The following is a 72089-nucleotide window of genomic DNA, read 5'->3' on the forward strand; positions in this document are numbered from 1 at the left end:
TGGCACCTTCTAGAAGTGAATAGCTAGAATCTGATTGGATGCTTTGGTGGTTGCATTTAAATAGTCGCACTTTTATAAATATACACCTTAGTGTCAGAGATATTTGGAATAGAGTAGTAGGGACTGTGTGCCTGATTCAGAACTGCTCGCTAGCGCATAGCGCTCGCCTGCATGTCGATATTTGGCGCATGCGCCGCGTCCGGCAACTAAAGTTCAGTCGCTCCGGGGCTCGCTACAAGACTGGGCGGCTGTCGATGTTGATTGACAGCTCGCCCCGTTTTGTAGGCGTGGAGGGGGGGTGGCTGCACAAACGCAGGTGTTCCCTTAGGAACGCCTGGCGTTTGTGGGCGGCCCTACTGACATCACTCGTGATGTCAGTAGTGGACTTCCTGTTCTATTAGAGCAGGAAGTCCACTCGGGCTTGCGGGAGCCGAGACCCTACCACAGGGTCTCGTCGCAAGTCTGATGGTTTCGATAATCTTGACCTTCGCTAGGCCGCTCGCACAAGCTGTGGGTAGTCACCCACAGCTTTGCGAGCAGCCTGGAGGCAGAAAAAAAAAAAAACGCCATGATTCAGAGCGAGCGCTCGCCAGTAGCAAGCGGCTCTGAATTAGGCCCTGTGTTTTATACAGGTTTTTCTCTCCCTCTTTTGGCCCCGGAGGTATGATAAAGATATGTTGGATAAATATACTAGCCAATAAGTACTTTACAAACGGGCAAATAATATGAAGAGCATTTTAGCCCCCAGCAAATGAATTAAAATCAAAAGAGGTGAATCAACATCCCAAAAAGAAAAGAATTTTTTGAATAAAAAAATGGGATGTTTTCCATGTAAGAAATGCATCTGTTGCAAGTTTATGGAGAAAAAAATGGTTATAGGGCCAATAAAAGAAGGTATACCCTATAAAATCAGAGACATAATTACCTGTAATACCGATTTTGTAATCTATAGGATTACCTGCAGGTGTAATAAAGCTTATATAGGTAAGACGAAAAGATGTTTAAAGATCCGTATAAAGGAACATTTAAAAAACATCAAAAATAAAATCACCACACATAGTCTACCGAGACATTTTCAGGAATTTCATCAGTCAGATACAAAAACCCTTACTTTTACGGCATTAGAGCACATAAGGGAGAATGAAAGAGGTGGGGATAGAGAACTACAGCTATCAAAAAGAGAGTCTTATTGGATTTTTACATTAAATACTATTGTTCCTAATGGTTTGAATGAGAATATTGATATAGTGTCTTTTTTGTAAGGTTGTTTGTTTCTCGAATAGGTGTTTGACTTGAACTTCAGGAAATGTATTAATATGTAAAATTGTAAACCATATGAAGAATTGGCGATTCATATTATTTTACTATTTAAATTAATTTAGAATTAGATAATAATATTTTCACATTCATTTAATAATCACCGGATTAATATTTACAAATCACTAGATCATTAGGATCTATTGTCCTATAATGAGTTAAAATAAATAACAAATTTATACAGTATTTCAATTGATATCACGTTTTTTGTTGGTTATCCATATGATGTCTTTCTTATAATAGCGATTTTTGGTCATACACAAAATGGCCACTGTAAATAAGCTTTGTGGTCTCCTTTAATAAAAGTGTCCATTTGAATACAAATCATCTACATAATGGTCGCTATATATAGGGTTTTGAATAGTGGTTGTAGTCATATACAAAATGGCTACTGTAACCAATCCCCGTTAGTGGCCAATAACATCTGTTCTAAAAAATTAGGGAAATGTGCTTAAGATCTGTCTGGTCTAGTAGCCGGGCGGCATAACATAACATCTTTAAGATCGGCTTTTTGGTGGAACGTTTGTCCGCCGAATCATGTGATCTCCCAAGAAGGAGACGATAGAATAATCCCATTGGCCACCGCTGTAACGCTTTAATGGAGTGGGACGCATGAGCTGGAGCACTGATAGAATAATCCCACTGGCCATTGCTGGAACGCTGTAACAGAGTGGAACGCATAACCCGGAAGTTAGGCATTTTATTTAGCTTTTATAGCTTTTTCTGATAGTTTGGGGATCTGAAAAGTTTATATCATGTTCCAATAACACTGTAGAACAGTAGAAGGTTATCTTATGTAGCTAGTTGCGATCATTCATTCAGATTAAACCTTGCAGTCTAAACATAATTAAAGGAAGTGATGTCACTCTCCATACTGAATATAAGGCAGGCCCAGTGAGCTCACTCTCACACATACATGGAGAGGAGCGGTCAGTGAGATTTATTCAGAGCAATTGATGTGAGTAATCTGCTAAATTCTTCACTTGGTGTATAATTATGTTTTATGGGATGTAATTGTTTCTATTGTATAAGTTGAAAATAGTGGTTGAAGTTTATTATATTCATTACAAATACACCTAGGATATTTATATGATGGAGTGGGTCTTCTGACTTCTATGTATTAGAATGGTCCTCACAGAGTTATTTGGTTTTTAGAGACTATTGTTATCCAGATCTTTGAAGATTAACCATCTGAAAGCCCCCTCCATCTTTGTGAGTTTCACATTTGGGAAAACAATTTAGTATGTATTAATATTATATCAATATAAATTATTTAGGATTTACCAATATCAATTAGGTTGTAATTGAGTCCCGGTTGTTTCTTGTGACACTTCATTATGAAGTAGCCAAAATTGTTTAAATAATAGTATATATTATACCAGAATGTTTAACTTAATAGGTTTTCTGTTTTAATTGATTAGGCGTGGTTTATGTAGACTATTTGGTGTCTGGAACACTGAGTTGTCCAGACCTTTTATCATAGAAGACTGCCCACTTGAAAGTCTCGTGGTTTTTATGAATTTTCATATTTGGAAAAATGTCTTGGTATGTATCAATATATTGAAATGGAATATAGAAATTTATGATCTCGCACCATTAGTATTCTGTACCCGTTTTTCTCTTGCTGTATAAGATCCACCCCTGAGGAAGTCCTTTTAAGGACGAAACGCGTTGGGTGTTATTTCTAGTTATCTCTACCCTTTTGGGAGAATACAAGGTGGGACAGCATTATTGACCACCCATTTCTATATGTTATTATATTATGTATTTTTAAATGATTATTGTGTTACAATAAATTACATATTTGTATAACACTAATAGCGGCCATTGGCTTTCTTGGGTGATTCTTTCTTGGTGCGAGGGTTTTTGTTCTAGATCAAACATAAGGAAGATTCCACTATCCTAAAGAGAAGTGCCAACTTCATACTTTTTCATCAATACCACAAAGATTCGATTTTGATCAACATCGTTAGAAGATCATTCTCACGTCTGACTATTGGAGGATACTTTGTTTGAAAGACCTTTTGGAATTTGGTCTATAGTGACAATTTGGAATTTTACCAGTTTCACTTATGCTAATTAAATTCACTTAAAATTAATTATTAATTGGGTCTGTGTTTTAGGTTTAGTGATGTTATAAGGACTATGGGCTTCATTCAGAGGCGGCCGTACGGTCTACGACCGCACGGCCGCCTTGATGTTTGCCCAGTGCGCATGCGCACGAGGGAGCCTGCTCCTTCATGTGCATGCGTGAGACCCGCTACGACCGACAGCGCCCGGTCATAGCGGGTCTCTTTCCAAAGGGGGCGAGCTGTCGATGTTGATTGACAGCTCGCCCCGTTTGGAAGGTGGGCCGGGGGGTGGCAGCCCAAATGGAGGTGTTCCCATGGGAACGCCTGCCATTTGGGGGAGGCCCCACTGACATCACTACTGATGTCAGTGGAGAGCTTCCGGCTCTGACAGAGCCAGAAGCTCTCCGGGGCTTACGACAAGTGAGACCCTACCCTAGGGTCTCGTCGTAAGCCCCGATGGTCGCGATGATCCTTGACCATTGCGACCATCACCCTAGCGGTCGTTAGAGCTGTGGGTGTAAACCCACAGCCTAACAACCGAAACAGAGGCGGCCGGTCAGGATGCAAGCGGCCGCCCAGTTTCTGAGTGACCGCTTGCATCCTCCGACCGCCTCTGAATGAGGCCCAATATGTATAAAATTGTTTATTATCTTTGAAGCGCACCCTTTTATATTTTTTTGTGTTATATTTTTTTGTGTTGGATATATATATATATATATATATATATAGTCAGGTCCATAAATATTGGGACATTGACAGAATTTTCAGATTTTGGCCTCTATTCACCACCACAATGGCTTTGAAATGAAACAAACAAGATGTGCTTTAACTGCAGACTTTCAGATTTCATTTGAGGGTAATTACATCCAAATCGGGTGAACGGTGTAGGAATTACAACGGTTTCAATATGTGCCTCCCACTTTTTAAGGGGCCAAAAGTAATGGGACTATCAACTCAAAAGCTATTTCATGGACAGGTGTGGGCTATTCCCTCGTTATTTCATTATCAATTAAGCAGGTAAAAGGTCTGGAGTTGATTCTAGGTGTGACATTTGCATTTGGAATCAGTTGATGTCGACTCTAAATATGAGATCCAAAGAGCTGTCACTATCAGTGAAGCAAGCCATCATTAGGCTGAAAAATCAAAACAAACCCATCAGAGAGATAGCAAAAACATTAGGTGTGGCCAAATCAACTGTTTGGAACATTCTTAAAAAGAAAGAATGCACCGGAGAGCTCAGCAACACCAAAAGACCCGGAAGACCACGGAAACCAACTGTGGTGGATGACAGAAGAATTATTTCCCTGGTGAAGAAAAACCCATTCACAACAGTTGGCCAAATCAAGAACACTCTCCAGGAGGTAGATGTATATGTGTCAAAGTCAACAATCAAGAGAAGACTTCACAAGAGTGAATATAGAGGGTTCACCACAAGATGCAAACCATTGGTGAGCCACAAAAACAGGAAGACCAGATTAGAGTTTGCCAAACAAAATCTAAAAAAGCCATTACAGTTCTGGAACAACATCCTATGAACAGATGAGACAAAGATCAACTTGTACCAGAGTGATGGGAAGAGAAGAGTACGGAGAAGGAAAGGAACTGCTCGTGATCCAAAACATACCACCTCATTAGTGAAGCATGGTGGTGGTAGTGTCATGGCGTGGGCATGTATGGCTGCCAATGGAACTGGTTCCCTTGTATTTATTGATGATGTGACTGCTGACAAAAGCAGCAGAATGAATTCTGAAGTGTTTCGGGCAATATTATATGCTCATATTCAGTCAACTGCTTCAGAACTCATTGGATGGTGCTTCACAGTGCAGATGGACAATGACCCGAAGCATACTGCAAAAGCAACCAAAGAGTTTTTAAGGCTGAAAAGTGGAATGTTATGCAATGGCCAAGTCAATCCCCTGACCTGAATCCGATTGAGCATGCATTTCACTTGATGAAATCAAAACTGAAGGGAAAATGCCCCAAGAACAAGCAGGAACTGAAGACATTTGCAGTAGAGGCCTGGCAGAGCATCACCAGGGATGAAACCCAGCGTCTGGTGATGTCTATGCGTTCCAGACTTCAGGCTGTAATTACCTGCAAAGGATTTGCAACAAAGTATTAAAAAGTGAAAGTTAGATTTAGGATTGTTTAGTTTGTCCCATTACTTTTGGCCCCTTAAAAAGTGGGAGGCACATATAGAAACTGTTGTAATTCGTACACCGTTCACCTGATTTGGATGTAATTACCCTCAAATTAAAACTGAGTCTGCAGTTAAAGCACATCTTGTTTGTTTAATTTTAAAGCCATTGTGGTGGTGAATAGAGGCCAAAATATTAAAATTCTGTCAATGTCCCAATATTTATGGACCTGACTGTATATATATATATATATATATATATATATATATATAAAAAAGCAGGCACTTGGTGTGCAATAACAGGCATAGACAAACGCATATGATCAATGTTTCAGTGTTAGTAACACTATCTTCAGAATGCTGACGATAGTGTTACTAACACTTAAACGTTGATCATATCTGTTTGTCAATTTCTGTAATGATGCCAAGTGCCGCACCTTACAGGGGCCAAGGCTACATTGAGGTTTGGAGTGCCGGACCTTAAACATACTTTTATATATATATATATATATATATATATGACACTGCAATACTGTACTGTATATTAATATTATATAAAGCAAATATGTGCATTTAAAGTAAATTTACATAATTACCATATACCTAATATATATGTATGTATACAGTATATATATATATATGTACAGTGTGTATATATATACACATATACACTGTATATACACACACACAGCTGGACGGGGAGTGGAGGCCCGGGGGAGGGTGAGGCACTGAACGGCTGGGTGGGCGGCCACCGACCACTAAAGGGACTGGCCCATACTATATATAAAGGCTAACTCACATGAAGCTGGTCTTGGCAGAATAGCAGGTCCTGCGTGTCATGTATGCACTGCAGGGAAGGAGCTGGAGAGGGGGCGGCCCGCTGATGAGCTGTAGGCGGAGCCGTCTGTAGTAACTGATAGTAACTGACGGGCTCTGCAAGGCTTGTGGGAGGAGCCGTTGGATATTTTATTTGTTTACATTAACGGAGCTGTGCTCCGATTGCGGCAGCCCGGCCAGCTGTAGTGGAATAGGGGTGACTGAATGGCGGGCTGGGTGGCAGCCTATAAAGGAAACAATGTGGCCGGCCCAGCAGGAAACGGCCCGGCGTCCCAGCGACCAAATCCGACCCTGAATACAACCACCTTGGTAGATACCCTCAAAGTAGAGCTCAAATGGTTTATCATTTGTTATATATACGCATATTGTATTTTTTTGTTTACATACTATGCAATCTGCGTATTTAGTTGTCAACTCAATTTGTGTTTTCTGTTGAAGATTATTGAGGTATTTATCAATTGACTTGCTGGAGATGACTTAAGTTTTGTATATAAAAAAAACTAAATGTTTGGTTTGTTTGTTCTGTATTATTAGTTACATTGTTTTTGGATCATGGTAATCAATGTCCTAGTAATGTGAATACAGTATATTGCTGTTTCCATTTTTTGTCCATTATCTGTATTTACATGGTTACAATATGTGTGCTGGGTATTTCCCTTTGTCTTTGAATTGTGTTCAGGGTTACAGTACTAACATATAAAACTTGATCATTGTATAGAAGTAAATCCTTGTTCCTTACCTCTCCCATTAAACAATATGTAACATGCAATTAAAAAAGAATAGATACTGATGACTAATATACTGTGACAACAATGTGTGATATAAGTGTCTTCTAAAGTGGAGGAACCTGAAAGTGCATTTTATTTCCAATTATTCTGTAAAGTGGTGATACTATATGTTTACTTAAAAGATAAACGTTAAATACAGTTTTATTCAACTTGGTTTTAGCCTAATGTTTATATGTATTATAGACTTAGTAGTAGTAACCAGGAATAATAAGAACAATCCACGAATACCAGCTTGCTGATGTAACTAAGCTCACCAACAAAAGACTGCAGACATTTTTTAAGAAGTTTATGGTGTTACTGGATTTGTTGTAATCAGGTGGTTAATGAAAGAAGATTGAATTAGAGGATTGAATATTTTCTTTTCTCTAGTTCAGAACTACAAATTGTTTATAAGGAGAAAAATGAAATAGTGAGTACAGTTGTAATTAGGGATGTAGCAGAAATGTAAGCAGTTGGTCCATAAAATATTTCAGTAATAAAGGTGATATATGGAGCTGGATTTTCAGGGTGGTCAGCTCCTTTCCTAAAACACTTTACAGGGGTTAATTCTGTTTGTACATTAAAGGTCATCATTCCTAATTTAAATATTTCCTATAGGATACTAATTAAATGACATCTATGTAGTACAATCTATATTTTGCAGAATTTGGTAAATAAAACTGGAGTAGCGCTATCATGTCTTGTCACCTCTAGGTAAAATTAAATAGACATACTAACATTTTGTATGATCAATGGGACACTTGGGACTTTGAAGTCTATTTATGAGATTTCATTTTGCCTAGGATAAAAAGCCAGACTTGTACAGTAGTTCCAAGCACCTGCATAACTCTTTGGATTGCTTAGATACACTCTCTGGCAGCATTTATCTAACATTACAGATCTGAAGACTCTTCTAAGAGTGTTACAATGGATATCTGAAAAAGTAGGCAAGCATTGTTTATTATATTTACATATTTGACCCTTTGGATTTATTATTTTTTTTTTAACCTAATGACCATTTGCAGCCCTATGTACTGTATGTATAATTTGACTTTTTTTGTAGATTTTAAAGTGTGCATGGAACTGAGAGGTACTATACCAGTATGAGACCAATATGATTTTTACATTTCACATTTGTTATTATTTTTGGCTAATTATTTCATTTTTTACGATTTACAGAATTCTCATCATTATTGTCAGAAGAATGCATTTAAGGAATCCATATTACATAATTTAATTTAATCTCACTTTCATGACAGTAATTTCCAATGACTACAGGGTTAAAGTGTGTGGGTTTGCAATCAAATGATATAATATCTCAGAATCAACAAGCCTAATATAATAGGATGGTATATAATAACCTTTATTGCATCAACCAAAGTACAACCATTACTCTGCACAACATGTCCTTATTAAGGAGCTAAACAGTTCATTCACACAGTGCGAAAGAAGAGAGCAACAGGCAGAACCGCAGCCATCTCTGTGGTAATATTATGTCTAATATTCTGGAATCTCCTGTTTATTTATTATCATACAAGTGGATTGCAAAAGTCCATAGAGATAGTATTGTGTGATCTGTTATATTGATGCATTTGTCACCTCATATTAAATTATGTTTAGCAGTTGTATGTAGTGTGTTTATTTTTAGAATGTATTTAGACTGTAGGATGAATATTTCTAGTTACTGTGTAATTCTAGGTTGAGTAGCCTCTTGATATTTAAAGCTATTATTGCCCCTGGTCATTTTCTTTTGGTGAATCATCACCAGATAATGGTTATAATTGAATACAAGCAGTAACCTGTTATAATACGCTGATGTAAATTAAAGTAGATTTGTGGTATAAGTTTAGTTTTACTTTTAATTTACTATTTTCATTTAGATGTACACATGTTTCACTTATCATTAAAAATGTTTGTTTCCAGCTCTGGAGCTGCTGGTTTTCCAACTTTAGAGAGAAAGAATTTAAATGATAATAGTGTTAGGCGATTTAGCTACATGGATAAGAAAAGTACTAATTCCATTTTGGTTTTCTTGACATGTTGTGAAGGGTTAATGTTATGACAAATCTCCATGGTTGTATGTTGGTTCATTATTAAATGTACTTAATGAGTGTCAAACTTGTTCTGAGAGCTGCCTACGTTTTGAACCAAGCCCACTAAGCAGTTTAAAGCACAGGTCCCAGCCCACATGCCTAGATAAAATACAGGATTTGCTAAGAATGGGAGTTCATTAAAGCCACAAGTACACCAGGGCACAACTACTGAAGATGAGAAATCCAATCTTGCCCATATTGTCCTTTTTTTGGGACAAAATATTAATCGTTGTCAAACTGAAATCAAATTGTGCTCCAGTAACTGTCAAAAATGACAACATGTATGAGATATCTGACTTTAAAAGAGGTGATCTCCTGGAAGTTCCGAGGACTCTCTTTGTCCACTTTGGTATCTACCTTGGAGACAATCGGGTTGCACACTTGATACCAGATATTCTTCCAGTTTTGTCTTGTGACAAAACTAGTATTCAGAAGATGGTGACTAACAAAAGGCTCATAGCCGGGGTGCTAGCTAAGGTGGCTAGAGTGAGGGTGGACAATGTGCAGGATTTTGCTTTCGGTGGAGATATAATAGTTAACCACATGGACCGGAATATCACAAATAAAGCACTTTCTGGTGAAGAAGTGGCTCAAAGGGCTGAGAGACTTGTTGGAACCACATCTTACAGCCTGCTGTGGGACAACTGTGAGCACTTTGTGACCCACTGCAGATATGGTACTCCTGTCAGCTTCCAGACAGACAAGGTAAATCGTTTAGAGGACCTTTAAACACAGTACATATTTATTTGTATAGAAACATCTCACCTCTGCTGTTATAAGAATACAAATAGATACGTAAGAGACCAATATAAAAAATCACTTATAATTGTTGAGAAGTATATGGGGAATAACAGTTGCAGTATAAAAAAACAAAGCAATATTGATGAGTAGGATTGGAATGATATATTTAATAGTGGCAGATTGTATTTCGGTAATTTAATGTTTCAGAGTTTTCACACAAATTACACCTGACATGGACTTATGCTACAAATATGTTATTCGTAACACCAATCAAACTCCCTACTCCCTTGTTCTTAGTAATCTCAAATAGCAGGTGTTTTATATGTACATACAGTAATAGATGTTTACCTGCACTTTCCTTTATACGCTGCCCATTTGCATTTGTAATGTGCACCACAGGGTACAGCACAGTGTCACTTTCTGTGATGGGAAAGAAATCCTCATTGTGTTAAATGAACATTCCAGGATAGACCTTAACTTGCTTACTGATAGAATTTCCTAATGATGGCAGCATAATACTAGATGACAGAAAACATTCTGTAATTTCCCTGAAAAGCTTGTCACTGTATCTACACAAGCATTGGTAAATTATTAACTTTTCTAGTTACATTTATTAAGCCTAATGTAGCTGGTTGGAAACCTCAGCTTACTTAGAGAGTAGTTTATTTCGAACATGCCATTTTCCTCAGCCATTCTGTGTAATCACATAACGTAGCTAAGTCATTCAGGATGGCTTAGGAGGGGAGAATTTTCAGAAATAAGCAGTGTTCATGGACATATGACTATTTTGAGAATTCAGTCTTGCCTAGTGGATATTAAAAGTGCAATCTCCTTTAATAATTAGTTTTGTTTTTACACATATACAGTATATCTGCTTTCTCACATTTCCTTTAAGTTTCGATTCAAGGTGCTCCTATACAGTACTTAATGCTGTCATGTAATTACCATGGCAACCACAGTTACATGACGTACAGTAAGCAGAAAAGCTTGGGCACATCCATAGCATAAACCCCACCACAGCCCCTTTCTCCTCCATCACATAATTACTGTGCTTCCCAATGCTGGGTAGACAATGACAGATACACTGTATCGCCCGTTCCATTAGGTGTGTGCAGACGATAAGTCTGTGAATGACGTCATTCACATCTGAGGGGTGCGACAAACTCCAAGCACCACATAGTAGTGAACCTGTTGGAATGTAAAACATGGAGTATAACTCACCATTTGCCCCCACTCCTTATTGGTGAGAGCACCCAGATCAGCTTCCTATCTATAACTTCAGGAGTAAATGTGCATCCGGGACAAACTGTAAGTTAAGATCAATATATCGAAATTAAATCAGTTTTCTTGTACCCAGCTCAAGTTGCCTGGTCTTAATTTAGGAAGGCGTTATGTGATGAGAGGCTGCACCAAACTGAGCATACCTAGCATGATTGAGCTGCAAATATCTATAAAAGACAGAATGTGAAAGGTGAAGTTCCTTGTGCAGTTGCTCAAAATACTTGAGGTGTCCATCTTGAAAGATCTGTCCTATGAAGGAGATCTCAGACACCATCCAAAGTGCCAAGTCCAACTCTAGCTCTAAATTCTCCCCACACAAAGGAGGAGATAATTCTCTCAATGGCAGTAAAGACTTTTGGGAATCTATCTACCCAGTATCACAACTTGTAGCCTTAGTGACCCCAGAAGCTGGCAGCTCTATATCGCTGGGTGACATGGCATTATCACAGTCCCCACCTATGAGTTGTTCCCCCCTTCTATGGACTGAAGGGCCCCCAGGGACCTCTATGCTTGCTGGCTATATTCTGTACCCTAATGATCTCAAACTCTGTCCCTTTCAAATCGTAATCATATCTGCACATTTTGCTTATCCCCCCAACTGTCACCTATGTAGTGCGCCCAAGACTGCCGCTCACCTAGTACTTTCATGAGTGGCATGAGAAATCTACGGAACTTATTATTATGTGGGCATCATGTATCTTGTTTGTGGAATTTAATTGTTAGTATTTCAGTTTTGCATTCACCAACAGTAACAATTGGAATTAACTGATTCCTTTACAATATACCTTCACGGAGGCTCCATCAACTGCAGGGGCCTTAGAAGCAGGGAAGGAGGTGAGGGGTTAATCAAGCTCCTCTTCCATAAAGAAGTGATTTATTATTTTTTTCTATGTTTACTCTGGATCCCTTCCATTGGAGTATGTAGTATGAGCTTGTCAACTGTTAATAAATATTTGTTTTCCAGCATTCATTTTAATAATAGATAACAATAATTACATTGATTAAATACTAACTGTAATGTTGAACCTCTTTATTGTACCTCCCGACTGTCCTGATTTTGGTGAGACAGTGCCGATTTGAGGGCTCTGTCCCTCTGTCCTGATTGGAACAGCTTTGTCTTGCAAGAAACATGTACCATGGTAGGCGTGGCATTCAATTGATGCTTTAGTGGAGGAGAACAGGACAGGTGTAGTCTAGCTCATCAGAGTGTTGACCATTTTCTAAGCTGTGTGACTGCGCCGCATTTGAGAGCACACATCATTCTTAGTCCTGAGTTGTGAGGTGTGCTAATAATCCAGCTGCCTAATGAAGTAATTCTATAGGAAGATGTCCTTAGCAAACAAGATGACAACCAGCAATGAGTCTCAGCGCCCCTGCTGCTGATTATAATGTGCATGAGATTCATTTTTAGTTTTGTTTTTTTGCAAACCTGCCGGCTCCCGAATAATAAATTAAGGAAAATGACAACTATAAACGGGATACGGTCATAACATCAAAAGTTGAGATGCCAACGCTTAGAATGCCGACGCCGGAATCCTGACACCTGTCAGATTCCGGACGCTGGCATCGCGGATGGTAAGTAGAGGTGTTAGGAAGAGTGTTAGGGTTAGGCACTAGGAGGAGGGTTAGGGTTAGGCACTAAAGGGGGTGGCCTAGGTTTAGGGTGCGGGGAGATTAGGGCCCTCATTCAGAGGCGCACGCAAAATGCGAGCGGTCGCTCTGAATATGGGCGGCCGCTTCTGTTTTTGAAGTGCGGCCTCCTGGTCGCTAGCTAAGCTGTGGGTTACCACCCACAGCTTTAGTGACCGACCAGGTTGATGGTCGCGATGGTCAAGACCATCGCGACCATCGGGGCTTGCGACGAGAGCCTCAGGGTCTCGGCAACCGCAAGCCCCAGGGAGCTTCCTGCTCTGATCGAGCAGGAAGCTCCCCACTGACATCACTGCTGATGTCAGTGCGGCCGCCCACAAAACGGCAGGCGTTCCTCCAATTTGTGAAACCACCCCCCCTCCCTGCTGACTAGCGAGTTGTCGATCAACATCGATAGCCGCCCCGTTGGTAGCGAGCCCCAGAGCGAGAGAATTTCTCTCTTGCTCCGTGGCTTGCGCACGCGCAGTGCGGATACTGTGCGTGCGCAGGGCCTAAACTTCGACCCGCTTGCGAGCGCTGATCGCTTGCGAGCGGATCTGAATAAGGTCTTAGGTTTAGGCAGTGGGGAGGGAGGGGTAGGGAGACGGGGAGGGTTAGGATACTGACCGACAGGTGTCAGTATCCTAACCCTGTTGGGATGCCGGCATCAGGATTCTGACCACCGGGATCCGAAGTGCCAGCATCCCATACCCAACCCTTATAAACATTTGGTTAATACAGTATGTGTTAGAGTATAACTTGTTAGTTACATGGGAGTTTGGGGCACTTCATCACATATAGAAAGTTGAGCAAATATAATCGAATATTTCCTTTACTTTGGTGTTTTGGAAACTGTTCACATATATGTAGTGTATTTGTGACAGCAAAAGTTCTAATTAATCCAGTTGCATAATAGCCAAGTATACAAGTACAAAACTAATTGTCCTATAAGGCGTAGACACACCTGAGCTTTAATCTTTACACTTTGACACATGAACATGAAATGATAAATGAACAGCATTGTTCCAGCGACTGACAGTTCCAATCCATCTGCTGATTCAATCCATCCACCCAACTGAAAATCCCAGTTTCTTTTGCCTTTTTTTATTATTTTTATATTGTTATATTAATCACCTGGATGATTCCAAAGACTATGAGACAATGTGTGAATATTGAATTCTGGATTATACCAGTTCTCCTATAGGAGAACATCAGACTATTCACCCATAAATTGAAACTTTGCAGAATGTGGGTCATATTATGAACACATAAGTATTATGAACACATAAGCACAACTGAAGTGTTAAAACAGAAAATAATCTGCATTTCGAAATTGCTTCACCTCTGGTGGGCATCATGTCTGTATACAAACACTTGGCTTTCAAGTGCTCCAACCAGAATTGTTTGTATGTGTGTCATTTGAGATGCTGTTAAATAAAAGTCAGTTTTAAACGAGGACACATTCAGGAAGAATTGGACACTTGGGTGAGGAAGCAATCAGTTTGCATCTGTTGGTGAGATGTATATTCTTGCCTCCCTTCAGCCATTCAGCAATTATTTGTGTGATACTGCTTTTGCTAGATGGACACAACCTGGAACATGGTGAGTAGTACTCTGGCTGGGCATGGAGCAGTGATGACATTGGCTTTTATGATACATATATTGTGTGATATAGTTTCATAGTGGGAATGCTAGATATATTGTTGTGTGGCTAAATATGGGTGTGGTATTTTGAGTCAACATTTCTCATGTTGACACGCACCAGGTCGATCTAAGAATGTGGACATGCTTAGCATATTGACAGTGACTATGTCAACATTCATCTTGTCTCCTTGGATGACATGTCCACATGATAGAATGTCGACCTAACATCCCTGGTGGCCCAGCGGTCCTAGCAGCTGCAGCGACTCCAGCGTCTTCTTCTGTGTTCCAGTGGTCACATGTGCAGCAGGTCCGGCGCAGACATCTGACAAGTGGCAGTTACGGTAAGAACTAATTCCTAACCTGACCCTAGCCCTCACCCATCACCTAGCCCTAATACCACCCCACAGTCTAACCTACCCACATAACCGTCTGCATTATAGCAATGTTGACATTTCAGGTGTCGACATTGTGAACATGTCAGCATTCTGTGGATGCCGACATGGTGCCTTTCAACATGTTGAACCATGTTAATTTTCAAATGTCGACATTTTGATGTTGAAATTATGAATGTCGATATTGTCACTGTCGACCATGTGGACGGATCCCTAATGTCCTTAGGCTGCATTGTTATGTGTCAGGTGGTCTTTGGTGCTGTATTTGTGCATGTCATCGCATATAGAAATCTGAGCAAATGTAGTTTAGCATAGGATTAAATATTGTTGTACAAGGGTACTATTATGATCATAGATTGCTATATGATGGTCCTGTACATATACAGTATGCACAGTATTTACATTTTTGCTATACAATCCAGGAGGTGTGGAGTAAGGAAGGAGGGGTTTTCTTTCCTTTGGATCAACTAGAGTTTTTGAGGGTAAACATGTAACTTAGGGCCTCATTCTGAGGTGGAAGGAAATTCCACTCCAACTGTGAATCCATACGCAGCAGTTCTGCGAAACTATGGTAATGCCACAGCTGCCAGGTTTTGTACAGAGATGCCAACTGGCTGATTCTCTTATCCGCTGCTTGCTTACAAAGATGCACCATCGGTCACACTGTTGATCTTCTGTGCAACTCTATGGTTGCTCAGAATGTATGTGGTAAGTCAACCGCTGGAGCCTCTGCACTGCTGAGAAGTTTGCTGTATTATAAAAATAAAAAACTGGGACACCCTGGGGATGTGACCAAATCAGTTAGGCGTGGCCATGCCCCTTTCACAAAAAGAAAGAAAAATACAATACGCAGCACTGCAAGCGCTGCACAGGAGCAGCTCTAAAGCCCATATGCAAGCCCTTAGAGCAGCTTTTTCAACCACTGTGCCATGGCACACTAGTGTGCTGCGAGTGGTTGTCAAGTGTGCTGCGAGGTCAGAGTTGACTTTACTTGTACTGCTGGCCCAGGCAGTGTAGGGCTCTTCAGGGAGGCTCAGGCGCGCCCGAGCCATGACCTCTGTAGAGACGGCGGCATGACACAGGTCATACATGCCATGTTGCACGTCCTCCCAGCCCTGTACTGTGTGCTCAGTCACTGAGTGAGTGAGCAACCCCACCCGCTGAGGGACAGGACAGGGATAACAGTGAGCCTTCGCAGCTGGTTATTTTATATTCTTCTGTGGGGGCCAATGTGAGTGTTTTTTTCTGTGGGAGCCAATGTGTGTGTTTTTTCTGTGGGAGCCAATGTGTGTGTTTTTTTCTGTGGGGGCCAATGTGAGTGTTTTTTCTGTGGGGGCCAATGTGAGTGTTTTTTCTGTGGGAGCCAATGTGTGTGTTTGTTTTGTTTCTGTGGGGACCATTTTGATTTATATTTTTTCTGTGTGACCATTGTTTTTTATTTGTTTTCTGTAGGGGGCAATATGTGTGTTTGTTTTTCTGTGGCAGCCAATGTCTGTTCTTTCTCCTGTGCGGGGACAATTTGTGAGTGTTTTTCCCATGGGGCCAATGTGGGTGTTTTTTTCCCGTGAGGAACTGATCGTGTGCCTTAGCAATTTTAAAATCTTGTTTGTTGTTCCACAAGTTGAAAAATGTTGAAAATCACTGCCTTAGAGCAACAGCACAGTAGTACCACCCTTTATACACATTATACCCCATAGTAGTAACGCCCTTTACACATTGAGGGTGATTCAATTCAGCACGATCCTGAATAGCCTTGGGCAGTGGTTCCCAAACTTATTTGAACCACGGTGCCCTAGAGTATAAGTAATGTTTTCACGGCACCCCCGAGCCAAAAGTTTGTTATTGAGAAATTCAGAAAAATATGTAGTAAAGTCAATTGTGCTTACCTGTCATCTTTAGGTTCAGTTATGTGGTGGTGGACAGGTTTGCACTTCTGTTTGTCCACATATTTACATTACATTGACCATAAATAATTTGATTCGGTGGTGGACCACCAACCTGAGACACCACTGCAAGTGTCCCGAGGCACCCCAGGGTGCCACAGCGTACAGTTTCGGAACCACTGGCCTTGGGAATTAGTTCCTGGAGCCAATCAATTCACTGCGCTCTTAAGTCCGACTAAAGCCACTTAAGTTGGAGAATGTGAGCCTAAAGCTGTGTGTTTAGTTGCGATAACTGGCATTGTCTGACTAGTGGCCGTTCAACTTAGCGAGGCTGTTAATGCCACGCTAAGTTGAAAACACAGCATCGCGGCTGGCACTTTAGTTAGACAACTGCTCGCACCCTCAGGAGGGTGCAAGAAAAAATCCTTTAGTCGAGCAAACAGAGTGGTGAATTCAATAGCTCTGGGAACTCCTTCCAGGGGCTTTTCAATATCTCGCTAAATTGAATTGCTCCCATTATGCCGCACAGTAGTAGTGCACTGTATATATGGTATTCCACACAGTAGTAGTGCCCTTTGTACATGGTATGCCACATAGTAGTAGTGCCCTTTATACATGGTATGCCACACAGTAGTAGTGAATATCCAAAAGAGAGTAGCGCTAAAGGGGTATCTAGTAATCCCTTAGTGGTGATTGTGAAACTTGACCAGTATAAACATCACTGCAATATAAGTGAATAAATCAATAAAAATGCAAATGTGTCATCAGCAATTTATTAGACCAATCAATATAAAATAAATATATGAATGATAAAAAATTATTTAAGGATTATACCATATATTATACATCCATTAAACATAGAACAAGGTGAGAAAAATGTTCCTCAGAAGCTATGAACCCAGTGCTTAATCAATTCGGCTGAGTAGTGATAATGAAATATCAAGTAAAAGAAACAATGTTTCTAGTTGCAGCCGCAATGATGTTCCAACTCTTGATTTGTGTCAACCACATTAATAAGGGATAATAAATAGTAGATCTTCCGGTTCTCTCTGAAACATACAGAAGGACCAAGACCCTGGTAAGACAGAACTTCACTATACCACACCGGGTGTTATTAGGTTGTCGGGGTGTCACAAAAGGACAAGTTGTGTTTTATTTCAGGAATAGTTCCCCCTTGTGGGCTGTTATCACTGAGTAGTAGTGCCCATTATACACGGTATGCCACACAGTAGTAGTGCCCTTTATATACGGTATGCCATACAGTAGTAGTGCCCTTTATACACAGTATGCCACACAGTAGTAGTGCCCTTTATACAGCACACAGTATGCCACACAGTAGTAGTGCCCTTTATACACAGTATGCACACAGCAGTAGTGCTCTTTATACATGGTGTGCCACACAGTAGTAGTGCCCTTTATACACAGTATGCCACACAGTAGTAGTGCCCTTTATACACGGTATGCCACACAGTTGTAGTGCCCTTTATACATAGTATGCACACAGTAGTAGTGCTCTTTATACATGGTATGCCACACAGTAGTAGTGCCCTTTATACATGGTATGCCAGACAGTAGTAGTGCCCTTTCTACACAGTATGCCACACAGTATAGCTCTGTATTCACATTAAAATACAGATAGGTAAGGGGGGCTTGCTGTGTGGCATAATGTGATTAAGGAGCTTTATGCCATGCAGACACAGTAGAGACCGCTCTTACCTATCTGCCCCTAAAGAGCGGACTGGGCCTAATGCTCAGCCACTCTTCAGTTGCTCATTGCCTGCCTACCATAGGGCATCTAGAGTGACCTGGGCCTAATGCCAAGAGTCACTTATACTTGTGGCATGGGCCCTCTGCCCCCCTAACATGCCCCACAGTCCTGTTTGCACCCATGGGCCTAATGCCCGACTGCTGGTGGTCTAGGAAGGGGCGGGGGTAAATTACCGGTGGCCAAGGCCGCCTACCCGTAAGCTGGGAGAGGCTGCAGTGGGAGCTTCATTTCCACCAGCTGCAACACTCTCTAGTCCTCATCTTCTTCTGCTGCTCGGCTGGCACCGCCAATCTTCTTTCTTCATCCACCGCCAAACTTCCTTCTTCATCCGCCATAAATCTTCATTCTGCATCGGCCGTCTTCTTTGCTTGACCACCATTGCAGAACTGAAGGCTCCACTTGGCGGCGGCTGACATCAGACGGTTTGAGTGGGCGGAGCTATGACATGACGAGCCATGATTGGCTCATCACATCTACTTCTCATTGGCTGCTGGCTCGTGACCAGCATCAAATTTAAACTGATGCTGCTTGCCTGCTACCTGCCTGCCCACCCCCGCAGCCCGACCAGCTGCCCTCCAGTTACTCACGAAACTGGGATAATTGGGAATCCAGAAGAATGTCTTTGGGATACTGAAACACAGAGTTCAATTCCAGTATGTTCCTGGGAAAACAGGGAAGTATAGCAATCCTAGCTGAGACACCCCCCCCCCCCTCCGCCCCGAAACGGTTGCGGCATGCCTGTATTTGATTAACCAACCCTTTACCTCCAACAAATGGTCACTGGACATTGAGCTGTGTCAGAGTAATGTTCCCTTTCAATGTTTTAATCTCCATCCCTTAAAGTTCACATGACTAATTTGCGTTGCTTCTATTTATTATTATTTATTAGCAGGGATTGATATAGCACACACATTTACACATCACTTTACAGAGAATATTTCAGTCATTCAAATCAGTCCCTGCCCCAGTGTATTACGTTTTTGTCAGACGCCAATTAACCTACCAGTATGCTTTAGCAGTGTGTGTGGAAACTGCAGCACCTGGAAGAAACCCAAGCAAACAGGGAGAACATACAAACACCACACAGATATTGCCTTCTCCAGAAATTTAACTTGTGACCACAGGGTGTGAGGCAGCACTGCTAACCACCCATAATGGTTTTTCATTTGGGTGCAAAATTACTTTAATTAAGAATGCCCTGATCAACCTAGTTATCTCCTATATTTTGTGCCCCCCACAGTCACCGCTATGTTGGAGTGCTTACGTATGTACATCATGTATAATAGAGTATTTACATTTTCTATTAATCTCAACATTCACATAGATCTGTCAAACAATTTTCTAGAACTATGATGAAAAAAATCTACTTAAAACCCAGATGTCTAACAGTTTTATTACACTTTGGGGCATATTTAATAGAGTATTTGTAGGCACCCACAAATATTAAGGATCCCCAGGATTTTAGAAGGAGTGACCATAGTAGATATCTCCAATTCCTGCCACAGTCCCTTCATGTCCAACCACAAATGGGCGTTTCTAGAGGGAAGGGGGCCCGTGTGCAGTCTCCGACACGGGCCCTCTCCTCTCTGTCCAGCGGCCAGCAGCGCACTGAGTTGTGCACGGTCAGCGCCGGACTTATTGACTCTGGGCACTAGAGTGCACCCAGAGTCTATAGAGTATGCGCAGGTCACCGGGAAAATGGCCGTGACTGACATTTTCCCTGTACTGCGCATGCGCAAATGACAGGAAAATGGCTGCAGTGGCCATTTTCCAGTAGTTTTTGCAGCGCCGGACCCCCGCGTCAACATGGGACTCCAGAGAGGTAAGTAATACTATGGGTGCAGGGTGTGTGGTGCGGGGCCCCCCTGGACCCAGGGGCCTGTGTGCCCCGCACACCCTGCACCCATTATAGATACGCCCCTGACCACAAAGCTGTCTCCAATGGTTTCTTTGAGGGCTGCTATGCTGTCAATTTACCTTCATATTTCGGAGTTTAGCCCCAGCCGCTAACGCCATCTGATGTATCACATAATCTTTCAGAGAGGAATCCTTCACCGTCTGCCCCCGATGACGCATGCTCACACTTCGGCCGCACGTGCACATTACAAGTGCCGACACTGAACCCGAAAGCCGAGTGATAGCGTAACTTGTCTCTCTGCTTCCAGCTCTTTGCGCCCCAATAAAAAAATATTCAGTTTGAGTGACAATTATCAGTTCACGTTGCAAATTTAGTTGATAATATATTGATAGTGCATTTAAATAATTCAGCCCCTGTACCACATTTCTGAGCAGGATTCAGTATCTTTATATAAGAAATATAAAGAATGACCCTTACAAGATTACACAAAAATCACCTTTAGTGTGCACCATGCTTTTCATAGCTAAAATAAATTTGTTACATGGTTATATTACAGAGGGATAACTGATAATCTGTATTATATTCAATGCTAATAAGATTCAACAGTTTTTTCAACTTATATAGCTAAAGTTTTAGAATTTTAGAACTTTTTCTTAGCATAGATTAAAGCTATTGACTGTCTCTCTATAGCAGACAGACTAAAAGGAAGTCTGCAATTAAAGATTTTATCTTTGCACAGCAAGCACAGTAATATACTGTAGCAAGAAATAAACTGGAAAGTCAGGAAATTGGGCCATAAAGATGTTGCTTCACAAGGAACAGAATAGTGTAAAAGGTGTATGCTGTTTCTGCTTTATTTTTGTTGGGAGAAAGGATGAATTCTTAACAAGTAGGCGCTATAAGGTAATCTTTTGTGATGACTTGTTAGGATAGGACAAAAAAGGCTTGGCTAATGGCTGATGACAGTGTGCTGGCAGGCTCTGAGGGAAAGGCTGTCTGTATACAACTGGATAAAGGATCAAGTTCTTCTTTTCTCCAGGCCTCAATGGCTCAGTCATTTTTCAGGTAAGATGAATGTGTCTTCCCATCTATCATTACTTGCAGGCTCTCTGGGAAGTTGAAGCCCTGTGGGTTAGTGGTGCATTTGCTTGGCTGCTGATGTTATTAGCTACTGAAGAAGGAGCTTTGTTGACAAGACAGAGCTGCCTTTTTGTGAGCTTTGTTCCTGGGGTTTATTCATTTACATAAAGGATTAGCATGTATCGAAATGCACTTTACCGGATTGCTCCATTTTTCTTCCTTCTTTAAGTTCTTTTTTGATCTATTTAAACATGAGTATAATCCAATCCCCGGAAATACTCTATAAATAGTTATAAATAGTAATTTTTTTTTAAATAAATAAAGCTCTGATAATGGCGTGTGAAGGAACCCTTCAATAAATCTTCTTCACTAGGGCAAAAAAATTCCTTTTGTAACATTCGAAAGATATGACAGCAATAAACTATATGAGTAGCTGCATATCAGTGTGCAGCACTAAGTCCCATGGGTATTATAAACTATTTAATTACAATATTAAATACAGATATAATGGAAATAAGCATTCCCATTGGTCAAAACTATTATATGCACATATTTTAACATTTTATCTTGTTTAGGGATCAGTTTATTACATAACTTTTAAATATTGAACTATTTCTAAGTACAGTAAATACTAACATGAAATATCCTTTGTTATTTTTATTTAGCATATATAATTAGCTAATTCAATAATTTTATGCATTTTGGGTACATTACTTAAAATATTTGTAAAAACATAAAATCAGAACCACTGTACAAGGCTGCTTTACCTGTAGAGAAGAATTTTGTTCTACATAACTTACAGTATATTGGCAGGTTATGTGTTGTTATGGCAATAGTCTTGTCATCAGTCTTGCTAACTGTATGAATATTATCATTTATTTATATGGTGCCACAAAGTGTCCCTAATTCCATAAGGGAAAATTACAATAAATCATAAAAATACAATATATTCAAACAGACAGTGCAGGAAGAAAATCAAACAGTAAGATTTCTATACAACTAAGTGAGTGACAGATAATAACTGTAGAAGTCAATGACGCAGTGTCAGGGGAGTGAGTGTGGCGGCACTGAACATTTTTCTTGTGTTCCACTGTGAATTATATAATTACCGTCTATCTCCAAATAGAGTGTGCAGCCATAAAAGGTTACATTAATATCCAGTCTCTGCTCTCCCTCTATGAGTCCACACTTAGCCACTATAGACTATAAGTTCTTGCAAACAGGAACCTATCACCTTATGTGGTCCCTATGTAATTACTGTACAGTATGTAATCTGCAGGTTGCAAGTATGTGAGGTTGTCTATTACTATCCTGTAGTATGCTCCTTGTATTTTGTAATGTGACTGTATGTTCTATTCTACTTACATCGCTGCATAATCCTAGTGGCACCATATAAATAAAGATAAAACAAAAAAGACACTTAGAAATGAAGTTCAGTTTTGGACATTTCAGCTTTTAAACTATCAACCTGAAAATAAATCAGAAATGCATTAATAAATGTATATTTTTGTGCCATGTGGATTTGCCAATTGCAGCACTTTTATAATATTTTCAATACATACAATTGATTAAACACAAATGCTTAGCTTAATTCTGTTTGTCAATCTATGTACACACAACATAAATGTGCACATAATATGTACATTTACACAGTTGCCAAACGTAATCTTGGTCATAAAACCCTTGAAACTTAATATAACATAGGTATTGCTTTATTCTGCTTTAACAACCTACATGACCAATGTACTGTATCTTTGTATAACGTATCAATTATTAATTAACATTAAAAAAAAAAAGAATAGTTGTAAGAAAACTTTTAAATCTACATTACAATTTAGGTATACTGTATATTATAAATAAGAAAAAGTAGTGCATTATAATTCATTTAGTATTTTCTTGTATTATAGCATTGATTAATCTATCAACAATGAATATATAATTTTGACTTCCCAAAAAATCAATGGAACAAAATGTTTATCGTTTCTACAGATTTATTGATTTTAGATTTTTTTTTTACTTGTATTGGGAAGTTCTAGTACAATGCATTGAAGAGGGACTCCCACATTAGATTTAACCAATCTGTACAGACTTGACTCAGTGATGTCATAAGATTCCCCCCATGTGTCTAACTAAAAACCACAGATTAGCATGAGGCAAAACACAGCAGTTAAAACTTGCCTTGCAATGCTCAAGGTGAGCATCATGAAATCCCTACTGGTAGGACTGATGATCTTCCTTTTTGAAAAAGTCTTCATTTTTGCAAACATAAAGAAGTTTAGCCTGGCAAAAAGGAAATTAAAGAAAAGGTCTTCTTCCGATATTGGCACACTGAAGAGAGGAGACTTATTACAGGTCCCTAGAACCTTGTTTGTTCATTTTGGAATTTATTTGGGAAATAACAAGGTTGCCCATTTGATGCCAGATATCCTCCCTGCTCTTTCAGACAACAAGTGCCTGACTGAGAAAGTTGTGACCAACAAAAGGCTGATCCTGGGTGTTCTGGCTAAGATGGCCAGTATCAGAGTGGACACAGTGCAGGACTTTGCCTATGGTGGAAGTATAGTAGTTAATGAGATGGACAACAGCTTCAATACGAAGCCCCTTCCTAATGAAGAAGTGGCCCAGAGGGCTGAGAAGCTGGTGGGGGCCACATCATACAGCCTGCTGTGGGATAACTGTGAGCACTTTGTCACTTACTGCAGATATGGCTTTCCCGTGAGCTTCCAGACTGACAAGGTAATTGTGCCTCAATGTCCATCTGAATCTGTGAATGCAGTCTTTGGTGCCTTCTCTGTGTAATACAGGTTTTCCGCAATTTTAAATGTAATATATATATATATATGTATATATATTTATTTTATATATATATATATATATATATATATATATTGGCACCATTTATAAGATAATGCAATGTTAAAATAATGTAAGGACAGGTCTGCAAATTCACATGTGCCGCATATACACGGGGTTTAGTGTTCCATCCCTTTCTATTACAGCTTTAATATTCATTCTTTGCTTGCTTTATTTAGTTCAATACATAACTACTTACAGTTGATATTTCCCGCTAAAACATGTTACCAATGAATAAATAAATAGGTTGTTTTGTAAAAGAAATAATATAATAACAAGTATATAGCAAATCCTACTGTTCACCACACAATTAACTTGTATATTCCTGCTGGTTGTGTATTCATTGTGAGGGTTTTCTTTCTGTATTGGGTAATATAAACGTTTCATTTACACACTGTAATTAAAACAGGTATAATGCCGCTGTTTCATTTACACATAAAATGACCGGAAGTTTCAACTACAAAGTAACTTTTTTGTAAAAGGGGGATAAAAATGCTGATTTTAATTCCTGTTTATTACCTTGTTGTGTGACATACACCAGGTATTGCTGCTTCCTCTGGTACAATTCAGGTTTATTGTTAATAACCTTTAACCTTCCTAATAGTTAAACAGTTCCTGTACTAACAGGAGACATAAACTCCCGTCTGGGCCTGACAGTATTTGTTAGAAGTCTATGAAGGTGTTACTTCCTTGTAAGCGTCTAATAAAATGATTCCTAAAGTTTTCCTCCTCTCTTTCTTAATGTGAGCCTAACTGTGTATAATGTACCTTGCAGGATTAACAGAAATACATTAATTTGGAATGTTTTTGGAATAAGTTTTAAAAATCCAGTCATTTTATGTGCATTTTGTATAATAACAATTCATTTTCGTTATTATAATTATTTCTCTTTTCTTTGGTTTATTTATAGTTCTTTTTCTTTTATATTTCTTTTTGTTTACTTTGTATATGCTAGTTTATTGTTTTGATGTTTTGATAATGATATTGCACCCAATGGTTTTTTATTTATTTTTATCCATTTCAATAACCATGAGGCTCTTCAGTAGCCAGGTTATGTTTCTGTGTACATTACTGGTAATTACGGTAATGAAATCACTGGCCCTTTTTGCTCACACATCTGTGGTTAGATCATCAGGCAAAAACATAACTCATGATGCTACAACGGGACCTTGTAGCTAATTGAGTCAGCCCTCATATCTTCAGACATACACTATTGGGGCATTAAACATATGGAATGCTGATGTCAGGAATTTACTAACAATAGGCATTTCACCACATAATGGTTACTCAGCTTTTTGTTTCAAAGAGTCATAATGGTTTCCGAATTTAGCAGTTTTTATATCAATATATTGCATTCATTAATAAACTTCACAAGTGTTGTTAAGGGCAATGCTGATAAAGTATTTGAAATATAAGCACATTCGTATTATGCTTGTAGTATTAGGTCTAAGCTTGCAACTTAAAAAAAAAAATAAGTAATTTCAACAATGCTAAAATGTTGAGACGATTTGTAGCATGTGACAACAACAATACTCTTTGTACAAATTTGTACACTTATGGATTGTGAGTGCTGGAGGGAAGACTCATATTAGTAAAGATTTATTGTCACACCAAGTAGCTTTATTGCATTACCTCATGTTCATATTTTCATTTGCAATAGTAACTAGAGTGGGGCGTTCATTTACAAACACCTATTGTATGTCTTAGAAAATCTGGATATACAATGTATTTGAAATGTACTTTTGTTAAAAGCTTTTCATCATATTTTTATGTTAAAACTAAAACTAAAGCCATGATTAAAGTATCGGAATGCATAGGTTAAGTGTTTTGTGACTTGCAGCATGTGTAAGCACAACATTCTGTTTACAGGGCGTTAATGGACTTAGATAAACCACTTTATTACATGTATGGAATTTAGCGTAGAAATAAACGTGCCCATTTTGGTACTTCTGTATATACTAAAATTGCTTTTCATCTTATAATATTATTTAGTGATATTAAAGTGTTATCAAGTTGAGTACTAGTTAAGATTTTTAATATTCAGATCATGGAATTGTATTTTACGCACTACACATGCAATTGATGTATTGGAATTACCTGACAAAGTTTCATTTATCTTTCAGTTCTGCGAGACTGTGAAGAAGATAATTCGAGACCAAAGAAGTGTACTGACTGCTGCTGCTCTTGGAATGGGCTTGACGCTTTGTTTGGGTGCAGGGCCCTCTACCATGCTTCCCAGTGTACTGCTTACGTTCACCCTCTGGATGGCGAGCTGAGGAGGACAATATGGGGGAGAGATACAATATTAGAGTGCTAGCTGCTCTACAGGCAACTTGCACAGCAATGTGGCATATGTGTCACAGCCTGGAAATGAGAACACTCATCAGACATGTGAAATGATAAGCATTTGTGTGATATAATCTCTCTAAATTGTACAATAATTAGCATGAAAATGAATTTTGTAGCTTTTAGCCATACTATTCTATATGTTCTGCAGTAGATGAGCATTCGGGCACAGGGCATGTAATACTCATGAAAACTAATGAACAATTATATGTGTTTAAGTGACAACTTTTTAATGCATATTCTGTGTGCTTTACTTGCATTGCACAGTTACCAGTACAAACCATTATACTAGTAGCAAGCAGTAACACATAAGAATTATATCATGCCGCATTCTAAAATTGTAAACCATTAAATTGCGCCATTAAAATTTTAGTACACAATAGTGAGTGTGAGCCCATGATAAACCATTCATTTAAATATTAACACTTTTTTTTGAGGCTTAAGGCCCCCATACATGGTGTGAGGCGATAGGGTATCCGTCGCCCTACATATTGGGCAGTCCGCACACATAGTGTGATCGGGTGGCCGACCACCCGATATGCCGGCTTCCAATTGTGTCATCCGCATAGCAATCCATGGGATCGCACATCGCATCCCCTGATTTCATGGTCCTGCAGAAAGATCAGGGGGTGTGATGTACGACCCCGCGGGAGTGTGCTCGGCCCGATATCAGGGCCATAAATGGTGCGATGTAGCAGGCAAATCGCACCAATCAGTCGGATCGCCTGCTATATCGCCCCGTGTATGGGGGCCTTTACAGTAGCTGCTGAAAAGTGCATTAACAGTGGTTGGATCATATAATGGAAAAATAGCCATTATAAACATTAATATATTTTTTAGTACCTGTAAGACTAATTAATTCATAGAGTTTGGAGTAAAACATGCATACACTGAAATGTACATAGAAGAAGACTGCCTCTGTGTGTGTGTAGCATATGTGCCTGGTCAGCATCATCAGAGTCCTATACTACAGTAAGTGCAAAATATTAGATGCCATTTTCAGAGCATGAGCAATGCAAAATCACATGAGACACACTGTGCAAATGGTTGTATATTTCATCCTGCATCAGCCACATACTGTAAGGTTTTTTTTTTATCTTACATTTAACTACCAATCTAAATTGTAACACAAAATTAGAAATGTTAAAGGTTCAACATAAAAGGTTCCATGATTACGGAACAGGCATGATTTTGGAGAGTGTGCAGCTATTTAAAGCAGCAATCAGTTTAACCAAACTATCAGGAGGCTGCCTTAGTCTATCTACAATAGGGCCAATCAGAGCAGAATGTTAGTACGCTCACAGCTAAGGTTGTGCCATTCCTGAGATATGACCACTGTTCCAGTGCAAGCATTGATTTATGCCACATAATTAATTATAACTACAGTACCAGGTGTGCAAAATGATATATCTTCTTATATTAGCTGTTCAGGCTGCAGGGTTATCCCAATATTTTGTCCTGGTAAAATGAAGCTTTTCTGGGTGTACATACCATAGAGGTAGAGCTGCAGCCTCAATACAAATGACTAAGCAGAATATACACATTGCAATCCAGCTGAGCTCAAAAGTGCTAGTTCTAGACCATACATAAATACCACAATGCTATTTTTTTCCAGATCCACTAATACCGCTCTTATACCTAAATTCCAGGTCTGACCCGGAGGTTGGAACAGGATTCCAAACCGGATCAGACCCGGAATTTAGCCGGCGCCGATCCAGGATATTCCCGAGTCGGCACCGTTCACATTGGATCCGGGTCTGTAAGGACCCAGCTCTTTCGGTGTGTGGAAGTGGACGCTTGGAGATGACGTAATCTCCAAGCGCCACTGAAGTCGGGCAATTGTCCGACATGCGGCGCGCTCCAGGTCATCATGACACGGATCACGCTGTTTACACTGCAGGGTTTCACAGGTCATTCCCATGTTAAACCCTGCAAGTTACCTGGGTTGGATTGCCGGGTCACTCGACCCAGGAATCCAAACCTGTCCCCTTTTACACCAAGGAGCTACCCTGGTTAACCCTGCAATAACCCGGGTTTTAGCTCTGGTGTAAAAGGGGTATGAGTGACTGGATCTGGATGCCACCTGCATTTGATCTGATTAGATTCACTGGCTAGAATCAATCACTGATTATTACCACAGTCATTTCATTGTGCAATCAGCAGCACTGTGGGCAGAGCCTCAATCCTTGGAAACCATAAATTATATAAGCTAGTTATAGTTTGTCTATTATACCATGTTGTTAGCACTTTTTTCTTACAGAAATGTCCCATTGCCTTCCTTTAAGTAACCTGGGATATTGTGTAGAGAGAACTATGAACATAATTTTAAGTCTTTTTAAAATGTTATTTATATTTCTGAAAAAATAAAATGTAGTGTTTCCTGTAAATACTTTAGCAAGTTATTTTTTAATGGTGAATAAACGCTTAAAAATAAGTTTGTTGGAAATCATGTAGCTACTTATACTTGGCCCTTTAGTGCAGGCTTCTATTTCAAAGAAGGATCAGAGCAGAACATAGAAGAATTCTTTCCTACTTCTCAGCTAAGCAACAGAGAGAAAACTTTTTTGCAGCTTCTGAAATATGTCCAGATTTATCAACATGTACTTTAAGCTAAGATTTGTTCACTATTTTAATCAGAATTTAGGAACGTGATTTTTTTTGTATATTGTATATTAAGTAACTTAAGTATAATCATTATGATATTATTATTGTGCTTTTTATTATATTCATGTCTGCTGTTATTAATGTGAAATAAAAAAAACCACAAATATGTGCTCTGAGCCAATGATATTATTTGTTATATTTTGTCGATTACTACTGTAAAAGATAGTGGTACCCATAGGCTCCATTAAAGCATGTTGTATTCTAACACATATTGCTACTAGAAACAAAAGGTGTAGTGAGTGTAGTAATGCTATTTATGTGTTGTTATAGGACACTGTAACCTGACCTTACAACTCACTTGTGTCTTTTTACAAATAAATTATTTTATTATAATCAGTGCTTAAAAAAATTACAAAAAGTATTCATACTGTGCTATATATCATCAATTATGCAGATGTGATATACACATTTAGCATTCATCAAAATGTTTTATGGGAAACGGGCAGCAAATTCTTAAAAAGCCAAATAATAGTATTGCTTGCATGTAATGGAGAGGTCTGATTCTTGGTGTGAGGGGCACAACCCTTCTTGTGACAGGACAGTAGTCAGTAGCTGATGGACAACACAGCACACAGTGCAAGAGAGATCACAGCACATGTACCAAGTCAGCTGCAGGCTGCAGGGGAATTAGCATAGTTAGCTGTTCCTCTGTTTTTCTTTCACTTGGACACTTCAGCAAAGACATCTGTTATTATGTTTCACTTTAGCCTATATTTTGTTATAAAAGAAAAGGGACCTCTTATGTTGAGGGAACCATTTTCAGATGTTTTTAAGCATTGGTCTGGTTAAACATTACCTCAGACATTTTGTCCGCACACAGCAGAATGATTATGGTTTAATTGAATATGACATCTCCTATTTGTCAATGTCAAGTAACTTCTAGTGGGAAGAAAGTAAAATAGTAGAAATACTTTTCTCCCTCTTTGGGTTTGACAAATGATCAGGGCCTTTATAATGCCCTGGCAGGTGGGTTAAGCAGTTAGGGTGACATCTACTGACTAAACTGACCCTATATACATCACAATTGAAATAAAATAATAGGCTTCTGAACATAGCATTACTATAAACACTGATGCAGTTCCAATCACATGTGGATAATTGGTAGTATGTAGAAATCCTGAGGAATCTAACTGAAGAAGGTTGGGGTTGGGGTTAGATGGGGGTTACTGTGCCCTACTGAATTTAACTCTGTAATTCTGAAAATACGCAAAAACTTAGAACCCCTTTGCTGCTGAAGGTTTTCTCACCCTTGTGCATTTTCCAACGTTAGCGCTTGTCACATTACAACATCAATATCACTGAGCGGTAATACTTTCCTTTTATTCAGAAGACTTTGTATCATCAGAAAATGCCATTAGTCTTTTTACTTATTCTAACACGTCAAACAAAAAAATGGCAAAAATAAAAATAAATTTGTATTCAAATTTGATGAAAGGAAACCAAAAGCAAGTGTGATATTTGTTCATCTTATAAACACCACAAATAAATACTTTGTGGTTCTTGTTTCGCCAATAATCCACCTTTATCAATTAATAAAAAGTAAGATTTTAAGTGTAGGTTTTGACATAAAAAAATCTGCACCTAAAATAAAATTGTATTTTTTTTTTCACATTTTTGATGTTTCGATTTAAACGCTTACTATATGTAGGAAGAATATGGTAGCACAACATGGACTACTATTTTAAAAACTACAGTAGTCAATGCACTACAATAATTATTACAACCTACCGCATTATTTGATACAAGATGGGGAGAAATAGGCTTTAGATCCCCTCATCTGTAGAAAAGTTAATTATTTTATGTACTGTTTCATTTATTGTCAGGTGATCACCAAAGAGGAGATTACCCTCATTCAAATATGGGTACCCCCCATAAACCATAGCACAGGGTAACATTGTTTAGTGATCACGTGTGATTACCAGACAATAACTAGTAGTGGGTCACATCATTTCAAAGAGGGTATCCCCCTCTTTTCAAATGTGGGTACCTCTGGTTTTTCGGATACCAGGTTTGGGGGAGGGAGAGTTTACTGTAGTGTAGGGTTAATGCCTGGTGTTCACACTAATTGTAGGGGAGATTTTTCTGTAATGTAGGGCTAATGCCTGGTGATCACCAATCAGTAAATTTTATGGTGTCACCTATTTTGAAAGTAATGGGGAATGCAATATCCTGTATTACTTAGCTGAACCAGGGGCAGCTCTAGGACCGTTCCAGCAGAGCCAGTACTCTGGACCTATCAAGACTGGCAGGCCTGGCTGCAACTGCAATGCTAGCCACACCGCCAGTTATGACTTCAGCCCGGGCAGTGCTGGGCTCTTCTGGGTGGCTTAGATGCAGCCTGGGTTGTGACCTATGGTGAAATGGCAGCATAACATCATTGGTACAGCTTGCAAAAAAAATGGCAGTTGCTCAGATCAGCTTAATTGCATAAAACAGGTGCTTGTAAAGGGCGGGGTTTACACTGAACACAGAAAAAAAGAGAGATTTGCCCCCCAGCACACTGCAGCAAAAACAATACTTAAATCCTACATGATAATAGAGATTTAGAGGTATTAGTTACACACATTTGCAAATATATGAATAAGCACCAGGCCAGTCGTCAAGGCTCCTCTATACTGGCGTCCCTAACATTAAGGGGCTCACGTCCGAGAAGCAAGGCACCCCAAAAAAATTTTTTTTTTGCAAGTTTGGACAGGCATTAAGGCAGTCAGCATTAGGAGGAGGTGCTGATGCTTATAGTGCCATGTGGAGGTTTTTTGGGGTACCTCCAAGGTAAGTTAGCTCTCAGCTTATATATGTACTGTTATCATGCAGTACATCAATTGTAATTATATGACCCAGAGTGGGTGCTACCATTATGTAGCAATAATTATTGTGGGGTGAGCATTTGGGAATGGGGCCCCCGGGGGGGTTCTGACTGGGCCTTTCTCATGGCATCACCACTTAATTCACATAGAATACTTTTATCACTTCTCTATTTGTTTGTACATTATTTATGTCATTTTAATTCTTTATCATTTCATTAACACTTATTGATTTATCTTTACACATCTTTTCTTTATACTTCACTATCACCTTTTTCCCTTTTTTCGTGTGATGCCCTGGTGATGGCCCTTGGCTGGAATTTTTTGGGGAGTGCCTTGCTTCTTGGACGTGAGCCCCTTAATGTTAGGGATGCCAGTATAGAGGAGCCTTGACGATTGGCCTGGCACTTATTCATATATTTGCAAATGTGTGTAACTAATACCTCTAAATCTCTATTATCATGTAGGATTTAAGTATTGTTTTTGCTGCAGTGTGCTGGGGGGCAAATCTCTCTTTTTTTCTGTGATCATTGGTAAAGCATCCGCCCACACAGTGCTCTGCAGTGACTTAGTCACTGAGGCAGGAGGCTGCAGCCACTGCTGGCTGCCAGCAGAGACGAATTTAGACCTCATGGGGCCCTAGACAAGATACCAGTTTTGAGCCCTCTCCCTCAAACAATCCATAGCACTATATTTTCATTTCTGATCGTGCCCCTGTACAGCACCCTGAAGAAAACGTCTGCTGCGGCCTTGAAACATCAGCTATGTATGTATGTATGGGTTGAGTATGGGATGCCGGCACTCAGAATCCAGACGCAGGCATCCCAACAAGGTTAGGATACCGATACCTGCCCGCAAGTATCCTAACTCTACCCCTAACCCTCCCTCCCTGCAGGCTAAACCTAACACTCCCCATCGCAGCCTAACCCTAACCTTCCACACTAGCATCCTAACCCTAACCCCTCCCAGCACAGAACCCACCTCCCCTCACAGCACAGAGCCCCTCTTTCCTCACATCACTGACCCCTCCAAGCACAAAGCCCCCTCCCCTCACAGCACAGACCCGCTCTTTCACTGACCCTTCTTAGCACAGACCCCCCTCATAGCACAGACCCCCTTTTTCTCACATCATTGACCCCTCTCCTGTCTCAGCACAGACCTCACTTCCCTCATAATACAAAACCCCTCTTTCCTCGCATCACTGACCCCTCTCCCCTCTCAGCACAGACACCCCTCCCCTCTCAGCACAGACCCCATATTTCCTCACATTACGGACCCCTCTTCCGTCTCAGCACAGACCCCCTCTCCCCTCACATCACTGACCCCTCTCAGCACAAACTCCACCTCCAAGTACAGACCCCCTACTCTCACATCAGTGACCCTTCTCAGCACAGACCCCTTCTTTCCTCACATCACTGATCTCGATCCCCTCAGCACAAACCCCTCCCACCCCTCAAAGCACAGATCCCCTATTTCCTCACAACACTGACCCCTCTCAGCACAGTATCCCCTACCCTCACAACACATATCCCCTCTTTCCTCACATTACAGACCCCTCCCCTCCCACTCCTCACAGCACAGACCCCCTCTTTTCTCACATTACTAATCTTTTTCCCCTCTCAGCACAGCCCCCTCACAGCTCAGACCGCTCTCGCCTCTAATTCCCTCACCTCTCACAGCACAGCACATTTCTCCCCTCCCTGCTAGCTCCAGTAAACTTTCCTGCTGGCCAGGATCCGGGGACATTATTTGCGCTGCGGACCTGTCCTGCGTGGATCCTTGAGCTCCACCTCCCAGTAAGTATAATTGTGACATCACGTCGCCCTCACGGAGCAGTGATCCTGAATAAGGATGGGAGTGTTCTCAGCCGGCTGGATACCCTGCTTAATGGTAGGGCTGGCCCTCTCCTGAAACTCCACCTCCTCCTCCCACCACCTGGTAGGGGCAGGGCTATGGACGTGCTGCTGCTGTGTGTCCTCTCGCCAGCTGGTGCTAGCAGCAGCAGCTCAAAATGCAGGTTCTCTGCAGGACCGGATTCTGGGGGGGCCCGACCACGGGCTCCTGGGGACCCACCAGGCCCTAGGTGTACGGCTAGGTTGCCTAGCTGTAAATCCGTCCCTGAGTGCCGGTGCTGCCTGCGCCTGAGGAAAGGGACAGACTGGGAGCTCCACTCACTCATCTTCTTCAGTGAACTGACAGGTCAAGTCAGTCTTCTGGAGTAGAGGGGGCATGGTCAATAAATGGGTGTTTTATTTTCCTGTGTGGGACAGTGTGTTTTTTTTTCCGTGGGGGCCATTGTGTGTGTTTTTTTCCTGTGGGGTCCAGTGTGTTTTATTTTTGTCCTGTGGAGGCTAATGAGCGAGCTAAAGTGAACAGAGATAAAGTACCAGCAAATCAGCTTCTAACTGCCATGTCAAAGGCTGTGTTTGAAAAATTTAAGTTAGGAGCTGGTTGTTTGATACTTTATCTCCGTCCACTATATCTCCATCCACTTTATCTACATCAAAGGCTTAGTAAATAGATCCCAATGTGTCTTATTTATTTTCTGTGGTGGCCAATGTGTGTATTTTTTTTCAGTGGAACAGTATGTGTGTATGTGTGTGTGGGTATTTGTCCTATTGCCTACAATGTATGTATGTGTATGTGTGTATGTGTGTATGTGTGTGTGTGTGTGTGTGTGTGTGTGTGTGTGTGTGTGTGTGTGTGTGTGTGTGTTTCCTATGGCCTACAATGTGTGTATAACCAAACTGCACAACTCTACTAAGGAGAGGAATTTTGTGGAAATGGGCCCTCATTCAGACCCACTCGAAAGCACTATGGACTCGCAAGCGGGTCAATGGTGAGGGCCAGCGCACGCGCAGCGCTCACAGTGCGCGTGCGCAAGCCCCGGAGCGAGTGACAAATTCACTCGCTCCGGGGCTCGCTACAAACGGGGCAGCTGTCGATGTTGATAGACAGCTCGCCCCGTTTTGTAGGCATGGTGCGGGGGTTCCGTTTGTCCGGGAACCCCCCCACCACGCCTACAACCAGTGATGTCAGTAGGGAGCTTCCTGCTCTGTTAGAGCAGCAAGCTACCTGGGGCTTGCAGTAGAGTAGACCCTACCGCAAGGGTCTCGTCGCAAGCCCCGATGGTCGCGATGGTCTCGACCATCGCAAGCATCACCTGGTCACTCGCTAAAGCTGTGAGTGGTAACCCACAGCTTAGCGAGCGACCAGGAGGCCGGCATTCAAAACAAAAGCGGACACCCTCATTCAGAGCGAGCGCTCGCTTTTTGCGAGCGGCTCTGAATGAGGGCCCTGATCCCCTTAGGGAAACCCACCCAGATGTTTACTGGCCTAGTGCTGGTTGAAATCCTGTTGGGGAATACCACACAGAGATCTTCCTTCTTTGGCTCCACACAGGAGTGCAGTTAGGGTGGGGTACATGCCCTGGGAGATGGAAGGGAGGCCACCTGTGGGTGAGCTGGAGTTGCAGAGAGGAGCTGGGTGAGCATAGAGGGAGATGGTATAGGACACTGCAGTAGCCAAAGATTTTAGAGTGAGTACACAGATCCCTTCCCTGAATTGGAACTTGTTGTGGAAAAAGGTGGATCAAAGATTGTACTATGTATGGACTATCATACTCCAATGATAAGGCTGCACAGTGTTTTTATTGATTTTGCCCAATTATTCAAATAAAACTTCTGTGTATATGGAAGTTTCCTGTTATAAGTGCCTTGTAAAAGTATTCACTCCCTTTGCATTTTTCATGTTTTGTTGCCTCACAACCTGGAATTAAAATGGATTGTTTGAAGGTGTGCAACTGTGAAGTTGTGTTTTTTTTAAATTGTGAATCAAACAACATTTAGGACAACATAACAGAAAACTTCAGCGTGCATAACTATTCACCCCCCTAAAGTCAGTACTTTGTCGAGCCACTTTTTGCGGCAATTACAGCTGCAAGTCACTTTGGATAATTTCTCTATGAGTTTGCCACATTTTGCCCCTGGGACTTTTGCCCATTCCTCAATGCAAAACTGCTCCAGCTCCTTCATGTTGGATGGTTTCCGCTTGTGAACAGCAATCTTCAAGTCTGACCACAGATTCTCAATTGGATTGAGATCTGGGCTTTGACTAGGCCATTCCAACACATTTAAATGTTTCCCCTTAAACCACTCGAGTGTTGCTTTAGCAGTTTGCTTCGGGTCATTGTCCTGCTGGAAGGTGAACCTCCGTCCCAGTCTCAATTCACAGGCAGACTGAAACAGGTTTTGCTCAAGAATCTCCCTGTATGTAGCACCATCCATCTTTCCCTCGACTCAAATCAGTTTCCTAGTCCCTGCTGCTGAAAAATATCCCCACAGCATGATGCTGCCACCACCATGTTTCACTGTGGGGATGGTGTTCTTGGGGTGAGGGCATATGTTAGGTTTGTGCCAGACATAGCATTTTTCTTAGTGGTCGAAAAGTTAAATTTTAGTCTCATCTGACCAGAGCACCTTCCTCCATACATTTGGGGAGTCGCCCACATGCCTTTTGGCAAACTCAAATCGTGTCTTCTTATTTTTATCACTAAGTAATGGCTTTTTCCCGGCCACTCTTCCATAAAGCCCAGCTCTATGGAGTGTATGGCTTAGAGTGGTCACATCCACAGACACACCAGTCTCTACTGTGCAACTCTGCAGGTCCTTCAGGGTTACCTTTGGTCTCTGTGCTGCCTCTCTGATTAATGCCTTCCTTGCCCGGTCTGTGAGTTTTGGTGGGAGGCCCTCTCTTGGCAGGTTTGTTGTGGTACCATGTTCTTTCCATTTGATGATGATGGATTTGATGGTGCTCGAGGGGATCATCAAAGATTTGGATATTTTTTTATAACCCAACCCAGAATTGTACTTCTCAACAACTTTGTCCATGACTTGTTTGGAGAGCTCCTTGGTCTTCATGGTGTGATGCCTCTTGCTTAGTGGTGTTACAGCCTCTGGGATCTTTCAGAAACGGTGTGTTTATACTGACAAATAATGTGACACTTAGATTTCACACAGGTGGACTTCATTTCACTAATTATGTGACTTCTGAAGGTAATTTTTTACAGCAGAATTTTGAGGGGCTTCATAGCAAAGGGGGTGATTACATATGCACATGCCAATTTTCAGAATTTTATTTATAAAGATTCTTTGTTATATATATTTTTCTCATTTCACTTCATCAAATTATACTATTTTGTGCAGATCACAATAAAATTCACATAAAATTCAGATAAAAAAAAAATACAGTTTGTAATGAAACAAAAAAGGTAAAAAGCCAAGGGGGGGGGGGGTGAATACTTTTGCAAGGCACTGTATTTTTTGAATCTATGTTCCCTGGGCCTACGTGCTTTGGACATCGTAGATCCCATATTGGGCAAGTCAGCCGGAGGCAAGAATCTGAGATGTAAGTAGGGTAATTAAATCTCCTTCATCTTGATTGTGTGTACTACAAATCGTTTCTCCTTAATTTGAGGAAACCAAGGAAGGAATGTTTGAACATAGAGAGACCTTTCCATCCTCTATTGGGATATAAAGACATTTAAGGACTATTGTTGAGTGCTGAATCCAAGTTACATACTATTTTTGGTTTAGAGAGGGAGAGCAGTCAGCTGTACGCTGTTATCCCCTACCAGGGCCATGTGCTGCAGCAATAGTCTGCATGCCCGTCTGCCCTGTCTGTCATTGAAAGGCCCCTCCTCTGTTGTGAGAACCTATATTGATAGGTGTCAGTGGTGTGCGATGGAGGTTAGTCCACACAATAATTAGCTTAACCAGATATTGTTTTTTTAACCAGGTAGAAAAGCAGCATGTGAGACAGGGTAAGTGCAACACAACGCAGGAACATGCAGCATAAGAGAGACCAGCCAGGTGGCGTATGGGCGGATGGAGCACGAACCTGCAGATATATGCAGTGGTGTTAGTGGAACACACTGGGGGGTAAGTGGTGGTGACACAGTGGGTTATCAGTGTACCCAGCAATGTCTGGCACAGTCTCCTCTTGGGAGACACTCGGGGGCACGTCTTTACTATCTGTGCAGTACTGCATTTGGATTGTTTGCATATTCCCAGTTGTGTACCCATTACTATGGAATGTAGCAGACATGAGGAGTGCGCTCCCCTAAACATTATCCTAACTATCGGGGCTAAGGGGTTCATGCTTAAATTGGGTTAATTAAGATGAAGGGTTTTTTTGAGACTGAGGGAGGTAATTATGTGGCAAAGGGTTGGGTACGGGATGCCGGTGCTCCGGATCCCAGTGGTCAGAATCCCGACATTGGCATCCTGACAGGGTTAGGATACCGACATCTGTTGGTCAGTATCGTAACCCTCCCCCTCTCCCTACTCCTAACCCTCCCTCCGCGGTACCTAAATCTAACTTCCCCCTCTAGTGCCTAAACCTAACCTCTCCCTCCCCGTACCCTAAACCTAACCTCCCCCTATAGTGTCTAACCCTAACACTCCCCCTAGTGCCTAACCCTAACCCCTAACCCTCCCCATAACCCCACTACTTACCTCCGAGATGCCAGCGGTCGGGATGCTGGCGACAGGATTCTGACTAAGGTCAGGATGCTGGTGCCCGGATTCTGAGAGGTGCCAGGATTCCGGCACCGGTATTCTAAGAGCCGGGAATACCATGTGTCGGGATATTGACTGTATCCCGTGGTAAATGTACATAAATGCATCTGGTGCAAACATGAAAATGGTTCTGACCATTGAAGAACAAATCATTACCTGTCATTAACAAGTTCATATTTTTATCAAACAAATTATACTGCTTTTCTTATGCATTCAGGTACACATTTTGTTACCTACATGTATTACATCACATGAAACTACAGAGTAGTGTGAACATTTGTACAGTGACAGTAAAACACACCAAAATTCCAAGTGTGAGTATTCATATTTTTGTTTCTTTTACAGCAATGTACAATTAAGTTGTCCAACATTTACTGCATCTTAATTACAAGCTGATGTCATACAACAGCTCAATAATGATCGCTAGACAGGGGGCAGTGGGAGAACTCCTTTTCTGCTGATTCACAATACAACATTCACAAATACATGGTTTCATTGGGTAGTGACAAGATCTGTCACTAGTAGAATCAGCATCTTTCACTGCAGATATGTGATACACTTCCAAGTAATCCGCCTGCTTTTCCTGTATCTCTGGTAAGCAGCTCCACTGAGACCACCCGTAAACATTGCTCCCTATGACAACATTGCTCAATAGGTATTGTGCCAGCTGTCATCAATAGTTCTAATGTAAAGTAATTTACTGTATATTTAATTAATCCATTGTTTAGTACTGCCAAATGTATTATGTTATCATTACTGAAATTCCTACATAAACTGATTACTTGTTTGAGAACAAAAAAAAATATTTCCATCTTTCTATCTTCACCTTTTTGATTTCTGCGCACATTTTCTGCGCACACAGTATCTACAAGAATTACAGATTTTTTGTAAATATTACTTTATTCCAGATTTGAGCTCTTGGCCTGTTGCCTCTTCAAAAGTAAACACTGAGATTTAAAATGTTGTCTGTCTGCTGTTCACTTTCTCTATATGTCAGATTTCTGGGGGGCAGGGGGATTGTCCTATGCCTTGAAGGCCACTCACTCAGTGAGAATGGGTAACCCAGGGGTCACCTGATCTCTGTCTTTTGCTAATCAATGTTGACTCTCAGAATTGGAAGGAAAGCTGTCATCATCAACAACTTCTTCTGATCAATCCCCTAAAGGTCATCCAGATCTTTGAAATCTATACCATGCTGGGATGAGCGAGTCTGTCAACAGGAAAGAAGAAAAAAACACTCGGACACATCTGTTTTGGTTAGACTTGGAACCATATTTATTTTTGTTTAGATTCATTTATTTTGTATTTATTTTTTGCTTCTGATAATTCAGTTTTAACATATTAAACACTGATGATTGTAACCAGTGCTATTTTTCAGCAGGAACAAGCAGGAACTCTAATTAACCAAAAAGTAAAACCAGATTCCCTATTTTCATTGTACTTACGCTTTTTCATCTCCCAGCTATACCTAGATTCATCCTTTCTCCTACCTCCCTCTTTCCCAGTTCTCCTGTGTCATCCTCTGCCAACAAATATTCACCCACTCCGAATACTGCATTCCCTAAAAAGCTATGGATTAGACCTTCTTTATCACTAAAGCAGAACACTTTATTTTTCTGTTTCTGAGGAAAGCTAAAATGTACTTACTGTGATCCATTCATACATGTTTCGTGGTCCCAGTAATCAGGTAACTAGAATTTTTGTCACTGGGACAAGGCAATTTGCCCCCCCCTCCCTCACCCCCCCCCACTCGGTGTCTCTGCAGCAGTCTGCGTGTGTGTCCCCTCCCTTTCCTCTACCTGGATCTTCTCCTTGCTCCTCCTTAAGACAATGACAGGCTCCTTACACACTGTCACCTTCCTCAGCCTACCCCCATTACCAGTGGCGTAAGTTCATCCCAGGTGCCCGGAGGCAAGTTATCATTTAGTGCCCCCCTATCCCCTATATTTACAGCCCTAAGTGGGGTGAATATATTGTGGGTGAGGAGGCGCCCCTTCAGTGCTGGCGCCCGGCGGCAGGCGCCTCCATTGTCTCCCATACTTCTGCCCCTGCCCATTACCTTAATCAGCCAGCGTTCAGCCCCCATCAACTTCCTCAGCCAGCCCCCATCTTTCTAAATAGACTTTGTAAAAGTGTGCTAATAACTTATGTTTTTGAATTCAAAGCACTATAGATGGTGATAATGTGTCCAGTAATGTGACTATATATGTTGAATGCCCCTTCATTTAAGTGAAATAATAATCAGTATGTAGTAAGTTCAATGTAATAGCTAAAGCTATTGCAGCCATGGGCAGCATCACAGCTACTTGGAGGGGCAAAATAAAACACAATAGTGATACTACTGATGGAGCACTACTAGGGAATAAATTGATAAAAAGCAGCTGTAAATAAGAGGATAGTCAGTCCTCAGAGAGAAAGAACCATATAACAAGATAACAGCGCTCAATAGATAGAAGATAAAAAATTAATAATATTTAATATCTAATATGATGACATGGAATACATTCCATACATGAAAATGAAAACATATAAAAGAAATCATCCACCAATTAAATATCTAATCCATGAATGCTTGGAGGCATATTTGTAATCCTATAATGGTAGGGTAATGTGCTGTATAAGTTAGTCCAGACCAAAATAATTACCAAAGTTCAGTGTCCAAATAGTAAATGGGGCTCTAAATAGCAATGCTGGCGACCCGGATTCTGGATTCTGAATGCTCTGTCTTCTTCTTCTGGGATACCCATTTTTGGAAAAACCTACTTGTGTCAATAACTGTACATATGTCCAAGATTTCCTAAACTGACTTTTGGCTCCATAAATGTTTGTATCTCTATCCCATAATTCCTTTTGTATATACTAGTTCACATGTGTATATGATAAATTCATGACATACTTTAAAGGAAGAGGTAAATCCAATTGTATTCCTTTCTTTATAAACAAATATGATTTTGTTCCTGAATTTATTTTTGACAGATCTCTGTGTTCTAGATGTGTATTCTTATTAATGCTCATTCATTTATTTATTTATTTATTTATTACCAGTTATTTAAATAATATATTCCGCAGAGCTTTACGGAGAATATTTAGCCATTCACATCAGTCCCTGCCCTAGTGGAGCTTACAATCTATATTCACTTGGTCACACAATAGGGTTAATTTTTGTTGGGATCCAGTTAACCTACCAGTATATTTTTAGAATGTGGGAGAAAACCGGAGCACCCAGAGGAAATTCACGCAAGCACAGGGAGAATATACAAACTTCACACAGTTAGGGCCGTAGTGGGAATCAAATCCACAACCTCAGTGCTGAGCATCACTCAGCTCTTTAACATCTTTCAGTTGCAAGGTTTCATTAGTTTCTGTGAAAGAATGGTACTTCTGCTATACTGTAAGCCACATCATTGGTGATGTAGAGAGGGAAGCATAATAGAGCAGAAACTCCGATCTTTGGTCATGTTGGTGCAGTTGAGACTTGGGAAGTAAAAATAGCCCAGCCCGTATGCTTAGTGGTCAAAGAGGCATAGGATAGTACTAAAGAGCTTACCCATGTCCAGGGTGAGATGAATGGAATTAAATAACTTAAATTATGACTGTGGGTAAGGGAAGGGGAAACCCTGACTTATGGGCTACAATGTTATGAACCTGTAATTTGTATTAAGTGCCACTTTATCTGTAAGTCAGGTACCCATGGACAGGCATAGGGATAATAAATACATAAGGATTTCACTCCAATACTGTAATGCTTCTTGCAGAGACAATTATTTTGAATCACAAGCACAATGTTATATAAGTACCCCAAACTAGAGGCAAGTGATATTAATAAATTTTAATCTATATTTGACCAAATTTGATTAATAATTATATTTCTTTCTGCCTTCCTAAAATAATTATCACTATTGTAGGAAATTTACCAAATATTTAGAGATGCATATGTTTTTGGCCATCACCCATTTTTCAATTTGAATTATAATTCCTAAATTCAAAACATGTTTTGCAGTGTGTATTATGATTTGATTCTGCAGAAGAATTTTCAGAAGGAATTTTTTTCCATTCAGCTAAGTTTAAATAGCAACTTTTTACTAGTGGAAACATTTGAAGTGATAATGCTTGGTTCTGGAATTGGACAATGAGAATGGGCTGTTACTGTAACACCTTTGCCAGTCAAATTTAAAAAATGTATAAAGTTGTATAAAGGATTGACTGTATTATGGGTGTGTTTTTCAAAATGGATTGTGGTCTACTGACAATTGTGATTTACCATTCCTAAATAAAAGTCTCCCCAGGCAGCAAAATAACAGCAGTAAAGTCATCAAGGCTTAAAATACAGAGAAATGCACAGAATATGCTAATGCCTATCAATATGACAAATACAGTTTCAAATACATTGCTTTAATATGCATATGGGATATGATATGGATTGCTATTAAATATTCTTGCAGCAACAAGTTACTATACTTTATCCAACTGCAGGTAACATTTTCTCCGTAGATGCAAGGTTTTCCCTATTCAATTACCTGTGAGAAAATTAGGCATGACAATTTCTATAGAAGTTAATGCAGTTTTTTTAATTTAGCTTCAGTGCAAGTCCAATTTTTTCTACAATCATTATTTTAAGGAAAAATTGGTGGGACTTGCTTCAGAACACCTGAGACATCCCCCCTAATGACTTATTAAGTGGAAGTGTCTAATTAGCTCATTTAGTCAAATAATGCCATGTTATTATTGGTTGTTAAACCAATAATGGCCTCAAATTGTCGTTAATTCTTGCAACCCAAATTTTATTAATCATCGAAACAAAAAATAACTGCTTTATTATCATTTTTTTAAAATTATTTTTTGAACTTAAATTACCCCTGAATCACCTTTTTTTACTGTTTTATTTTTTTATTTTACGTTCTAATTGTTTGTAATAAAATTAATTTTCCAAGTTTGACTACTCTTCAGTATGTCTCACCCTGTGCCCTTCTTCCATGTCTGTGTCCAATATTTATGTTTACAGTACATTCACATATACCCACACCACAATACACTATGCATTTTACCATTCTCTATTATAAACCCTTATCTTAGTTTTATACTTATTATTACGCTTCACATTAGTTAAACATTTTTGATATTTTAGTTATGTTGAAAAATCAACATAACTAGCCCGCTCTTTAGATGTCTCACACTGGATGATCTTTGAAATGTAAGGTTTATATTTTTATTTTCAAAACTTCCCCACACAATAAAATTTAAAATGTGAATTTAATTTAATAATGGCATATAATGACAAACAGATTCCCTTTTTTGATTATACGCTCTACCACACATGAGTTAAATTACCAGAGTGTAGTATTTCTTAAATATAGAATGCAGACATCTAAAGTGAGATCGTTAAAAAATGTACTGTAAGTATAAAATTGCATGTTGTCTCCAGTCAGTTAACTTTCATCTTATTCCTAATAATTTAGGAATGAAATAAAAAAATTACATATTGTATTTTTAAGTATGATCTGAATAATACCACACTGCAATATTTATTTATTAAGTTCTGTAGGACCTAACAATGTAATAAATTGTAAAAGACTAAGGTGACACACATGTATGGAATTCACTTCTGCATTCCAATGACTGATAACTAAAAATAGCATAAATTGTCTACTATCAAATAAAAGTAAAAAATGTAGCAAAACACTCCGAGACACAATTAATCAAGGTTTCTTATTGTTCTGTTTTTATAGCATTCAGGGAAGTACTGAAATAACAGGGCTATATCTTAACTACTGTAACTGCAGTCATTTCAGTAGCGATCTATTCCATTATAAAACTATATTTTTAATTTAGTATAAATTTAAAAATTGGTATGCAACTATATATTGAGTAAAATCAATAACAGAAATAGGAACTAAGCCAGTGAAAGGGGAGAAAAAGTTGTAATGTTCTCATTATCACTAACTACCCTTATTGGTTTGTGCTGTTTCGGAGAGGGGGAACAGAGAGTTTTTAGTCCTGAAAGGCTGGAGTCATCCTAGGAATTGAATAAGATAAGATCAGAAGAGTATACTGAATGCATCTGTCTGATGTCCAATCAGATGTCACCATCACCACACACCTCCCATGCCTTATCTTGTCCAATGTTCATAGCTCACCACTTTCCCTGTCCTGGTCTCACATAATAGTGGGGGCCACACGAAGGAAAAAAACCTTATAAAAGATGTAAATTTTCCCCTTAAAACCAACAAAAAGGAATTTGCAAACAGAAAGGATATGTTAGAATTACTTTTATTACTCACAGAACTACGCTGTTTGCTTTATTCTTGTAAACTATTAAGGAGCCTGAATCTTCCCTATTCTAGTATATTTTCAAAATATGGTAAATAAAAAAAAGCAAATAAAGTAAAAAAAAGAAAAACAAGATTAGTTTCTGGAACCTTATTGAAACTACAACTGCAGGCATTGCTGAGAGACTGAAATGACACATTTTCATATTACATATTACAGCATTAAGATTAAGGTATTCAGAAATGTGTTTATTTTCCCCCACTAACATAAACTAATTAAGAAGAAATTTAATTAGCTCAAGTGCATCTTTTTAGAAGTATTAAACACATTTAAAAAAAATATACTGTAAGTGTACAACATCACACACAGGAAAAACATTATAACTGTGTAATGGTATATGTGTTTTTTGTGTCCTGAAAGAGAGTCAACAAAAAAAAGACCATTTATGAAGAAACTTCCTGATTTTATGCAACCCAAATAGGGTCAGTATATTTAAATAGGGTCAGTATATCTAATCATTCAGATGTAGCAAACCCACAGTAGCTGCACATTTATTTACCTGTGAAACGGTGAGTTAAACAAAAATCACAAATCACACCAATTTTTCCACACATCTTTGTGACGTCATAGTTCCAATACATTTTATTATTAATTTTACAACCAATTTGCTTATCTGAGTAAATTTTAAACTGATTGTCTTCCACATTTCTTTAACCGTTTTATTATAAATAACATACTTTACAAGATGTACTATATACAGAGTGCAGGTTCCGTTGTTCTAGCTTGCCATCCACAGTGTGAAGGTAATTAGAAGACTGGGGAGAGTAATGGAAGCATCCAATCCCAGGCAGAGAATCAACACCAGTCCTGAAGTGGCAGAAGCAATCACACTCCTCTGATCTCTAATAATCCTCTTTACAGTCTCACAAAACTAGGAAACAATACAAATATTTGTTAGAGTGATTACAGTTTAATCAGTTTGGGAATATCCATACTAATTATTTTTTTCTCACAGTTGATAATCCCTTTAATTAACAATGAACAATATTCACACATACCAGTATAGACATATTAACTATGATACAGATCTGCTGCTTACATCGTAAGGTCTGACTGCTCTGTGCTCAGCATTACTGCTACTGAAACATTTCCTCACTGCAGATCTGTGTATTGGCCCCAAAGTGAGTGTGATCTTGGAACAGCTGATTACAGGCAATTTGTCATGGTTCAATTCAAATAAAGGATGGCTCATACTAAAGCTGGGTAAACACTATATGACGGTGCAATGCGATGTAACGATACATTGCGCACTGCGTACACACTGCACGATACGGTGTACAACAGCACAATGTGTAGTTACATTCTGCACGTAACTGCAATGAGTCATTCATTGCAATGTCTCATATGAAGCACAGCAGATGGAACGATGCGATGAACGACTGTCAATAACGACGGATCGGACGTACACACTATACAATGTACAATATAACGTTCCAATCCATGCCAGGACAATATATGGTACAATATATTGTATAGGGTGTACGCAACTTAAGTCTTACACTTCTTGGCTACTTTCAAACTTAACAAGATCTTCTACAGTCATCATACAGTAGTTTACTGGGAGCATTATGTAGATAAAACAGAAAGAGGAATGTTTGGTTTGCACAGCATGATTAATCGAATATACAGAAAGGCACTACACTACTGTATCTAATACATAAAGTACAAATCATCAGCCCACTTCAAACTTGAAAAACATGAAAGCACACCAATAAATATGGAGAGGTAGATAGATAGATAGATAGATAGATAGATAGATAGATAGAATACTAGTACATCTCCCGACCCTACCTCGATAACCCCCCACCCACACCCCACTCCCCGCCCTGCATTTATCCAGGCCACAACTTTCCTAAGGTGGTCCCTTCTCTACATCTTCCTGCAGTGAAAGCTATAGTGGGAAAGGGCGCACAGGCATGAGTCTGTCCCGAGTCAGGCATGCTACAACTATACATACTTACATACATATACAACTCACTAATATATAGTGCACATGTGATCAAATTGCTACTGCATCTGCTGTGACAGATGGGCACCTTCACTAATAAATGTAATTGATCGTGCACTATGTGGAGCCTCATCCTTATATTTTGAGGTACTTGACCAACTACAGATGACGTGTCTCAGTGTGAAATCATAAGAAAAGAATAACTAATTTGCTGGGGGAAGCAGTTGGGAAGCCGATGGACGGAATCCCGACCATCGGCTCCCGGACTGTCTAATCCCAGCAAGGGTTAAATGACAGGCGTCAAAATCCCGACGTCTGTCATTTTCCTTACGCCGGTAGCCCAACACCCGGCTTACCAATCGAAGGTAAGCCGGGCGCCAGGCGCGGACAACCACTTTAGGTTTAGGGGTCCCAGGGGGGGACTTAGGGTTAGGCACCTCACCGGGAGGTTAGGTTTAGGCTAGGGGATGGGAGGGTTAGGGTTAGGCACCCCCCCTGGGGACTTAGGTTTGGGCGGCGGGGAAGGGGGGGCTAGGTTTAGGCACTTAGAGGGGGTCAGGGTTAGGCACTTGGGGGGAGGTTAGGGTTAGGCACCACTAAGGGAGGGTTAGGGTTAGGGGGTAGAATAGGTTAGTCAATACTCACCTTTCGACGATCGGGATTTTCACTGCTGCCGTGAAGCCGCTGTCGGCGGTAAATCATACTGAATACTTTGCTGGACGTCAAAATCTTGGAGTGTCATTTTTATTGTTTATTTCTTGCTGCTTGTGAATGAACATACCAAGATTATCTGTATTGTAACATACATACACCCTAATCAGAGGAGCGCTGACACTGTCATCTATCAAACACAGCCTGTAAAGTGACAGTCCGGAGCTAATTGGTTGGTACTTTAGCTCTCTCCAAGGCTTAAGTACATCTCTCTCTCTCCAAGGCTTAAGTACGTCTCTCTCTCTCTTTCTCTCTCTCTCTCTCTCTCTCTCTCTCTCCAAGGCTTAAGTATCTCTCTCTGTCTCTCTCACTATAAAGATAATGATAGCAGCCAAGCTATATGCTGCTCCAATTAATAGCATAAAGATGAAATACATTTACTATTGTTTGACTGAAAGGAAGTTAGTAATTGCACAGAAACTAGATATAGTAAAATGATCACGCCATGTGAAGAATTTGCTCAGAATTTTATTGTTAATCACTGTCACAAATCCCACTTTATAAACAACTGTATAATAAAATAACGATGCGTGTGTGCGTGCGTGTGTGTGTGCGTGTGCGTGTATTAGTAATATTTTTCTTGTCTCATACTGGTTATATTGTCTTTAGTACGATTTATGAAGGCGAATCCACTTAGACAAGAAACAACTTTAGAAATGGATGCCCATTGCCCAGTCTATCGTCACATACTGTTATAGAGCATTGTGGAATCTAATACACATGTATATAATGTACTACCTCAATATAAATGACTGCAAAAATAAGAGCTGGCACCAATTTGTGAACTACTGAGTGAGGCAGATGTCTGTGAATACAAAGTTTTATGAGCAATGAGAGTGTACAGGGTTAGGTTATAAAAGAGCTATGTGTACTAAACCCCTCTGAGAATCACATTTAACTTTCTTTTGGAAGTAAAAGAAATGTTGCCTTGGAAACCGCACTTTTCTGGCAACTGCAGCCGCAGTGAGCTCAATACATTGCTTGGCACCTGTGGTTTACCTTGCAACACAAGTGTTCCATACCAAGTGTTTCTTATGAGAGCGAGAATACTGGCACATGTTCCGTACAAGTAAGTAGGTGGGAGACTGTAGTCACAATACATATAGGGCCTCATTTGACAACAAGTGATAAGCATATTATCACTCTTTTCTTTTACTTAAGCACCTTTACCGGTATCTATTAAGTCAGATCCAGCAGTCTGTCTATTTTTGGAGTGAGCAGCGCTCAGCTGCTTTCTCCTGTCCATACAAACAGTATGGGCATTGTATTTAACAGCGAGCAGTGTCTGAGACTCAGGGGTATATTTACTAAAGGTCGATTTTAATCAATTTAAAATCAATAAAAATCTATCAAAATTGATTAACATCGAAAACAGACAATTTTACTAACAGACAATTTTTGATTTGATTACTTAAGTATTAGTTTGGCCCCAGAACATAACATCGATGTTGATAGATTTTGATCCATATTAAATGGATAAAAATCGACAAAAAGCGACCTTTCGTAATTATACCCGTTATAGCTTGTTGTGAAGCTACAAACTCTCCAATGAATCCAGGCATCCATTTGCGTTGGCAAATGATAATGTTCCCGTGTTAAAGAGGAAATATCATTCTCTCTTATATTACAAACAAAGGCATTTGTGTGAAGTAAATTAAGCTATTAAAATAACCTTGCAATGTTTATAAGTGATATAAATTATTGAGAAATAATAATAATAATAATAATAATAATAATAGTAATAATAATAATAATAATAATAATAATATTATATATCTAAAAATTAAAGAAGATTTTGTCAAATCCCATAATTTTACTAGTATCCTAGCAGACACTTGGTTTTGCTGGTTAGATCCATCAAATATGTCCTCCTGGATAGGAGAATGGTTTTCTAATACTACAGTATGTATGTTTTGGGAAAGCTATTGTTGTTTGTTACAGTAATTATCATAGGAATTTACGTGGTTATAACATGTGGAATGAAGATATTTAGGTACGCGACCCATAAGATAAGCAACACTATTTCTGCTTGAGGGAAACACATAAGATTAAGGGGCCTATTCATTAACACTAAAATATCGATGGAGGTAATTAGGTTTAGAACTCGCATGGAGTGCTACCTAATTAACGGAGGAATTCATCATTCCTCCTCTTCATAAGTATCTTTTCCGAAAAGCTGTAATTTTTGTGATGACAGCTGTTCAGGAAATACTTTTCCCTATCTACTCTAACTTACCGCATCTGTAATCAGTGTTGCGCATGCGCTATTATGTTCACAAAAGCGGCGTATGCGCAGCACTGATTACAGCTGCGGTAACACTGTGTCCATCCACCTCCCCCCTCTGCTCCCCTCCGCTTCCCTTCCCCACCTACCTGGCCATCTGGACCCCGACAGGCTGCAGCCGCGGACCCAGACCTCCCGCCAGACTTGCTGAAGATTTTTTTTTCTTTTTTTAAAAAACTTTATTTTATTAAATTTTTTTTAACTTTACTGTGTTCTGCCGGGAGAATACAGTCAGAGCAACAGCCGGAGCCAGAGGACAGACCAGGGAGTGACGGAGCGAGCCGGAGGAGGACCTGCCCAGCTGAAAGCATGTAAGTGTAACCCGCTATTCGCCACCTGAGATTGGCGTTTAGTAACACCATCAAATTCCAAAAATACAGAATTTTTTCTGTATTTTTGGAATTTGGAATTCGGAGGGCAGGGGTCCAACTGTGGAATAGGATAGCTCTTGGTAGGGTTGGACAAAGGGTTTGATTCAGCAGTGTACTTATCGGGAATCTGCGCGTGCGCAGAACAGAATCTGCGAGTGTGCAGAATCCTGCTCAGTCGCACGCAAGCCCTCGAATGCCTCTGCCTGATTGACAGGCAGAGGATGATTGACAGGCAAAGGCATTTAAGGGGCGATGTGGGGGAGGGGGTGGCCAGCGTTCCCAGAAACAGGGGCGTGTCCGCCTCGTTTTCTGGGAGTTGCCAGCCCAGATACTGCGTGGACATACACAGTCTTCTGAGCTCGCAAGCCGGCCAGCCTGAGTAAGCTGAGGCTTACTCAGCTGTCCGGTGGCCCCTCGCTGTCCACCATTGACCACCGTCGTCGCGAGGGTGATCCCAGTCTGCGACTTCCTTCACAGTGCTGGGATCGCAAATGCAGCAAGGGGTGTTATACACCTCCTGCTGCATTTGCGTTATTGCAAGGATCGCAATTGCAAAGCTGCCTGCATGCAGCTTTGCAATTGTGATCCTTGCTGAACCAGACCCAAAGTCCCTTCTTGCTAAAAGTAGGCAGTGAGGGCTTAATGCTCACCTGCTCCTTGGGAGGTGCGATTCAGACATTTGTCTGCAAAGCAAATTAACTATAAAAAATAAAAGTGTTCAAGAAAATACTATACAGTAAGTGGTGTATTTGGAAGCAAGCTTCAAAGTCCTCAAAGGGTGGGAATTGTGAAAGAGGAAATATCATTTTCTCTTATATTACAAATAAAGGCAATTTTTGTGAAGTGAAATAAGCTATTAAAATAACCTTGCAATGTTTATAAGTGATATAAAGTATTGCTAATTAATAATAATAAAAATTATAGTAGTAGAAATATGAAGTTTCAACTTAATAAAAGCTTGTGTGTGGAAAATGCATAATTAAAGAAAGAAATATGTTTAAAAGCTTGAAGATGGCTGAATGCCAAAATATTGTTTTCAATGTATAAGTTTAAACACGTGCTTCTTATTTCTTGCTGAGTATAATCAACAGGAACCCAGTTAATTACTGAGATGGCGGGGAATAGATATCAGGTCCAAAAACACGGACCACCTGCTATACAAAGATCGCGGGTTGGATATATTAAGAACCATCTGCCACCAACGATCGTGGTCTCTGATATCATGGAGAAGGTCCAAGGAAAATTGTCCCCGTGTTAGATGCAATGGAGTAACTAGGGCAGGGCAAGCGGGGCATGTGCCCTGAGTGCCGTGGGACCGGTGGCCCAGGGGGGGTGCTGTCAATCATGGTATCGGCCTGCCCTAGTATAGCCAGTGTAGCGCTGTCCGCAGTGAGTGCAGTCAGCGCTACACATTTACTCAGGTCCGGCGCTAGGCTTCCCCGCACCCAGGGCCGGTCCTGTGCTGCACACACAGCCAAGCCCCTTCCCTCCCCCTGAGCGCTTACCCAATAGCGCCAGGCGGAGGGCGGGAGGTGGGCTCTGGCTGGTGTATTTACACACACATCACCGCACACGGCGGCGATATGTGTGTTAACCAGCCAGCAGCCAATGACAATCAGACAGACTCTCATTGGCTGCTGCTGCACACACATCCCCGCCACCCGGCGGCAATGTGTGTATTAATCAGTAGCCAGTGACAGTCAGACAGACTCTCATTGGCTGCTGCACCCACTGCAAGAGCCGGGATAGAGATCACTCATGAGCTCTGTCTTCCGGCTCCTGCAGTGGGTAATGGGAGTGACGTCATGATGTTTCTTCCATAATGCAGAGCGCGCCAGCCCGGGAGGACTACAGTGGTGCGGACGGCAGCCGGAGCAGGAGCCGGAGCGTGAATTAAGGAAAGTGTTTTTTTTTTTTTTTTTAAACTTGTATGTTGTCTATTGGGGGCACTGCATCGGGGGTGGGGGGTGGGACCACTACTGGGGGCACTACTGGGGAGGGGGCTACTACTGGGGCACTGCATCAGGGGGGGGACCTTTACTGGGGACTACTACTGGTGGGGATGATTCTGTTAGATGAGGGAAGTGGGTATTTTCGCAGAAATATAAGCATGAATATATACATCTCCTTCATTGTCATTTATGACACATTTCTAGTTTTCAACAGTTGGGTAGGGGAAAAGGGGAGGAGATCCTCGCACTGGAGTTAGATTTTCAGTATGCAGTAATACATCAATTGGAGAAGAAGTTATTAAAGCTTGCAAGGTAGTAAGTAATCACAAAGTAGGTGTAGTAGGGTCACAGGTGGAACTGTCATATAAATATAAAACTAGGAAAGTATATTTGATGAAAGTGCAAGGGCGGGATGCATCAATGGTAAAAATGTGGTCAAACCCCAAAAATGCGGGTTTGACCGCATTTTGCATATGAACCAACCCTAGGAGTGCGATGCACTCCAAGACTTGGTTGCGGTGGGTAATGGCGTTACCCATAGAAGGGTATACAGTCGGGAAGCCGGCTGCCTTAATACCGGAAACCGGCTTCCCGACTGTCATATCCCGGCGATGGTGAAATGCCGGGCATCTAGATGTAGATGCCTGACATTTCCCCGACGCCAGGAGACCGGCGCCCTGCATCCCAATCGAAGGGATGCAGGGCGCCGCGAGCGGACAGCCGCGCGGGGGGGGAGGGTTAGGTTTAGGGCACCCGGGGGGACTTAGGGTTAGGCACCCCCCCTGGAAGGGTTAGGGTTAGGCCTGGGGGAGGCAGGGTTAGGGTTAGGCACCTGCGGGGGGGACTTAGGGTTAGGCACCCCCCCGGGGGACTTAGGTTTAGGCAGCGGGGAAGGGGGGGCTTAGGGTTAGGCACTTAGAGTGAGGATTAGGGTTAGGCACTTAGAGTGAGGATTAGGGTTAGGCACTTGGGGGGAGGGTAGGGTTAGGCACCCCTAAGGAGGGTTAGGGTTAGGGGGTTAGGTTAGTCAATACTTACCTATCGACGATCAGGATTTCCAGCGCTGTCGGGTTTCTGCTGCCGGGAACTCTGCTTTGGTCGGCCAGGCGCTGCCGGGAATCGACTCTCATTGGCTGCTGGTGCTGCACACACATATCAACATCGACAGCCGCCCCTTTTGAAGAGAGCTCCGGAGCGAGAGAATTTCTCTCTTGCTCCGGGGCTTGCTCACACGCAGTGCGGCCGCTGTGCATGAGCAGGGCCTAAACATCGACCTTGTTGCGAGCGCTCTGCGCTCACGACCGGGTCTGAATGAGGCCCATACTTTCTTAGTTTTATCTTTGTATTACTTTTCCACCTGTGACCCCACTACACCTACAGATGTGTCCTGCTACATCTTTGTTGATCACGCTACAAACATGCGCACGCATCGCTTCATGCAATTACCCGCAGCAGCATATGCTACACCATGCAACGGCGTGCACTGCGACCGCACCATGCATTCCTATGGTGGTGCGGGTGCGAACGCAGTGCACGTATCCGCTCATGGGCACACGACTCGCGCCATGCGTGGCATGATTTTCTGCGCACGCAGCAAAGATGTAGCAGGACTCATCTGTACTTTGTGATTACTTGCCTTGCAGTGTTCAGAATGTTTCATTCATTTATTCTAAGCCTCCAATTTTAACAATGTTTGATTAAAAGTTACATTTTATGTGCGAGTTTTGTTCTTTTTCTGTTTCCTTACTGACATTTCTAGTTACCATATATGGGATGCGAGCAAAGACAAGCAAGATTCTTTTAGAACATGGCGGCTAATTGAATCTTCCTCATACCATATAAAATGAAGCACTTTTCTCCCTTTGGAAATGTGATATGGATCAGTTACTTATTTATCAAGTCAGTAGCATGCTTGTGCACTGTGCAGGGATGCTTTTGTGCACATTGTATTACTTTTCCATACACCTACCCATATGGTGCGAGGTGCCTGGTGACCCACAGGTAGCTTTTCCCAGGCTGCGCACTTTTTCCTCAATTTTGCAGCTCATTTTGCTTATAGTATACTAGGTACTTAGGGCCTGATTCAGACCCGGTCGCAAGCGCTGAGTGCTCGCAACCGGGTCGATGGTGGCCCAGAGTGCATGCGCACGACGGAGCCAGCTCCGTCGTGTGCATGCGCGAGACCCGGATAGCGACGGGCAATCCGTCGCTCCGGGTCTCGTACCAAAGGGGGCGTGCTGTCGATGTTGAGTGACAGCACGTCCCCTTTGGTGGGCGGGCCGGGGGGTGGCTGCCAAGACGGAGGCGTTCCCATGAGAACGCCTACCGTCTGGGGGCGGCCCCACTGACATCACAAGTGATGTCAGTGGGAGAGCTTTCGGCTCTGTTTGAGCCGAAAGCTCTCTGGGGCTTGCGGCCACGAGACCCTACCACAAGGGTCTCATCACAAGCCCGATGGACGCGATGATCTTGACCATCGTGACCATCATCATGGCCCACAGCTATGCAGGAGGCCGTTCTAAAAAAAAAGAACGGCCCTGAGTCACAGCGAGCGCTCTGTCAGAGAGTCCGGCTCTGAATCAGGGCCTTAGAGTATAGCATACTAGGCACTTACAGTATAGTATACTAGGTACTTACAGTATACTAGGCACAAAGGAATTAGTCAAAGGTCGCAGATAAAGCATAAAGGTGCCTGGCATGCAGGGCTGGCTCCAGGCACGCTCTGTGTGTGTGGCCGCACAGGGAAGCCGGGGTCCAGCTGCAGAAGATCCCCACCCTCCACTCACCTGTTGCCTTTATTTTATGCTCAGGGGGAGGGCGCAGTGATGAAGTGGGAGCACAGGATGGCGCTGGGTGCCGAGACACCTATCGCTGGCCCTGCTGGCACGGGTCACTCATGTTTTTCCTTTTTACACAGATCGCATATTTTCTCCTCAAATTTGCTACCTTTTCCTCAGTGTTGTATCTTAGTTTACACATGGGGGAGATGCAGGGGTGTATAGAGATGAGGAGGCCCTTGTGCAGTTTCCATCCGGGGCCCCCTCCTCTCTCTAAAGTTGCAGGCAGCGCACTGAGCGCAGCGCTGCAGCAGTAGACTCTGGGCACTAGCATGCGCAGGTCACCAGGAAAATGGCGCGGTAGCCATTTTCACAGCGATTTCCCTACTATGCATGCGCAAACGCTGGGAAAATGGCCGCAGTGGCCATTTTTCCAGGCAGTTTTCACAGCGCTGATACCACCAACGTGGGACTCAGGAGAGGTAAGTATTAAAAATATGGGTGCAGGATGTGCGGTGCGGGGCCCCGCACACCCTGCACCCATTATAGATAGGCCCCTGGGGAGATGTACTATAAGGGCACTTATCATGCCGTTATAGCTCTTCCTGCTTCAACTAGATTTTGTTTACTTTCTACATTATCTGCTTTCATACATACTGAGGTTGAAATAGCGCTGGTTATAGCGCATTTGTCACTTCCCTCTTCTTACAGATAGTGTACTAGCAATTTAGGATTATTATTTTTTTGTCACAAAGGAATTAGTATAAAGTTGCACATAAAACATCGTGATGCACAGCGCATATCACTTGTATTAGACCTGTTGTTTGCCTTTTACACAGACTGCATACTTTCAGCAATTTTGTTACTTTTTCCTCAATTCTGCATCTTACTTTGCTTATTATGTGCTAGGGGCCTGATTCAGCAGCGATCCCAACTGCAATTACACATGCAATTGGCCAATTATTGCGTTCTGCGCATGCTTATGCATCGCAGTGCGCGTGTGCGAACACTCCACTGTGATTGGGACTGCGATCGCAGTGACTACGCAGACCCGTCGCAGAGTGATTGACAGGAAGTACCATTTGGGGGTGGTGACGGGTGGTGGTTGGCAAAATGCAGGCGTGCCAGTGCGTTTGAACGCCATTGCAGGGGTGTGCATAAATTAGCCACTGTGATGCCCTACGCAGCTTGTGTACTCACTGTGTGTGATGAAGTTAGCAATTCCTGAGTAAGGTCAGACCATGTACAAGTGTGCGTGAGGCTGTGATTGTACTCGATGTTAGGTATTATGTATATAAGTAAGGTAAGGTGGGCGTCCTTATGTTAGGCTGCGTATGGTATAGTGATCGCAGACATTACCATATCTTTGCAGTGAGACTGCGTGCGTAATCGCTATTGCGACCGCTCTTGCGATTCATACTGAATCAGGCCCTAGGTACTTAGTATTTTTGTAGCAATGTAAAATTATTCATTTGCAGTTCAACGGTCATATCCAATTAGCGTCAACCCAGACCTATTTAATCAGGTCCTGTAACCCGGAATATAACAGTGATTTTTCCTTGCAGCCTCAGAAGCTGCGAGGAAAAATCTGTGTTAAATGCAGCCTCTGGGGTTTCAAGCGCGGGGAAACCCATAGATTCCAGCATTTTACACAGAATCAGTGCATTACAGCGCATTACCCCAGGGTACTGTACATGAAGAAAGGGGAGGGTACTTTGCTTGAATGACCTCCCCCTCACATGGAACCACTTTTGCTAAGCTAATGAGAGGAGCTCCACACCTTCTGAGTAAGAGATTTCTCTAGTGTCCATTGTCAAGGTCAGCAGCATCACCAAGTTCTACTCTAAAATGTTCTGCTGGTTCTGCTTACAATTCAGTCAAAGGGTAACTCAGAGAATAATCATATATCTGGATCTGTGACCCAGCATATATGTGTACAATTGTATTGGTGGATTTCATATGCTGTGCATAAAGGGCCTGATTCAGATGTGGACTGTCCAGCTAAAATGCAAATGAAGCAGGAGGCGTATGTACGAAATAGACTCCTACTGCATGCAGTTGCCATTACAGTGCAGCGTCCATCGATGCTGCCCTGGATCACCATCGCGATCATCAGTCACAATAGTCGTTGCCCCCTCATGACACGTAGCAACGCCCCTCGTCACACATGGCCATACCCATTATATACTGTATATATATATATAATATATATATATATATATATATATACACACCGCCAGCCCTAAAGCAAGAGTCTAGATCGGCCCCTGCCCCTAACCCTAAACTTAGCATTGAGATGCTGGCACTGGGATTCCGACTGCTGTCGAGATTCCAGTATCGGTATGCTGAATGCCGGCATCCTGACCAATGGGATGACAACTACATCCCTTGCAATTTATTCAAATGTTGCATTGTGAATCCTGGCAAATGTATTCCATCACATCCGCATCTGAGATGCAATTGTGATAAATACGGCCCATAGTGTACTAGGTACTTAGGTTTAGTGTATTGACACAGCTAAGTAGCAAAGTCTGTGGCGCGCTACTGAACATACGGCTGTTTGGTGCTATTTGAGGTGTATGTGGACACATCTGTGCCATTTGTCTGTTCTGCATGACATTCTCAGAACAGATAATATAGAAATGTTATGGTTAATGTAAATGTAATGAACAGATTATAGCGTCCTTTGTCTGCACAGGCTATGCTCATAATTGCTTCTGCCCTGCAGCAAAGAATACTTGGAGAGTGTAAGAAAAATTTCACTTTCAACTATTAATATTAGAACTATTCTACTAAGTACATTACTACACCCAGAGCTATTTCTTTGCACAGTTTTTGTACATTTGTCATCCAGTGTTTTAAAGATGCAGAAACTTTTAATACTTTCTTTAAATATTTTTAAAATATAATTATAATTAAAATGCATGTATCTGCTATACACAATTCTGCACCTTACAGATTCCATACATTAAAGGGATATATTCTATGATGCATTCTATTTACACCACAGTAAGGGAAGTCATTATTCTTTCACTGCTCACTCTACCCAGAAAATGCCCAGGTACTGTAGTTAGTCATATCTAGACCAATTAAGTAATTCCCATATGGTTTACGTGACGACAATTCCTGTTTGAATCAAACCATTATCACAATAAATTGCATTTATAATGCACCTGAAAACATAAAACACATATTTTTTTTAATGAGTACTTGTAACATTTTAATTTACCTTGTCAGTCTGGAAGCTCACGGAAAAGCCATATCTGCAGTAAGTGACAAAGTGCTCACAGTTATCCCACAGCAGGCTGTATGATGTGGCCCCCACCAACTTCTCAGCCCTCTGGGCCACTTCTTCATTAGGAAGGGGCTTCGTATTGAAGCTGTTGTCCATCTCGTTAACTACTATACTTCCACCATAGGCAAAGTCCTGCACTGTGTCCACTCTGATACTGGCCATCTTAGCCAGAACACCCAGGATCAGCCTTTTGTTGGTCACAACTTTCTCAGTCAGGCACTTGTCATCTGAAAAAGCAGGGAGGATATCTGGCATCAAATGGGCAACCTTGTTATTTCCCAAATAAATTCCAAAATGAACAAACATGGTCCTGGAGACTTGTAACAAGTCCCCACGTCTGAAATAGGATATGTCCTGATAATGGGTCGCTTCCTGACCCTCATCTGTCATGCTAAAAAGTTTGAAGTTGACAACCAATGATAATTTCTCCAGAAAAAGGAACAGCAAGTCTAAGAGTGGACTTTTCATCTTCCTCACCTTATGCTTTCAGGCTGCCTGCTGGAATTGAAACTTGAACTTGTGGTGGGTGGGAGATGCTTTGTGCTACTTAAATTGAAGAATATTTATAAGGTTTGTGTGTTATGAAGTGACATCACAGCACAGTGGTCATGATTGGCTGAAAGGTATTTGGCAGCAGGCAGCCAGAGTGATTTGTTTATGTATCACTGGAACAAGCCCCCTAGACATAAACACTGAGCTTGCAGTAGCACTTCTTCCTTAGCCTGCTTTAAAGTAAGTGCACAAAACAGTCACTCCCTATCCCAGACCAGGGATTTTCCACAGCGTATAACAGAGTGATTCATGAATCACAAAACTTCTGAAAGTTCCATTTAAACAGAACTGGAGGGCTTTAATTTCTTTCCACTTCCTTTTTCTACTGAGAATGTTGTAATTCCCATTTATAGCACACAAACTAGACTGAATATTTTTATTATTATTATTTAAATAAAGTTTCATCTTTCTTTCAGCCGTTTTGACATGTTATTGCCAATAAGAAGGCCCCAACCAATAAAGGCCAGGTTCAGAGATGTACGCAATGTCGATGTCGGACGCAGTGGAACAATTGTTTGCTACTGTGTTTGCGCCATAGCTGCACTATGCAGGCGCAGCCACTAGTTAGCGAAGGGAGAGAATGACAGGCGATCAGCGTTTGGGGGAGGTCGCGGGGGTGGTTACAAAACTGGAGGCGTGTTGGGACCATTTTCAGGGCGTTCCTTTGTGAGCCTCTGCTAATTCGTATGCAGAAGGAGAGGCCCCGATGTCCTAGGTTAGATGCTCATTCTGAGACAGCATAGGATTGCTCAGTGGTTTTATGTGCTGACGATGTTTCAGATGTTTTTGCTTTTGTACATAGGCAGGGGAAGCGAGACGCCAACAGTGGTTGTCTCTGTGCAAAAGACGGCAGCTGAGTCATTAGCATATTTCCACAAGTCCACTGCGTATGGTATCGCAGCAGCAATAGGCATTGCGGGCATCTCTGGATCAGCCCCAAAGAGTGATTGCTGGACTTATAAATCACATACATAGTTTATAACTAACTAGGGGCCTGATTCAGAGCCGGACGCTCTGACCACAGCGCTCGCTCTGAATCAGGGCCCACCTCCATAAATATGGAGCGTCCTCCTGGACACTCGTATAGCTGTGGGTCACCACCCACAGCACATACGAGCGTGCAGGATGATGGTCGCGATGGTCTTGACCATCGCGACCATCGCCACTGCGAGCAGAAGCCTGCGGTTGAGTTTCTCAACCGCAAGGCCAGGAGTGATTTTGGCTCTATCAGAGCCAAAATCACTCCCACTGACATCACTAGTGATGTCAGTGGGCCGGCTTCTGACGGTAGGCGTTCCCTTGGGAAAGCCTCCGTCTGGCAGTCACGCCCCCGGCACGCCCACCAAAGGGGGCGTGCTGTCAATCAACATCGACAGCACGCCCCCTTTGATCAGACAGTACGAGCGAAGGAAAGTCCTTCGCTCGTCGCGTCTCGCGCATGCGCACGACGGAGCTCCCTCCGTCGTGCGCATGCGCAGTGCAGACCATCGACCCACTTGCGAGCGGACAGCCGCTCGCGAGTGGGTCTGAATCAGGGCCTAGGTTTGCTGTTAAAATTTTACAGTTGCCGTTGAATAAACTAAAACACAGGTTGCCTTACATATAAGAGGTATTTGTTTAGGATTCTTTGGAAAATGGTTAAGACAAGCTTGTGATTGTGTTGAAATAGTTTTTCCTATACCACTGTAGAAGGACTTCAACAGTAAGTGGTGTTCAAACAATGGGGGTGATTCAGCTTAGGAAGGAATTGCAAAGCTGCACGCAGGCAGCTTTGCAATTCCATCCTTGCTGGTAAGCAAATGCAGCAGGATGTGTATGACACCCCCTGCTGCATTTGCGAACCCAGTGCTGTGACTGAGGTCGCAGGCTGGAATCACCATCGAGTCCATCAATCACAGTGGTGGACAGCGTTGTACCACTGGCCAGCTGGGTATGCGAGTGGCCTTGCCACTCCCGGAAAACGGGGCGTACACGACCCCCGTTCCCGGGAATGTCGTCTGTCCCCGCACCTGAACTGCCCCTTAAATGCCTCTGCCTGTCAATCAGGCAGAGGCATAGTAGTGGCTGCGTGTGATCATGCAGGACCCGATAATTGTGAATCTGCGTTCAGCATTGCAGATATGTGCTGAATCAGCCCCACTAACTTGTATTCATAGGAAAATATGCTGTCAAGCACCTTATGGGAACATCTACGGTCAGGTTTGGTGGTGATATGATGCAGTATAATACAATAGGCAGAAATATTGGGAAGAACCAAAGGGACAGGTCATTGACTCTATACTGATTATACTAAAGATCAACTATGACACTTACATGCAGGGATTAATGGTGTATATGCTACATATCACAAATCCATCCAAAATAAGTGTTTAGTTTGGTGTCTGATACAGTTAAATTCACCTTCCCATAACATAAAACACTGTTTTCCTGAGAGTAGCCTAGAGACACAGACTAAACTCTCGTCATTATCTGGCACACAAATAAAGCATATTCAATGCGAGAAGTACAAAGTTGAATAGCATTCTGTCTTAAGTTATGCAACTGCGCTTTTAAGCTATTCATGCTGATTCAATAATGGGTGTTCAGCCTTTTCAGTTCTTTCATGTATATTTGTAGAACATATTTTAATGAGTGCAAGTGATTTAAAATTCCTGATATGTCATTTGCAAAGTAGATTTGGGTTGCTATAATTGTAGTAAGTATTACTGCTGGCCTTCTGACTGGATACCACCCAGGGTCGGGTACGATTGGTCGTTATTTATCTTGTCTACATAGATGATTTGTCCGCGTGATAAACTGTCACCAAACAGTCCCTGGTGGTCTACTGGTGACTTACATTGTCTCGGCAGCTGCAGCGGCTCCAGCGTCTGCTTCTGGATCCTGGTGGTCACGTGAGGATCAGTTTCGGCGGCAATGTCTTTGCAGCGTCATTCTGGTGAATTTTTTCCCCAATATCCTTAATACTAATCCCTAAACCTATCCCTCCCACTAGTGCCTAAACCTAACCTCCCTAACCCATCTCCCCCCATAGAATAACCCTAACCCTCCCGGCAGTGCCTAACCTTAACTATTGACATCTTCAGACTGTCGACATTCCACATGGTGACATTTCAGATGTCGAAATTGTGAACATGTTGACATTCTGAGGATATCGACATGGTGCCCATTGACTATTTGAACTATGTCGACATTCTAACATCAACATTGTGTTGTTAACATTATGATTGACGATATGGCTACTGTCGATCTTCTGACCGGATACCAGCCAGACATTCTATGTGTGCATTAGTAAAGACTACCTACCCGGTCCAGGCTTCAGAGCTGTGCCAATATTCATGGCACCAACAACCTACTCAGGGGAAAATAAAAAAACAACCTTTGAGTCTTTTATCATGTGGATATGACTACATTTGGTATGGTGTAAGAGTGTTGGCTTGTGTTAGAAGACAGACTTACTAACTATGAATAGTGGTGTCTGCAGAACTAATAACTCTTTAGAGAAAATATTCAGCAAGCTGTAACTTGACTTTGAGATTGCAGGCTATACCTAATATGCTACATAAGCCCTTCTAGCATTGTGATTGACCAAATAAGGAGGACTCAGACTGAAGATGTGCTGCTGTGCTATACAGGCATCCATTGCTAAGAGACAGTAAGGGGTCTATTTACTAAGCCTTGGATTGAGATAGGTGTGAATGGAGATAAAGTTAGGAGCTGGTTGGTTGGTGCTTTATCTCCATTCACTTTATCTCCATCCAAGGCTTAGTAAATAGACCCCTATGTCCTCTAACTTCCACCAGCCAATACATAGGTGTCCTTGCCAGTATACTTCATGTCAAGTGAACCCAAACTTTCTGGGCCAACTGGCAACATCCTTTATGAACATATTTGCCACTTCTAATGATTGGACCATGATGCTTTCAGAGTTCAATCTTTTCTACCTGATATTGACCCTGTTAATACAACCACAAATGCCTTGTGCACCATTGCTCTAATTCCCTTCACCATTGGCCTCCTAATGAATACCAGCAATGGCTGCCCTGAGTACAAACACACAAAGCAAAAACAGCTTCCTGACCATATATCTGACACAATTCTTTGAGTTCTTGAAGTAAAAGTGGGAAACAGAATAATATACACCAGAAAATAATTAAAATTTTGCTACAGTAAACCGTTCCTTATGGAATTTTTGCAAACTGAGAGGGTCACATGCATTACGCACTGTTTTCAAATATTTCAGGAGGAGTGATTTTTTTTCTGGTGTTGCAGCAGGACCTCTAGGTTCTTTTGGTCTTGAAGCTGGCCTACGAGGCAGGACTGACGTGGAGTGGGCTGAGGCACTTCCAGACAGGGCCATCTCTTCCATTGGGCTTGTTGGGCAGTTGCCCAAGGGCCCAAATATTGTAGGGGCCCGCCAATCCGCCCCCCCTGGCAGCTGCGGCCAATTTGTAAATTTGTGATATTTTTATAAGCCGGCCGCCGGTGCACTGTATTCCGATCTAATCTCCCCCACCTCATCTCCCCCCTTGGTGACGAGGACTTACCTCAGTCCCAGCTTCACTTCCTCCGCCGGCTTCAGACCAGTCAAACAGAGTCTCTTTGCATGTGTGGGAGGTCTGATGGGCATGCAGGAGGGTTTAATTTTATTGAACATTTACATTTTTTTTCCTGTGAATGGGTGGGTAGGGGCCCTAGTGCATTACTTTGCCCAAGGCACACACACTGCTGTTAAGACAACCCTGCCTCCAGACCCAGCCAGGCTTGCAGACATTGCCGCCTTCAAGCAATGGACTTCATCGAAAGGAGACCCGGGACAGATATGCAGCCAAGACTTATTGCTTCCTCCGGAGTTGACCCAGGTGCGCGGTTAATACTTTTGCAGTGTGACCTACTCTCGTGAGTAGCTGACTCCCTTCAGGCCGAGCGGCCGGGACCAGCAAGTCGTTCAGCAGTACCTCTCCCAGCAGCAGATCGCTCTCCGGAGTCTCACAGCTGTGCAACGGTCCATGCTCACATTTTCCCTGAGGTGACTATTGACTGTCTAGGGGGGAAGGGCTCTTTGTGTGGTTTTTAGTCTGTAAATGTGGTTGATGTTAATGCTACCTGTACAGTATATACTGTACATAGTGTGGTGCTCTTGTACCTGCTATTGTGTGCTTACTGTGTGATCCCTGATCCCATAAAGGACCCGGGGTACCGTGTGAGAGAGCTAGAACCATTAACTTTCTCAAGGTGACGAGGGCAAGTAGGCCAAAATAACGCACACATAAACCTGGTGTCCTCAAAAGTATGGGACCCGGGTGTGCAGTGTTTGCCCCCCATGGACCCAGGGGCCTGTGAGCACTGCACACCCTGCACCCATTATAGATATGCCCCTCCTCAGCTGTCAGGCATGCAAACAATAATATGAAAAACTTACCTGGAGGGGCCTAATTCTAAGTCAGGCACAAGTGGAAATGTGGATAGATCTCATGGATTGCAGCATATAGCGTATGCTCCAGAGTAATAAATCGACAAATATTTATGTGTTGGATCAGGCATAAGCACACAGGTACTGTGCGTACTGATTGATCCGTTCTAAGATGGGTGACACTTTATGTGAAATGGCCATTTCTGGGTGGCAAACATGTGATCGCACAGAACTGTTCCGCCATGTGGGAGTGTCATGGGAGAGTTATAGTCATGTAAGCCAACTTCCATGCTCAATCATAGCATGTAGATGGAAATTGGACAATGCATGGGGTTACTTCAAGTTCAGATACTAATGGTAATGGAGGTGGACGTCATTGGCTTCCACAAGTACAGTAGTCACATGGATTTTCAGCATACATGGGCAGATTCTGGCATTAACATAGTAAGCAGGCTGCCGCGGCCGAAAGGAAAACAGTATTAAAAAACAGTAAAAACAAACAATTCAAGTGAACTTTTAGTCCTCTGAGCGCCATCTTTCTAACTGCTGTGGGGTGTTTATATAAAAACATGCATATTTAGGCCCTCATTCAGAGCCACTCGCTATTTGCGGTCGTTCGTTCTAAAACAAGGGGTGGCTATTCAAATGAACCGTTCGCTGTTTGCGGTCTGTTCACGCCTCTATGTCTGAACGAGCGAGCAAAACTTGCATTCGTTTTTTGGAAAAATACGCCCCCTGGCCGCTCGCATCCTACGTCATGTCCGCTATTTATTAGATTAATCGAGTACATCGACCAGGGTATGAACTGCTCGCTATTCTTGTGGTTGGTTTTTGCTACCTCAATTTTGCGAGCAGTTCTGACTCTAAAATAACCCAGTGACGTGTTCAATGACGCTGCTGTTTTAAATATGCACACCCATAAAACGCCCATTTTGACCTTTAAGCACGCCTGCGTTCTGATTTCCACTCCCCATTTTCAAGCACCTTCCCCTGTTACCACCCACATACGCCTCTTTCTGTCACTCAAAATAGCAGGCATTCGCTATTTTGCGAGCACATGAATTTCGGCCGCACTGACTGGTTAGCGCATGCGTATAACGATCCGTACGCATGCGCAGTTGGGCAAACATCGCTCGGAACGAACGAACGGCCGCTTACGAGCGGCTCTGAATCAGGCCCTTAGTCCTCAGGATGAGTCTGTGATCTAATATTACATAATTATTTTGTGGTTTGCAGCTACTGCCACCTTCTTACAGAATGTTTTAGAGTCAGCAATGCCTCTGTGCAAAAGAGATGGAGTTTGAATGAATATTAAACTTACCATATGCAATAAGGTATCACTTTTAAAGCACCATGATGTGTTCAGATCTAGAATTCAGAAAGGTCCCTTGATTGGAGTTAGATGCATACATGTTAGATGCAAACATGTCAAAGTGGACTGATTGCTTCCAGGAGTCCAAGAAGTGTAAAATACAAACCTTCAGCATCAATAAATTCTGAATATTATCCGCCTCCACCTTCGTCCATCGGTGGATCTCCTAGTCAATCAAAACCCTCACCTGAATGGTCTACTGCTTAGATTGATCCAGATGTCTTATCGGTCCCAGGCTCCTTAAGGAAGGACTTTCTATTTCATGTCTTCAGTTTCATATGTTTGATAATAATATTATTTTATACCCTGCCTTAGGTATTCAGGTTTATAATTATATGGCATCTTATAAGTATATAGCATATTATAATTATATAGCATCTTATTGATATTGTACTATTATTACTGTTAGATTTTTCATTACTCTGAATAACATATTTTTCATGCCTCTGGCCTTGGACTGGGAGAGTGTGCGATACTGGATCCTAACGTGATTGCCTGATGCTTTCTACTATGTTCTCCTCAGTGTTCTGAGGTCTCTCTCACCCTCTCTGAGTCCAACTCTGTTGGCCATCTGATGCATTTACATATGTGTGTTTCAACTCACTTCTCTCTCTCAACACCTGTTATTGTATTATTCTTTAAATGTTTTTTTTCTATGATGTTCTCCTTTCTCTTGTTGCCTGGTCCGATTACCCCTTTCGCAATCAACTGTCCCTATCTAATCTCTGTTTCCTTTCTCCCTCTTTCACCGGTACGCTTTACATTGGCTCACATGGTTTCTGACTGGTCCTTAGTCCATCTCTTAATTACCTTAATTTCCCACTCGCTGACCTCTATTTAGCCATTGGGTCCTCCTCACTTCCATTACCTCCTTCCTATGGTTTATTTCCAGTATTCTACGCCCTCTACGCCCCTAGTGCATGGGATGTTCTGTGTCTATTGGACGTTTACTGCGGCCTGTAGACCAGACACAGTTCTTTTCCCCCCTCTCCTTTACTAACCTCTCCTTCTCTCCCTTCTCCTCTGTTGGTGTGAAGCACTTTCACTTTCTAACGTTATTATTATACAGCTTCCGCATTATATTTCTCATGTCACTGAAACTAATTATCCCTGAATGTCAATGGCCTCAATTCCCCTCATAAACGGACTTTGGGCCTGATGCATTACGGTACGCAATATTGCATACACACACAGTTCAACTGCGATAGTATGCATATCCATTGCGATTGCAATGCAATCTCAGAACATAAGGACGCCCACTTTACCTTACACACATCCATAATGTTTAGCAGGACAATCGGTACAATCGAGTACCATTGCAGCCTCACGTACTTGCACAAGCCCTGACCTTACTCAGAAATTGCTAACAACCACGGACACTATCAGGCCTCAGGCCTCCCGATCACAATGGCTATTTTGCGCACAGGCACTGTGATGCATAGGCGTGCGCAGTACACAACAATCGGCCGATTGTGTGCATATTAGCAACTGCGTTCCTTGCTGAATCAGGCCCTATGAACCTTCAATACCTTAAGAGTAGACAGGTTCATGTTGCCTTTCTATAAGAAACCCACTTTCTAAACAATCATCCCAGTTTAACCAATAAAACATTCCGTCATGCTTTTTATTCCTCCACTAATCACACATCTAAAGGTGTTGCCATTCTTCTGCGCCACTCCTCCCCGTTCATAGTGGAATCTTCACATTTAGACCCTAATGGTCATTATCTATTTCTCATAGGCTTTATTGACGATGCCTCTGTCATGATTGCTAATTTATATGCTCCCAGTGTTGCCCAGGGTGCTTTCCTCTCCATGGTCTTCACTAAGCTCTTTAAAGTTGCTAAGGGCAAGATTATTATTGGTGGAGATTTTAATACTGTACACTCCCCTCAGTTGGAAAGAATTGGCCCCACCAAGATTTCATCCGGACAAGCTAGAGAATCTACAAAACTATTCTCTTTACTGAAGTTATACAACTTATGTGATTCCTGGAGGGTTTTATATCTTTCTGCACGTGAATACTCTCATTACTCTCATCCCCACAAGCTTTTCTCGCGCATTGATTTATTTTTGGTAGACCGTACTTCCACTCTCATTCTCCATGCCTCAGTGCTCCTGGTCCGACCACTCAGCAGTTCTCTTAGATTTAGCTTTCCCTCTATCCATCCCCTTTGATTTAAACAATCCTCTTCTACTCATTGATGTAGTCTGCTCCCAAATATTGCATGCCATTGCTGAGTTTTGCATTCATAATGATCCAGAACAAACCTCACATTCCATAAATTGGGAGGCCCTTAAGGCTTCTTGGCTAATCTTCAGGATCAATTCCTCCAAATCTCTTACACCCATAAAAAGACAGAGAGAAAGGAGATCGTTAGTCTAGAAATTTGTATTGCTGACCTTACTACTCAGCGCTTTCCCAAAGATAAATATTTTTGTCAACTATGCATGTACAGAGGACAGTTAACTCAGGTTCAGGTTCCAAGGCTTCTCGCACCCTCCAATGGTCACAGCAACGCTTCTACGAATGTGGTGTCAAATGCCATTCTCGCACGCAAACTCAGTGCTAAACGCACTAAAAATAGGATCCTAACTATCAAGGGCTCTTCAGGTAAATTTCACTATGATCCTCAATCCATAGTTAATAGCTTACGAGATTTCTATTCCTTGCTCTATAACTTACAAAATCAGGAGCTCTCGCCACATTTGCTTTCTGCGGCTACCTGCGAATATCTTACCTACCACAATTGTCAGAATCTCAACTTTCTGCCTTAAATGAGAATATTACTGCAGAGGAACTTGAACGAGCCGTCATATCCCTTAAGTCATCATCGGCCCCTGGTCCTGATGGTTTCTCTGCTGCCTTCTACAAACAAATCCTTCTCACCCTCTCCCCCTTACTGTTAAATCTCTATAATACTATCCTCACAGATCGTAAGTTCGATGAGGCCACCACCAGGGCGGAGATAGTGGTTATTCATAAGGAAGGGCATGACCCCAGTTCGTGTGCTAGCTATATGCCGATATCCCTTCTAAATGTGGACTTAAAGAATTTTGCAAAGATTCTGGCTACACGTCTTGCGCGTATTATTCCTTTGCTAGTTCACTTAAATCAAGTCGGCTTCATCCCAAGCCTCTGAAACACACATAAGCTTATTGATCTCATTCACATAGCTAATGAGAAATCGCTCCCCACCCTAGTGGTGGCCTTAGACGCAGAAAAGACCTTTGACAGGATCGACTGGACCTTTATGCGCTGACCTTACAAGCCTTTGGCTTTCAGTGTAACTTCATACGCAGTGTTGCTTCTTTATATTATAATCCGTCAGTCCTTATCTTAGCTAAAGGCTTTGCTTCTTCTGCGCTTAATATCTTAAACGGCACCAGACAAGGCTGTCCGCTTTCGCCCCTCCTCTTTGCCTTAATCATGGAGCCCCTAGCTGCTAGATTGTGCAGCAATCTTAAAATTATGGGTATTCAAGTAGGCCCAACAAACCAAAGAGTTGCCTTATAACCAGATGATGTATTGCTCACCCTGACCCACCATACCTCGTCTCTTCCCACGGTTTTTGATGAGATTCACGCTTATGGTAACTTTCTAATTTTAAGGTTACCCAAGACAAAACTGAAGTTCTTCCTCTGCACATTGATCCCAATATGCTCCACCAGTTGCAAGACGCCTTTGATATTTGGTGGCGTTCTCACTCCCTGAAATACCTGGGTGTTCAGCTCACAAACTCCTACATTAAGCTGTTTGCTGTAAATTTTCCCCTCTTTTAGAAAAGTTCCATTGTGACCTTGGGAAAGCTCACTTTATAGCTTGGATCAGCCGCATAAATGTCCTCCCGAGATTCTTATATCTATTCCAGACACTCACAATTAGAGTATCCTCCCTCTTTTATCTACCCTTCAGCGGTTAGTTTCTAGATTCATATGGTCAGGCAGAAGTCATAGAGTGAGATTTTGGATATTATGTCGCCACACTAGGGACGGCAGTCTGGGCCTACAAAACTTTCATAAGTACTACCTAGCAGCCCATCTAACCCAAGTGGTTCTTGCACATGCTGATCTTCATTCTAGAGACTGGGCAGACCTTGAGGTACAATTTGTCAACTTTTTTCTCCCTATTCACTCTTCTGGATGCAGCCCAGACGTAGACATTCCTCGCTTAACCTCCCTCCAACTCTTCGCTTCTCCCTGTCAATATGGGTTTATTGTAGTAGAGCTTTTTTATTGGTGCAAAACTGCCTTTATATGACCCCGCTATGGAACAACAAAGAGTTTCTACCTGGCCTGGATCCTAAACCTTTTGCTCCCTGGACCAATCACAACATAACATTTCTCTGAGACATCATCTCTTTGCGAGTCTTTCCTGAGTTCTCTACTCTTTAAGATAGGTTTGGAATATGGACCAACTGTTTCCACCAATATCTTCAACTCCGCCATCTCTATACATCACTTATGGGATCCCAAACCTATCTGACCTATACCCCCTTAGAAACATTTTGTCTTCTCAGATATGACTCAAAGGGTCTCATATCTATTTTTTATAGTCTCCTAATTGCCAATAAACAACCTGCCAAAGAACCTCATGAGCTGGCCTTGGAGAGAGACACGGGAGAGACTCTGTAGTCAGAGGAGTGGGTTAAAATTAGAGAGTTCGCTGCTAAATTCTCTATTTGTGTCAGAATCTTGGAAAATACTTATAAATGTCTATATAGATGGTATCTGGTACCCACTCGCATTCAAGCCATATTTCCCCAGTCGTTGGATAGATGCTGGAGGGGCTGTGGAGAGGTGGGCACCCTTGCACATATCTGGTGGCACTGCCCTAAAATTAAGTGCTTATGAGACATGGTACATCATCTGATTCTGTCCCACATGAGTATCTCACTCACGTGCTGCTTTTCCTATTGTCTTCTACCGTGACCCATCCCTGACGGTGATAGACACACTCAAACACTTTTAATGCAGCTAACTTTGCTATCGCGGCTTGCTGGAAAAAGGTAGACCTCCCCTCCTCCTATGCTCTTATGCTCTACACAACTCAATTTGGCACAGTTATCATATAGAACATATCACTAGCTATTTACATGAGTTCCCACGCAAATTTGCTAAAATCTGGTCTCCCTGGACTTCTTATCAGGCTCGTACTTAATATCCTATGGCTTCTCCTTGTGAACTATGCTTGCCAACAGCCCCCTTCCTCTCTTTACTACCACCTCCCAACTTTCCTGCCTCCCCTTCCTCTTTATACCCTCTACCCTATCTTCCTCTTCCCCTCCTTGCCTGCCTAAAATTCTCTGAGATTTACTAGCTTGCTATTTTGCTGTTTCTCGTCATAAATGAATGCTGATTACATAATTCGGTGTCATTTGAAGTCATTTACACTTTGTTATATTTCTATATACTGTTGCCTGTATGATATAAAATCTAAAAAAAATTTTTTTTTCTTTTTAAATAAAAAATCTGAATATTAGTGAAATACATATTTCTGTTACTCAAATGATCACCCCCTCAAAATTAGAAGCTTTAAATATCCGAAGATGTTGTTTATATCCAAGTGTCATGGCTCGAAGACGTGTAGAGGCTGACCCACTACAGTGGCTGGGTCTTCGTTGTCCCTATGCTTGTGCTCTGTAGCTGGTCCAGGTGTGACATTCTGCAGCTCTGCGGTGCTGATGATGGCCACTCTGATCTTCTTCCTCTGAGTGCTGCAAATGTGCCCTCTAGGGGTGGCTGTGTGGTACTGTCTGCATGTTATATTGTTTCTGCAGCTGTCACTGTTACGTCAGCCTGGTGCCAAGTTTGAATAGCCTACTAGCCCATATAAGCTCACTCTGTGCACTAACTGGTGTCAGAGCATCAGGTCTATTTCTGTGCTCTTCCATTCCTATTTCTAATTGCTTCCTGACTAATTTCTGGGTACCGAGCCCAGCCTGTTTAACATTCTGACCCTGTCTCTCTTTTGATATGAACCATAGTAAGTGACTCTGACCTTTGGCTGTTTGACCATTCTTTTGTCTGTTGATTCTTTACCATGCTAAGTGCTCCTACATTGTCTCTACCAGGGGCAGTTAAGACAACCACAACCTGTAGGCACATGGCAGTGCAGTCCATCCTATCTTACAGTGGTTCTTGGTGAATACCAGGGGGTCCGTTAGACTCCCCAGCTAGACACTCCCATCATCAACCTTGGTCTGACAGTGTTCAAATATTTCTGAACTGTGACATTAACAATGTGCATATAAGAGATGAGTTTAAGCCCTTAACAATATACTGTATGTTACATCATATGACACATATAGGGATAGAGTATCCGATTCCTAATCAGGGGAGCCAGA

The 72089-nt window shown here is 41.7% G+C and overlaps 3 protein-coding genes across 3 annotated transcripts; 2 read left to right on the forward strand and 1 right to left on the reverse strand.

Annotated features, from left to right (window-relative positions):
* The first annotated feature begins 9397 nt into the window (after window positions 1-9397).
* On the forward strand, window positions 9398-15580 carry LOC148521323 (lecithin retinol acyltransferase-like). The gene is made up of 2 exons (XM_088475335.1): window positions 9398-9928; window positions 15467-15580. The coding sequence occupies exons 1-2, from the start codon at window positions 9398-9400 to the stop codon at window positions 15578-15580; spliced, it is 645 nt and encodes a 214-aa protein (XP_088331461.1).
* An 8067-nt stretch (window positions 15581-23647) lies between these two features.
* LOC148521324 (lecithin retinol acyltransferase-like) lies at window positions 23648-26628 on the forward strand. Its single transcript, XM_088475365.1, has 2 exons — window positions 23648-24235; window positions 26476-26628. Exons 1-2 carry the CDS (start codon window positions 23648-23650, stop codon window positions 26626-26628), a joined length of 741 nt encoding a protein of 246 aa, XP_088331491.1.
* A 17660-nt stretch (window positions 26629-44288) lies between these two features.
* LRAT (lecithin retinol acyltransferase) lies at window positions 44289-58930 on the reverse strand. Its single transcript, XM_088475366.1, has 2 exons — window positions 58344-58930; window positions 44289-45942 (listed from the first exon to the last, which is right to left on the reverse strand). Exons 1-2 carry the CDS (start codon window positions 58875-58877, stop codon window positions 45790-45792), a joined length of 687 nt encoding a protein of 228 aa, XP_088331492.1. The 5' UTR covers window positions 58878-58930; the 3' UTR covers window positions 44289-45789.
* Window positions 58931-72089: the final 13159 nt, after the last annotated feature.

This window comes from Taudactylus pleione, unplaced genomic scaffold, assembly GCF_031769625.1.
Source record: "Taudactylus pleione unplaced genomic scaffold, aTauple2 ptg000170l, whole genome shotgun sequence".
Lineage (NCBI taxonomy): Eukaryota > Metazoa > Chordata > Amphibia > Anura > Myobatrachidae > Taudactylus > Taudactylus pleione.

Coding starts and splice junctions, on each gene's coding strand:
- LOC148521323 (XM_088475335.1), top strand. CDS start 9,398: ATGAGAAATCCAATCTTGCCCATATTGTCCTTTTTTTGGGACAAAATA. Junction 9,929..15,466: donor TCAGCTTCCAGACAGACAAG/GTAAATCGTTTA, acceptor CATACGCAGCAG/TTCTGCGAAACTATGGTAAT.
- LOC148521324 (XM_088475365.1), top strand. CDS start 23,648: ATGAGGCAAAACACAGCAGTTAAAACTTGCCTTGCAATGCTCAAGGTG. Junction 24,236..26,475: donor TGAGCTTCCAGACTGACAAG/GTAATTGTGCCT, acceptor TTTATCTTTCAG/TTCTGCGAGACTGTGAAGAA.
- LRAT (XM_088475366.1), bottom strand. CDS start 58,877: ATGAAAAGTCCACTCTTAGACTTGCTGTTCCTTTTTCTGGAGAAATTA. Junction 45,943..58,343: donor TGAGCTTCCAGACTGACAAG/GTAAATTAAAAT, acceptor ATTGTTTCCTAG/TTTTGTGAGACTGTAAAGAG.